Source organism: Podarcis melisellensis (assembly GCF_964234715.1).
Source record: "Podarcis melisellensis genome assembly, chromosome: 1".
Lineage (NCBI taxonomy): Eukaryota > Metazoa > Chordata > Lepidosauria > Squamata > Lacertidae > Podarcis > Podarcis melisellensis.
In genome coordinates, this window is record NC_138528.1 from 6,581,107 (window position 1) to 6,652,090 (window position 70,984).

Here is a 70,984-nt window from a genome sequence, read left to right on the forward strand (position 1 = left end):
CTCTGGCGGGAAGGTAAATGGTGTTTCCGTGCGCTGCTCTGGTTCGCCAGAAGCGGCTTAGTCATGCTGGCCACATGACCCGGAAGCTGCACGCCGGCTCCCTCGGCCAGTAAAGCGAGATGAGCGCCACAACCCCAGAGTTGGTCACGACTGGACCTAACGATCAGGGGTCCCTTTACCTTCTCAAAGATCAGACCCAGGTTTAGATTGCTCAGGTAAGTTGCCCTCCCCTCCTCCCCTCCCATTTCCCAAAAGGATAGGCGAGGAGGAAGGAAACAGAGGGTACTTAATGAAACAGTTAATGCTATTTGCTGATAATGATTATTCAACTAAAAGGCTTTGAAGCAGCCCAATTAGCACTTCACTACAGTAAACAAGATCTTGAGATATGCCCGATAGGGAGAATAATGTATGCCAGTTTGGGCTCCGATGAGAAATATTTATTGAACAGCTGTGTCCTTCCCTGCCATATCGGCGCATAGTGTTTAGATTCCGTCACAGCTATTGTTCTGCGGTCATGATGGCCAAAAGACGTTTGCAGGAAACTGGACTCCTATCATTGCAAAAGGTGGGGAATACCCTTCGGAGTAAGTCCAGTTTGTTGGGATGCATGGGCCGCAAGTCAGGTGTTCAAAACTCCAAAGCAGAAGAGAGGGGGACCCTTGTTCACCCAGGGCCAGAGCTCCTTCTGAGCAACATGCCCGTGGTGAGCGGAGCCAGAGGCAAAAGTAGGCGGAGCAACAAATGTCAATGTTCCCTTTGTACAGTGGGCTGGTTTCTATCCAAAGCGATGGGCCACCATAACTTAGCTGTGATGAGCTGCAATTCCTGCATTGCATTGGACTAGATGACTGCTTGGGTTCCAGACCATCCAAGTGTCCCTATTTTCCAGTCAAAGATTAACAGAAGCCATCCTGGTTTCTGATTTGATCCCGGAATGTCCCGCTTTTCCTTAAAGGTAAAGGCAAAGGGACCCCTGACCTTAGGTCCAGTCATGGCCGACTCTGGGGTTGCGGCACTCATCTCACTTTATTGGCCGAGGGAGCCGGCATACAGTTTCCGGGTCATGTGGCCAGCATGACAAAGCCGCTTCTGGCGAACCAGAGCAGCGCATGGAAACGCCGTCTACCTTCCTGCTGGAGCGGTACCTATTTATCTACTTGCACTCTGACGTGCTTTCGAACTGCTAGGTTGGCAGGAGCAGGGACCGAGCAACGGGAGCTCGCCCTGTTGCGGGGATTCGAACCGCCGACCTTCTGATTGGCAAGTCCTAGGCTCTGTGGTTTAACCCACAGCGCCACCTGCGTCCCCCGCTTTTCCTTAGGACATCCCTATTTTCATCAGGGTATAGAGTTATGTGACCCTGAAACCAAGAAGATGTGTAAATATACAGTGGTACCTCGGGTTACAGATGCTTCAGGTTACAGACGCTTCAGGTTACAGACTCCGCTAACCCAGATATAGTACCTCGGGTTAAGAACTTGGCTTCAGGATGAGAACAGAAATTGCGGGGCGGCAGCAGCAGCAGGAGGCCCCATTAGCTAAAGTGGTGCTTCAGGTTACGAACAGTTTCAGGTTAAGAACAGACCTCCGGAACAAATTAAGTTCTTAACCCGAAGTACCACTGTACTACCTTTAGAAGATATCTGCAGCCAGCCCTGGATAGGGAAGTTTTTTTAAAAAAAAGTTTCATGTTTTCATTATGTTTTAAAATATGTATTGGAAGCCTTCCTGAATGGCTGGGGCAGTCCTGTCAAATGGGCGGGGTATAAATATTATTATTATTATTCATTATCCCTGTAAACATCAGAGAAATGCTGTAGGGTATATGCCAGTCCCTTCCAACTCTCCAATTCTATTACGGTGGTACCTCGGGTTAAGAACTTATTTCGTTATGGAAGTCCGTTCTTAACCTGAAACTGTTCTTAACCTGAGGTACCACTTTAGCTAATGGGGCCTACCGCTGCCACTGCACCACCGCCAAGCGATTTCTGTTCTCATCCTGAAGCAAAGTTCTTAACCTAAGGTCATATTTCTGTGTTAGTGGAGTCTGTAACCTGAAGCGTCTGTAACCCGAGGTACCACTGTATTCTAATTTACCCACTCTGCCTTCTACTGAACTGTTTACCTACTTTATGTCTCTGACCACTCCCCTATTGCTGCCTCATGGTGCCTCAGTGAAATGGGGAAAACCCTGGAGCTAACCCAGCTAGAAAACCCTGTGACATTTCCTCTTTTTTTATGCAGTCATCTAGGTGTTAAAATGCCAGGATCACAGGGTAGGGGGAATAATAGGAAAGGGGAGAAGAAGAAGAAGAAAGGAAGAATGGATGGAATTGTGACTTATCTGAAAGGCTGTACACAGAGCAGGTCCTCCCCCCCCCCTCCATTTCTTCCCTTTGTTCCCATGTAATTCTACTTTTTAGTGAAATTATTAAAGCTAATTGCATTATTTAATCCCCATCACATGCAATTCTCCAGTGTTTCCCTAATCAGTGTAATCAAGCCAATCGAAACAGATAAAGGAGATCTTTTTAGCGGGCCTTGATGAGATTTTATCATCAGTCTCCGTGTATATTGCAAAGCTGTGACACACTCAGAAGAAATAAAAGGGACTTGGAAATAGAGGGGTGCGGATGTGGCAGCCAGGAAGGGATCGGACAAAGGCTGGAGACCCTTTTGCCTGTTGTACTTCTGGGGAGGGAAGGAAGGAAGGGAGGAAGGGAGGAAGGGAGGAAGGAAGGAAGGAAGGAGGGAGGGAGGGAGGGAGGGAGGGAGGAAGAGAGGGAGGAAGAGAGGGAGGAAGAGAGGGAGGGAAGGAAGGAAGGAAGGAAGGAAGGAAGGAAGGAGGGAGGGAGGGAGGGAGGGAGGGAGGGAGGGAGGGAGGGAGGGAGGGAGGGAAGGAAGGAAGGAAGGAAGGAAGGAAAAAGGAAGGAAGCAAGGAAGGAAGGAAGGAAGGAAGGAAGGAAGGAAGGAAGGAGGGAGGGAGGGAGGGAGGGAGGGAGGGAGGGAGGGAAGGAACGAGGGAAGGAAGGAAAAAGGAAGGAGGGAGGGAGGGAGGGAAGGAAGGAAGGAAGGAAGGAAGGAAGGAAGGAAGGAAGGAAGGAGGGAGGGAGGGAGGGAGGGAGGGAGGAGTGAAGGAAGGAAGGAAGGAAGGAAGGAAGGAAAAAGGAAGGAAGGAGGGAGGGAAGGAGGGAGCGAGGGAGGGAGGGAGGGAAGGAAGGAAGGAACAAGGGAAGGAAGGAAAAAGGAAGGAAGGAGAGAAGGGAGGGAGGAAGCAAGGAAAGAAGGAAGGAGGGAGGGAGGGAGGGAGGAGGGAGGGAGGGAGGGAGGGAAGGAGGGAAGGAAGGAAGGAGGGAAGGAAGGAAGGAGGGAAGGAAGGAAGGAAGGAAGGAAGGAAGGAAGGAAGGAAGGAAGGAAGGAAGGAAGGAAGGAAGGAAGGAAAAAGGAAGGAAGGAGGGAGGGAAGGAGGGAGGGAAGGAGGGAGGGATGGAGGGAGGGATGGAGGGAAGGAAGGAAGGAGGGAAGGAAGGAAGGAGGGAAGGAAGGAAGGAAGGAAGGAAGGAAGGAAGGAAGGAAGGAGGGAAGGAAGGAAAAAGGAAGGAAGGAGGGAGGGAAGGAGGGAGCGAGGGAGGGAGGGAGGGAAGGAAGAAAGGAACAAGGGAAGGAAGGAAAAAGGAAGGAAGGAGAGAAGGGAGGGAGGAAGCAAGGAAAGAAGGAAGGAGGGAGGGAGGGAGGAAGGAGGGAGGGAGGGAGGGAGGGAAGGAAGGAAGGAAGGAAGGAAGGAAGGAAGGAAGGAAGGAAGGAAGGAAGGAAGGAAGGAAGGAAGGAAGGAGGGAGGGAAGGAGGGAGGGAAGGAGGGAGGGATGGAGGGAAGGAAGGAGGGAAGGGAGGAAGGAAGGGAGGAAGGAAGGAAGGAAGGAAGGAAGGAAGGAAGGAAGGAAGGAAGGAAGGAAGGAAAAAGGAAGGAAGGAGGGAGGGAAGGAGGGAGGGAGGGAGGGACGGAGGGAGCGAGGGAAGGAAGGAAGGAACAAGGGAAGGAAGGAAAAAGGAAGGAAGGAGAGAAGGGAGGGAGGAAGCAAGGAAAGAAGGAAGGAGGGAGGGAGGGAGGGAGGGAGGGAGGAAGGAGGGAGGGAGGGAAGGAGGGAAGGAAGGAAGGAGGGAAGGAAGGAAGGAAGGAAGGAAGGAAGGAAGGAAGGAAGGAAGGAAGGAAGGAAAAGGAAGGAGGGAGGGAAGGAGGGAGGGAAGGAGGGAGGGAAGGAGGGAAGGAAGGAGGAAGGAAGGAAGGAAGGAAGGAAGGAAGGAAGGAAGGAAGGAAGGAAGGAAGGAAGGAAGGAAGGAAGGTTAGCTATACGGTTGCCAGGTCTCAGGGTTTAGCCTTAGGTTTCATTATTATTACAGACACACACACCCAAGTCTCCCTATTTTCCAGGGACCGTCCCGGAGCTACAGAAGCCTTCCCAGTTTCTGATTTGATCCTGGAATGTCCCACTTTTCCTTAGGACATCCATATTTTCATCGGAGAAATGTTGGAGGGTATGAACCTATGCGACCCTAGAGCCAGGAGATCAGTAACTATACAACCTTCAGAAGACATCTGCAGCCAGCACTGGATAGGGAAGTTTTGTAATGCTTAATGTTTTGTTATGTTTTTATATGTGCCAGAAGCCACCCAGAATGGCTGGGGCAACCCAGTCAGATGGGTGGGGTATTTTATTATTATTATTATTATTGACGTCAGAGAAATGTTGGAGGGTGTGCAGTGCTCCATGTGCAGAAGCGCTTGTCTGGGCCTCCGTCCTTCTGCGCTGAACGCCCCAGAGATCACAGTGTGGGAGGTTCTGCAGCCTTGGTCCTGCCGTTGCCAATTCTGGTGCTTCGAAAGGCCCCATTAGGTCTTCACAATAACAGACCCACAGACTCTAATGAAAGAGGAGGATCTTTCCATTTTCTTCCTTGTTGCAAACAAGGCAGCGCGGAAACACTTGATTACTCAGAAAGCAGCTGAACCGTGTGTGTGTGTTTGTAGCTGTCCGACTGCAGTAACATCTCTTACACGCTGCAATTTCGCCTTGTGCTGTCCTTTCTTAGACCATGTTGTGGGATCTTTTAAATGGAATTTACCGAGGCTTCGTTCAAAAAGAAAGCTTTGCTCTCTCTCTCTCTCCCTTTCTTTTATGTACTCACACTTTTCCCACCCTCCCCCGTCTACTCCATCCTTGTTTTTCTCCTCACACATCCCAACTCCTTTACAGCAGAATTCTGTTTCTGTATTCAGGGTGGACAGGCAACAGCTGGAAACACTCAGTGGCTCCTGGCCCTTTAGTTAATACATTAAAAAAAAATTAATCACTATATGTTCTGGAAAGTGGTTTGTTTGTCTGTTTGTTTGCTCTCTATAGGTTTGGCTGCCTCTTGAGGTGCCATCGTCAAACTGAGGTAGTGGCTGGCAGTAATAATTGCCAATTTCCTGCTGGGCCCCATTTTCATTCAAGATGGCGGACCAAAACACGACTTCGATGTGACTTATCCCATTTCTTGGCATAGGTCCATCCGCTTCTTGAGATATTGTCACAAAATTCGGTCCACAAGATGTGGGTGGCAGTCTTCATCACTGTGTGGACACCATTTTGAATCAAGTTGGGTAGATCCAAACATGACTTTGGCGTGACTTCACCTGTGGTTTTTTTTAAAGGCATAGATTTGGCTGCCTCTCAAGATACTGCCATCATCAAACTTGACACAAGGTTTTCCTGAGCTGGTGGAGGCAGTCTTAGTCCATTTTTGGAAACAATAAACCATTTTCTGAATCAAGAGGGCAGACTGGAACATCACTTTGGCATGCCTGTTTTTTGTCATAGGGTCATGTGCCTCCTGAGATATCGCCATCAAACTTGGCACAAGGGTTCTCAGTGTGGGGGTGGCAGTCTTCATCAACATCTGGGTGCTTGGTGACATTTTGAATCAAGATGGCAGAGCAAAATGTGCTTTCACCCAATTTATGGTGATGTGTCCAAATTCACAAATAACACTGTCCATTTCAAAATCTCTATCTATCGATCTATTGATCTATCTATCTATTTATCTATATTGGTTCGAAAAATTCCTGGACTGGCCCCGCTAGGGGCGCAGTGCACATACCCATAAACTTCTTAACAGCCCAATGTGTTTGTTGACTTTGAACCACTTCTCTTTGCAGAAGGCAGAATCAGCCCCTTGAGAAGCTGCCAGGATCCTTTTAAGCCTTGCCCTTTCTCTAAGTTAAAAAGCCCCAAACATTGCAAACTTCCTTTCATAGGGCATTTGCTTGTGGTGTTTGCTTGGAAAATGCTGGGCATTCGAGTCTTCCTGTCTCTGTGGCACATGCCCAAACACCCACTCCTGCCAAATCATCCTTACACTTAGTTTCTGTGACTTTGGGTGCCAACTGAGCAGGACATAACCCCGTAGCGCACATCCATGGGGATCCTGTCACCTTCCATTCTGCCGACATGGCCAAGCCGGCGTAGATGTCGCTGAGACAGGAGTGCAAACATGCTGGGACTGTAGACATGGGAGAGCACATCTTTGTTTGAGGCTCTGTCCTGCCATGTGATGCCCAAAATCTTCCCGATGCAGCACATGTCGACACATCGCTGGTGGTGGTTGTAAGTTGCCTACGACTCACTTCCACAAAGCAGCATGCCTGGTAGGTCTTGGTCTTGGTTGTCAGCATCACATTCTCCCAGAACTTTTTGTAGAGGCGAGAGCCATTGCCGTAGCTTCCTTGCCAATAGTCGTGTCCAGCAAGTTCTCTGCTGACTTTCATTCCAAGGAAACCAAACCCTGAGTAACCTCTGGAATTGCTCACTACTTGGAGATATGGGTGGCCAGTGACATAACATAACTAGCAATATCTCTGTACTTTCTGTGTTTCCCTTCACAATCCCACCCACACACAATGTGTGTACAGAGGAACCTCATTTTTCAAACTTAATCCATTCCAAAAGACCTTTTGGCTTTTGAAAAGTTCGAAAACCGAGGATCAATGGGCTGGCTGCAAAATAAATGGGGGGGGATAAAGACATGGGTTGGAAAGTCGTTTGGCTTCTGAAAATCGTTCAAAAACGGGAGCAGTTACTTCCGGGTTTGGGGCATTTGGGAGCTGAGACATTCCAAAATGGAGGCGTTCAGGAACCGAGCTTTGACTATAATATATCTTTGCAACTCAGCTGCAAAAGTACACTGTAGCTGATGAAAACCTATGAGAATACATGCATTAATAGTTAAGGTGCTGCAAAACTCAGAGCAGGGCTAGTAGAATTAAAGAGCATGACCAACTTTGGCCCTTTCGTTGCAATGGGTCTATTCTGAGCAGAACCTCATGGGCAAGAACTTTTTGTGAGTTTTGCTGCAGCAGACTGACACAGCTATCCTGCCCTGCAATTAAATACACCCACTGCCCACTTTTCCAAAGCCAAACTGTTGCGGAATAAGCGCATCCATTGCAAAAGGAAGAAATGAGTTTTGCATTCAGTTTTGGGTGTTTTAGGGTGTGTGTTTTTTAAAAAAAGGAAATTGATTTGATTGCCCGGTACACACACACACACAGAGAGAGAGGGCGAGAGTTTCAGGAGATCCTTTCTAAGCCCCCTTTTCAAATCTGAAATGTTAGCAGGAGGAGGGAGTAATTGTAGTGGGGTGCTGGCATCCCCTTCATCTCGGCAGGCTGCACCGCTGCTTTTTGGAAGGAGCTCACAGGGCCTGGACATCAAGCTGTGGAAGACTCTTCCTGAGCAACCGGCAGCATCTGGCTTATTGGCAAGCCGCAACAAGCAGCCGAGGACGGTGCTGGATTTTGCCGTCCCTTCTGGGGCTGCCATGCAATTTGGACGCCGCACTCTTCTCTGAACTGCTTTGGCTGGTGTTTTTGTTTTTTTTTGTTTTTATATAAAATAAAACAGTTCTTTTTGATGAACACACACACACACACCCCCGTGGCACAAAATCCGTCTTCTGCTCTCGCCGATTGCAGGCACCAAAACGGCCGTGTCTAGCCCAGATTCAGCAACCGGGTGACAAGTCTATTTCTCCCTCGTCTCTGTGTAGTGTTGCCACCTGTGTTATTGGCCCAGCTCCTGAGTCTTTTAAGGAGAGAAACGTATCAGGTAAAAATATATATTTTTAAAAAATCTCTTGGAAAAGCTTTAGTTCGATGTTTCTAATTTTTTTAAAAAACTTTTAAAACAAAGGTTTTTGTGGGTATATTTGTGGTTTTCACTCTGATCTGGTGTGTTCTGCCTTGCTACGTTTCTATGAAAGTGTGGGTTATGCATTTGTAAACAAATAAGTTAAATAAATAGTTTGGTACTCGTGTGTTTCTGTGTGTGTGTGTGTGTGTCAGGATTACTGTTAAATGCTGTATTAAAATTAGAAAAATTGGGCCCTGTTTTGTTTTCCACACTTCCTTGAAATGTCCTCTGTATACACATGCAGGTATCACATTTCGGCAAAGGGGATAGTTTTTTCCTACACCAGCAACCCTCCCTTTTCCAAATTTTAGGTGGGACTTAGACATGTCTAGGGACGCGGGTGGTGCTGTGGGTTAAACCACAGAGCCTAGGACTTGCCGATCAGAAGGTCGGCGGTTCGAATCCCTGCGACGAGGTGAGCTCCCGTTGCTCAGTCCCTGCTCCTGCCAACCTAGCAGTTCAAAAGCATGTCAAAGTGCAAGTAGATAAATAGGTACTGCTCTGGCAGGAAGGTAAACGGCGTTTCCGTGCACTGCTCTGGTTCGCCAGAAGCGGCTTAGTCATGCTGGCTGCATGACCCGGAAGCCGTACGCCAGCTCCCTTGGCCAGTAAAGCGAGATGAGCGCCACAACCCAAGAGTCGGCCACAACTGGACCTAATGGTCAGGGGTCCCTTTACCTTTAACATGTATGGGAATGAGGTATCAGAGTCATAGAATCATAGAACTGAAGGAATTTCAAGGGCCCCCTAGTCCAACTCTCTGAAATGCAAGAAAAGTCAATGTAGTAGAATGGGCTGTATCAGTTTGTGATGCAGGTGGGGAAATACGTTTTTGGAATGCTTCCCCACCCCCACCCCAAATATATCCCTGCAAGTAGAATACTAGTGCATAAGTGATAAAGGTCCTAGCCCACCTCTTTGCCTTCTGTTCTGGTTTGCTATTTTCAGAGAGGATTTTTCCCCCATGCAGAAAGCCATTCAAGTAACTTCTAGAGTGTATGCAATCTCAGAGAGCCCACCATAGGAAAGAGGCATCCTGGTTGCTAGGGAAGGGGAAATAGCAACTAGATTCCTACAACTAGAAAATAAGACCGAAGCAGGGAAATTGCACCAGGGGATTCCTACTGCCTCTTATCCAAAGAACTCACTCAGACTTTCTTCATTGGCTAAAAGCACTGAATGGCCGTCTAATCTCTCAGAAATCACTTAGAAGGGTTCCTCCACATTTTGCTTCATAACTTTATTTCTGGGAGGGCTAGAGACTTGCTTTTTTTAAAAAAAGAGAAAAAGAATGAAAGCTCAGAGTTTGGGGCCTCTGTTATTCATGGGTCCTGTATAATAGTACCCTCCTCACAATGGCCCTCATTCTGCATAAAGCTGTTTCGTATTGTTAAATTGCTTTTGGGTGCCTCATGTGAACCAATTCCTATTATTATTATTATTATTATTATTATTATTATTATTATTATTTAATTAATGTTGGCATGCTGGAACGTGTGCAGGAGAGGGCAATCAAGATTATCAAGGGTCTGGAAACCAAGCCTGATGAGGAACGGTTGAAGGAACTGGGCATGTTTAGCCTGGAAAAGAGGAGATATGAGAGCCATCTTCAAATATCTCAAGGGTTGCCACATGGAAGGGCGAACAAGCTTGTTTTCTCCTGCTCTGGACTTGAACCAATGGCTTCAAGTTACAAGAAAGGAGATTCCAACATCAGGAAGAACTTTCTGACAGCCAGAGCTGTTCAGCAGTGGAACGGTCTCCCTTAGGAGGTTGTGGACTCTCCTTCCTCGAAGATTTTTTAAGCAGGGGTTGGGTGCCCCACCTTGTCCCTCATACCATTTAACACCAGCATGAAAGTGCCTGAGGAAGGGGGTCTGGACATTTTCCCTGAGTTCTAGGCACATGAGGCCACTCTCTTGCTGAATCTACGCAGATCTGGGCCTTGTCCAGGCGGTTGGAGGATGGATGGCGGCTTGCAGATTGAGGTTAAATCCTGACAAGACAGAAGTACTGTTTCTGGGGGACAGGAGGCGGGCAGGTGTGGAGGATTCCCTGGTCCTGAATGGGGTAACTGTGCCCCTGAAGGACCAGGTGCGCAGCCTGGGAGTCATTTTGGACTCACAGCTGTCCATGGAGGCACAGGTCAAATCTGTGTCCAGGGCAGCTGTTTACCAGCTCCATCTGGGACGTAGGCTGAGACCCTACCTGCCTGCAGACTGTCTCGCCAGAGTGGTGCATTGTCTGGTTATCTCCCGCTTGGACTACTGCAATGCACTCTACGTGGGGCTACCTTTGAAGGTGACTCGGAAACTACAACTAATCCAGAATGCGGCAGCTAGACTGGTGACTGGGAGCGGCCGCCGAGACCATATAACACCGGTCTTGAAAGACCTACATTGGCTCCCAGTATGTTTCCGAGCACAATTCAAAGTGTTGGTGCTGACCTTTAAGGCCTTTAAACGTCCTCGGTCCAGTATACCTGAAGGAGCGTCTCCACCCCCATCATTCTGCCCGGACACTGAGGTCCAGCGCCGAGGGCCTTCTGGCGGTTCCCTCATTGCGAGAAGCAAAGCTACAGGGAACCAGGCAGAGGGCCTTCTCGGTAGTGGCGCCCACCCTGTGGAACGCCCTTCCAGCAGATGTCAAAGCGATAAACAACTACCTGACATTCAGAAGACATCTTAAGGCAGCCCTGTTCAGGGAAGTTTTTAACGTGTGATATTTTACTGTATTTTTGGTTTTTATGGAAGCCGCCCAGAGTGGCTGGGGAGGCCCAGCCAGATGAGCGGGGTATAAATAATAAATTAATGTAATAATAATAATAATAATATTTTTTATTTATACCACACCCTCCCCAGCCAAGGCCAGGCTCAGGGCAGCTAACAAGCAATAATAAAAACAAGTTGAGTGAATACAACTTAAAAACAAGATTAAAATACAACATTAAAATATTGAAACATGAAAATAGAAAAGAAATAGACAAAACAACTTTTCCCATCTCCTCTCCATTTGATTCCAGGGACATCCTGAGGTGTTCTTGAACCATTTCCTGGGCACTTTATGTGAACTGAGGACTCTAAATCTTGATCCAAGACAGAATCATAGAATTGTAGAGTTGGAAGGGACCCCGAGCGTCATCTAGTCCAACCCCCTGCAATGCAGGAATCTTTCACCCAACGTGGGTCTCGAACCCACAACCTTGAGATTAAGGGCCTCGTGCTCTGCCAGCTGAGGTGGTTCTGGTCAGCAACAATGCTGGCCCAGAATTAAGTGTGCAGCTTCGTGGAGTGGGTGTTCCCCTTTGAAGAATCCAGTTGAGAGTGGTTGTGGAATTATGGAACTCCTGGTTTCAATATCAGAAAAACCACAAAAGCCCAGAATGCCGGTGCCATTGGGTTAGGACTCTGGGACAGAGGTTTGGGGCCCCACTAAATGGAGGAAGCAGGAAGGGCCAGAAACATAGCAGAGCTGGCCTAAGAGAACTGAAATAAAACAGATTGACATCGAAAGGTGTGGGGCTGCTATAAGGCCATTGAGTCCAGAGTCTCCCCACCATACATTTAAACCACATGGCTTCTTCCTCCAAAAGAATCCTGGGAACTGTAGTTTGCTAAGGGTGCGGGGGGTAATAATAATAATAATGTATTATTTGTACCCCACCCATCTGGTTGGGTTTCCCCAGCCATTCTGTGTGGCTTCCAACAAAGATTAAAAATACATTAAAATGTCACACATTAAAAACTTCCCTGAACAGGGCTGCCTTCAGATGTCTTCTAAATGGCAGGTAGTTGTTTTTCTCTTTGATATCTGATGGGAGGGCATTCCACAGGGCGGGGGCCACTGCCGAGAAGGCCCTCTGCTTGGTTCCCTGTATCTTCACTTCTCACGGTGAGGGAACCGCCAGAAGGCCCTTGGCGCTGGACCTCAGTGTCTGGGCAGAATGATGGGGGTGGAGATGCTCCTTCAGGTCTACTGGGCCGAGGCACTGGGTGAGGTGAACTACAATTCCCAGGGTTCTTTGAGGGAACCCATTGGCTTTAAATTTGGATAGTGTTTTCGAAGTTACCAGCATGAGTTTGACCAAAGTGCGGGAGGCAGTGGAGGACAGAGGTTCCTGGCGTTCTCTGGTCCATGGGGTCACAAAGAGTCGGACACGACTAAACGACTAAACAACAACAACAACAATTGGCTTTAAATATTTATTTCCTGCATCTATATCCCACCTGCTTCTCCAAGAAATACCTCAAATTGGCATACATGGGTCTCCCACCCACCCCACTCCTCGTTTAATTTTCACAACAACCCTGTGAGGCAGGTTAAGTCAAGAGGCAGGGACCGACCCAAGGTTGTAGCCTCCCATGTCGTAGTCCGACACTCTAACCACTGCACTGGTCACACATATGGATGTGAGCTCAAATTATCCGCCTGCCCTATTGAATCTGAGGCAAGATTTGCCATATTTTTTTCTCTATAAGACTCACTTTTTCCCTCCTAAAAAGTAAGGGGAAATGTGTGCGCGCGTCTTATGGAGCGAATGCAGGCTGCGCAGCTATACCAGAAGCCAGAACAGCAAGAGGGATCACTGCTTTCGCTGCGCAGCAATCCCTCTTGCTGTTCTGGCTTCTGAGATTCAGAATACAGTGGTACCTCAGGTTAAGTACTTAATTCATTCCGGAGGTCCGTTCTTAACCTGAAACTGTTCTTAACCTGAAGCACCACTTTAGCTAATGGGGCCTTCCGCTGCCGCCGTGCCGCCGGACCCCGATTTCTGTTCTCATCCTGAAGCAAAGTTCTTAACCTGAAGCACAATTTCTGGGTTAGCAGAGTCTGTAACCTGAAATGTAGGTAACCTGAAGCATATGTAACCTGTATTTTTTTTATGCTTTCCTCCTCCAAAAACTAGTTGCGTCTTGTGGTCTGGTGCATCTTATAGAGCGAAAAATACGGTACTTGTGGGATAATCACGCATCATGTGGGAGAATAAAAATGTGCCCAGCTTCCCTTTCTTTCTTTTAAAAATGCACCCCTTTGAAAGAGGCCTCAGACCACCTAGAGAACAGCTATTTCACCCCTTGCTGGTGTTGTGTTCACACAAACACACTCCAAAATACCAATTTTGGGTGTCGGTTCCCCAGCAGGTTGTCTGACTGAACCCACAGCCGGCCTGGTTGTGTCGGCTTCTGTCACAGCCTGACAGGAAGGCAACCCATAACCCTCTCTCTGCCTAAGGTTGCCATACGTCCGATTTTACTCAAATAACATTTCTGTCCGGATTTTCACTTTTAGAACTATGGCAACCCGAGCCTCTCTGACAAGGTCCTGCCTTAGAGCAGCGTCCATCTGTACGTGAAAAGAAACTGATAATGGAACAATTCTCAGTGTGTTTGTCCGTCTGTGCTGTGGAAACAGCTTAGCCCTTCTCCCTGTCTCTGAGGAGCAGGTGGCTTACAGCTTGTCTCTCTGACAAAGGCAGAGATATTAATTGGGGCAATACATCTGCCCGCTTGGCGGTCCGTTTCTGGAGGGTGAGTGGCCAGGCAGGAGGGTCTCCCCTTTTTTTCTCTCTCTGCCCCCAATTCTCCCCCCCAAAATGGGGCTCCTATCTCTTTTATAGCAGCTGGCAGGAATTCTTTATAGACTGGCGGAAATTCACCAGGTGAAGCTTGTCTTCCCTCAAAGCAAAGCTGCACCGGCTGAATGTCCGCCTGCTGCATCGCAAAAAAACAAAGGCAAAAGTTGCCATTCCACCTGGCTGGGGCCCCGTCTGCTTGTCTGAAAAGACAGCTCGGGAAGAATAAAATAACGCCGTTTCCGTCTCTATCCGACTTAATCCGTGAGACAAAGCTGGTTCTAGCCTTCTGTCTGCGAGGAGGGCTGCCCGTCTCTGCTTCGCCGGAGGTCCAAGCCTGCCTCTGCCTTTGCCCCGGGGTCTGGGGAGAGGTGGAGAGGCAGGCGGCTGGGCCTGGCATCCATATCTGCTGGGAAGAGACCTCGCCTGCTACTCTAGGGATGCTTGCCCAGGCAGCTGGGCATGGTTTGCAGGCAAGGAGGAAAGGAGGGAGGGAGGGAAACAGGGGCAGAGGTCTCTCTGCTCCTGCCTCCCCTCAGAGATTAGCCTGGCTGGAATCTGGCTTGGCAAAGGCTGGGAGGAGGCCGCCGTCGCCTTTGTGCGGCAAGCGGCAGGGAGGAAAGCTCAGGAGCCAGCATTGTCGACTCCAGACCCGACACATGGCTTCCTCCCTCTCTCTGGCGTCAACAAGATGAGAACAAGGGATCCTGGTGGCGGGCTAGAGGCCGAGGGGCCCAGGAGCCTGGCCAGCTGGGTCCCAATCCCAGCAGGGGAGATGAGAAGACCGCCCTCCCCATCCCTGGGGATCCATAGGCCTCGGATGTGAACCCAACTGCGTGGCCTCCAACATTTCTCCGACAAAACCAGGGGCATCCTGGTCTACACCAGGAGGCTTCTCCCGATCTCACAGCAAACATGGACGTCATGTGCACATCGACATTAGTCACCTTGAGTCAAGAGCAACCTTTCCTCCTCTCCTACCTCACAGGGTTGTTGTCAAGGGTTGTGTGAGAGAAGGGATTGTGCTCAACACGTTCCACGGATAAGTGGAATGAAATGGAATTTTAGCGATAAGCTGCCTTGAGACCCTGTCAGGGGAAATGGGGGGGTATAATAATAATAATAATAATAATAATAATAATAATAATAATAATGGAGACTGTGAAAATGATCAAGAACATACCAGAGAGTAAATCCTATTGAACTCAGTAGGACTTGCTTCTGAGTAAAAATGCTTAGGACTTCAGTGTAAGGTTGCCTGGGCTCCACTGAATACAGCGAGACTTACTTCTGAGTAGACAGCGTAAGGCTCAATTTACATAACAACAGAATCAACACGCCCCACGTTTCTTGAGAAATTGCTAGGTGCCGAAGCATTGCAATTAAAAAATTTAAAGTGAATTGGTGACCTTTTCCTTCAAAATTATAGAAAGGGCGTTATACACCAGTTTCACCTTTGCTTCATTTGGTCCAGGTATTTTATTTTCAGTCTAAACAGAGCTCCGTTTTTCACAACTGCACGCACACACCACGTTTATAATTGTTTTCCAAGATGTGGAGGGGAGATGGAACCAGGATGGCTTCTGTAATTCCGAGACTGTCCCTGGAAAATCGGGACAGTTGGAGGGTATGCATCACCGACAACTGGGAAACACTGGCCTGCGAGCGCTCCAGTTGGAGAACAGCCTTGACCAAAGGTGTCATGGGCTTTGAAGACACTCGAACTCAGGATGCAAGGGAGAAACATGCTGAGAGGAAGGCACGCTTGGCAAACTCTCACCGTGATCAACTCTCACCAGGAAACCATGTCCCCACTGTGGAAGGATGTGTGGATCCAGAATTGGCCTCCACAGTCACTTCTGGACTCACTGTTAATACTTTGTTTATGGAAGACAATCTTACTCGGCTACTAGGGATCGCCAAAGGAGGTATTCAAAAACATTGCTGCCTCCAGCTCCAACTGGTTAAAAATGGATATGTGCTGGATTCAGGAGGAAAGCATAAAATCATTTGTGAAACTCACTGGGGGAAAAGCAGATCTGCAGAAACGGAGGCAGGGACATTTCAGTGAGATCGTAATGGGTGATACCTTATCGGCTACGGGTGATCGCCAAAGAATGCATCCTTACTCCTACTCTGCCGACCCAAATCCCTCCTTTCGTGCCTCTGTCTAGTTTTCATTCATTTAGCTCCTCCTGGGAGCACCCAGAACCTGCCCACACAAGGAATCCCTACAATATCTCACCTACTCCATCCCAAAACTGACTTGGTGTAACATCGCTCGCGTGAGCAGTCCTCTTGCATGAGGTGTGTGGCAGGGGGACCACAAACTCCCACAAGTTTCACAGCAGACAGTAGCACTCTCTCACGCACAGGATTAGCTCCCCCCCACACACACACACACACAAATATATGGCATATCTGTTTTACACTGTCATACAAAAAATTAGAATCCTGCTTTGCAGAGGGTTGAACCAGATGACACTGGGTCATTTCCAATTCTGCAATTATAAGATCTCATATTTTAAAAGAAAACGTTATGTCTGTCTGTTTGAAATTTTGCATACCAGTGCAGTTAACGTCTTTGTGGGCCATGTATCCGACCCAGCAGTTGTGTTGTTGTTGTTTAGCCATTTAGTCGTGTTTGACTCTTCGTGACTCCATGGACCAGAGCACGCCAGGCACTCCTGTCTTCCACTGCATGAGGTCAAACTCATGTTCGTAGCTTTGAGAACACTGTCCCACCATCTCGTCCTCTGTCGACCCCTTCTCCTTGTGCCCTCCATCTTTCCCAACATCAGGGTCTTTTCCAGGGAGTCTTCTCTTCTCCTGAGGTGGCCAAAGTATTGTAGCCTCAGCTTCACGATCTGTCCTTCCAGTGAGCACTCAGGGCTGATTCCCTTCAGAATGGAGAGGTTTGATCTTCTTGCAGTCCATGGGACTCTCAAGAGTCTCCTCCAGCACCATAATTCAAAAGCATCCATTCTTTGGCGATCAGCCTTCTTGTTGGTCCAGCTCTCACTTCCATACATCACTACTGGGGAAACCAGAGCTTTAACTATACAGATCCGGCAGTGCCCACAGCTAAAAAGCCAAGCCACCATTTCAGCCGAATGGCAGCTTATCTCTTCAGCAGTGGGGAATTGCTGTAGCACAAAAGGGAAACGAAACTCTGGCTTCGCCTACAACCAAGGAACTCTGTAGCTCATGATCATAACTGTTAACGGTGCGTGGAAGGTGACTGCAATGTGGTTATAAGGACCAGAGTTGTACAGTATATTCCTTTCTGTGGGGAAGTCATTTTGCTGAGGGGAAAAAGCAAAGAGAAATAAATCTGGGTTGCTGATGCTATTAGAAAACTGGTAGAGGAGCTTCGCTGAAGAACGGTTTGTGGGGAGCGATTATTCAGTGGGGAAAAAAGATGTGTGATTTTGGCACAGCCTCACTCTCAAATGCCATGACTCACCGTGCTATAATTCCTGCATTGCAGGGGGTTGGACTAGATTACCCTAGAAGTCCCCTCCAACTGTACTACAATTTGATGAATCTACAAGGTGTGGCAACATTTATCCATAAAGTCCAGGACTGTCTATTCTGGCTGACAGTGGCTCTGCATGATTTGTGATGAGGGTACTTCCATTATAGGCTTGCCATGTCATGAAAACTCCTGACATGTCCTGGTTTGCGGGCGTAAAAATGGCGTCGGGGGGGGATTTTGCTGAATCGGCAAAATGTCAGGGAAAACCCAGGTGTGTGGCAACGTGATGGAAAAAGCAGTGGAAACAGCTCAGAAAGCTTAAAAGCACTATTTTGGAGGTTAAGCTTCCCCAAAAAGCTCAACAACTTTGTGGGTGTCAGGAATTTTACTTTTGAAATATGGCAACCCTATTCCATTACCTCCGACCTACATGTTTTCACTGGACGTGCCTAGGGTTGAACCTCAGACTCCTATTATTATTATTATTATTATTATTATTATTATTATTATTATTATTATTATTTTATACCCCGCCCATCTGGCCGCCCAGCCACTCTGGGCGGTTCCCAACAGAATTTAAAAAACACGATAAAACATTAGATATTAACAATTTCCCAATACAGGGCTTCCTTCAGATGTCTTCTAAAAATCTGATAGCTGTTTATTTCCTTGACATCTGATGGGAGGGTGTTCCACAGGGTGGGTGCCACCACCGAGAAGGCCCTCTGCCTGGTTCCCTGTAACCTCACATTTCGCAGGGAGGGAACCACCAGAAGGCCCTCGGCGCTGGACCTCATTGTCTGGGCTGAACAATGGGGGTGGAGACGGTCCTTCAGATAAACATGGTTATGTGCTCTACTGCTGAGCCATGAACTCCCTCCGTTTGCTATATTCAGTGTGGTACATTGAAAAGAAGACACAGATTCTCTATAACCAAAGGCGGGCACATATCACAGTGTGCTAAAGCAATAGCATGGAACACAGGACACTTCCATAGACTTGCATCAGACCATCTCTCTCAGGGTTACCGACACTGACAGGCAGCAGCTCTTCAGGGTTTCAGGTACGGATGTTTTCTGGCGCTACCTGGAGTTGCCAGAGATTGGCATCTGGGACATTCTGCGTGCAAAGCAGATGGATTTCCTTTAGAGTTTATAAAATGGGTTTAAGTAATGCAAGAAGCAGCTACATTTTGTTTATTTCGAAACCTCAGACTGGTATTCCCTCCTTGATGCAAACAGTAAATGCTTTTGGTACAATATCTGATTACTCTATTGATTGGTCCAAATTGGAAATGATGCCAATAGATCAAAATCTGATCACACATTCATTTAAGGAATATCAATTCCGGATTTGTTCTGAATCTGTTAAACATCTAGGTGCATTAGTACCAAGAGATATAGCAGAGTTAGTCACAGTTGATATAAATAAATTAATAAAAAGAGGTGGATACTGACAGGTAGGAGTCATTGAACCTTGCCCTTTGGAGAAAAGGGTGAATGCTCTCAAAATGAATATTATTCCCAGGTTTATTTATATTCAACAAAGCAGGGGCTCTATTACTGAGCTACAAGCTTTCGTTTAAGACACAGGGACATTGGAGTCCAAGTCAAGATTTTGGGTCCACCCAGTTCAGTGCTGTCTGCACAGTCTTCACTAACAGCATCTCTCCAGGATTCCAGCTCCTGACTAAAGTTCTTGGGGAGTGAATCTGCATGCAAAGCAGATGCTGTACCACTGACCTAACAATTTCCCTCCTAAGAAACATTATTTGGTACTACTGATGTTTGGTACTACCAGGCAGAGGGCCTCCTCGGTAGTGGCGCCCTCCCTGTGGAACGCCCTCCCTTCAGATGCCAAGGAGAAAACGAATTACACAACTTTTAGAAGACATCTGACGGCAGCCCTGTATCGGGAGGTTTTTAATGTTTGGTGTTTTTATTATGTTTTTAGATATGCTGTAATCAGCCCAGAGTGGCTGGGGAAACCCAGCCAGATGGGCAGGGTATAAATAATTCTTCTTCTTCTTCTTCTTCTTCTTCTTCTTCTTCTTCTTCTTCTTCTTCTTCTTCTTCTTCTTCTTCTTCTTCTTCTTCTTCTTCTTCTTCTTCTCCTCCTCCTCCTCCTCCTCCTCCTCCTCCTCCTCCTCCTCCTCCTTCTCCTTCTCCTTCTCCTCTTCTTCTTCCTCTTCTTCTCCTTCTCCTCTTCTTCTTCCTCTTCTTCTTCTTCCTCCTCCTCCTCTTCTTCTTCCTTTTCTTCTTCTTCCTCTTCCTCTTCTTCATCTTCCTCTTCCTCTCCTTCTTCTTCTTCTTCCTCTTCTTCTTCGTTATCTGTTGTAAGTGATTTTCTTCCACCTTATATTCTGGACTGTTGCTGATTGAGATGCCTTATACCAGGGGTCAGCAAACTTTTTAAGTAGGGGGGCGGTCCGTTGTCCCTCAGACCTTGTGGGGGGACGGACTATATTTTGAAGAAGAAAAAATAAACAAATTCCTATGCCCCACAAGTAACCCAGAGATGCATTTTAAATAAAAGCACACATTCTACTCATGTAAAAACACCAGGCAGGCCCCGCAAATAACCCAGAGGTGCATTTTAAATAAAAGGACACATTATACTCATGTAAAAACAAACTGCTTTTTCTGAGCAGGGACAGTCAACATTAAGAAAAAGAGGTTGAGATGGACCAATATATATGTGGACTTTCTCTGGATCAAGGGACTTTTCTTCTTTTAGTTCTCTAAGCTCTTAACCTAGCTCAAGGTTGTCATCTGAACTAGCCAGATATTTAACCACAGATCAACCGCACTCAGTCCATCATTTGGAAAATAAGACTTTAGAGCTGGCTTGGCCCAAAATGGCAACTGGACATTTTGTTTTGGCGCCTGTAACCTTGGTTTAAGGAGCCATAGCTTATATAACTGAGTTTCTAACACTGAAAGTAAGTTACTACCTACCCATCTTAGGTGCAACTATAAAGTATAAGGCATGGGTAGGCAAACTAAGGCCTGGGGGACGGATCCAGTTCAATCGCCTTCTCAATCTGGTGTGGGGACAGTCCAGGAATTTTCTGGAGGAATAGCTGGACATGCACACAGGGCAGCAGAGGCCAGAGTTTGAATCCACATGTTGCTTCCTGGGTGGCCTCCCTCACAGAGTTGTTGTGTGAGGATGTTGTGTGATGATGAGAGGGGGAGAACCGTATACTTGAACTACTTGGAAAAGTGGGGTGGGAATGGGTTGAATGAGTGAATATATGCGCAGTCTGAAATGGTACAGTTCGAGGAAGAGTTTGACCACTTGATTCTGCTGATTGTATAAACCAGGGTTTCTCAAACTTAGGCCTCCAGCAGTTTGTGGACTACAATTCCTATCATCCCTGACCACTGGTCCTGCTAGCTAGGGATGATGGGAGTTGTAGTCCAACAATAGCTAGAGACCCAAGTTTAGGAAACCCTTGTATGTTGTTGCTGTTTAGTCGTTTAGTCGTGTCCGACTCTTCGTGACCCCATGGACCAGAGCACACCAGGCACTCCTGTCTTCCACTGCCGGCCGCAGTTTGGTCAGACTCATGCTGGTAGCTTCGAGAACACTGTTCAACCACCTCGTCCTCTGTCTTTCCCTTCTCCTTGTGCCCTCCATCTTTCCCAACATCAGGGTCTTTTCCAGGGAGTCTCCTCTTCTCCTGAGGTGGCCAAAGTATTGGAGACTCAGCTTCAGGATCTGTCCTTCCAGGGAGCACTCAGGGCTGATTTTCTTCAGAATAGATAGGTCTGATCTTCTTGCAGTCCATGGGACTCTCAAGAGTCTCCTCCAACACCATAATTCAAAAGCATCCATTCTTCGGCGATCAGCCTTCTTTATGGTCCAGCTCTCACTTCCATACATCACTACTGGGAAAACCATAGCTTTAATTTTACGGACCTTTGTTGGCAAGGTGATGTCTCTGCTTTTTAAGATGCTGTCTAGGTTTGTCATTGCTTTTCTCCAAACGGTTCCAGACAAAGCAAGAGGGGTGTGGGCTGTGGCTGAGGAGGAACAGAAGCAATTGTAGCCTAAGAACCAAGACTTTAGAGTAGCCTTTCCTAGCCTGGTGCTCTCCAGATATTTCCCCCAAGCAGGTTGGAGGAGGCAGCTGTAGAGAAGGCATGCGGCAAACTCTTAGTAGCCTTCAAGTAATCAGCTTGGAAGCGGTGAATGAAGTTGGTTGTTGTTTTTAAGAAATCGCACCATCATCATCATCACTTTTAATTTGTATACCACCTTTCTATCTTGTAAACTCAAGGCGGCTTACAAGCTGAAGAAACAAGGAATGTAGACCTTATAACAATCTAATGCAATACAAAAATGTGATAATAAAACAGCTTTAAAATAAGCAATCTACGTCAACAAATTGCTGAGGTTTTGGTTTTACAGAGAATGCAGAGTCCGGAAGAGGGGGGGAGTCCACTAGATTTATGGAAACATGTATTTGGAATTTGAATTTTGTATATTATAAACTTAATAAAAATTATATTAAAAAAAATAAAATAAAATAAAATAAGCAATCTACATCAAATAAAGTAACATTCAACAATCATTAGACTCGTATAGAACAATAATATCAGCATATAAAAATTAAACAGAAACCCACTCTTAACAATTACAATTTCGAAACTACAATCAACAAAACGATGGCAAGCCACAGTTCATAAAATAATACAATACAAATTGAGAAGCAGAGACTGGAGGGTGGAGCAAGGCAGGTGGAAGAAGGCCTTGCCTGATGGAGTCTCTCCCCATGGCTTAATGGGAGATCACATGTTGCACTTGCAAAACGTCCCGTGTTCAAATCCTACCAGTGGCATAGCGTGGGTTGTCAGCACCCGGGGCAAGGCAAGTAATTTGCGCCCCCTAACCCGTGGATTTGCGCCCCCTAACCCTAATCCCTAGATGTTGTGCCTGGTGCAGCCGGCCCCCCCTGCACCCCCCACGCTACGCCACTGAATCCTACCATCTCTAGTTAGCAGGATTTCAGGTTCCTAGGTCAGGGAGAGCATCTTCCTGAAAGCCATTTCCCCATCAGAACAGGTAGTGACAGACTACACCAAGGTTTCCCGAATTTGGGGCTCCAGCTGATTTTGGACTACAATTCCCATCACCCCTGACCACTGGTCCTGCTAGCTAGGGGTGATGGGAGTTGTAGTCTAAAAGCAGCAAGTTTGGGAGCCCTGGGCTAGACTAACCAGTAAGAGAGCTTCTCATGAGATATCCCTTTCACATCTGCAGGAAGGGGTGGCTCAGAAGGGTGGTGGCTCAGAAGGGTTCAGAAGGGTTCTCTCCTCCCCTCTAGACCATAAAGTGCCACAAGCCAAGGTAGAAGTGTCCTGGAGTGTGTGTGTTGTACTTTTAAGAAAGGCCAGAAATGGCTAATGTCTCCCAGCTCTCTCCTAATCCCCTTAAACTATCTGCCTGAGATAATATTGGTTGGGGAATGGAACTGGTGAGTGTGCATCTAAGAGAGAGGGATAAACTCATTCATGTATTTTATTGCATCTGTCTCCCACTTTTTTCTCCAAGGTGGTGCACATGGATCTCTTCCCCGCCCCCTTCCTCGTTTAATCTCCACAACAACCCTGTGAGGTTGGTTAGGCTGAGAGGCAGCAACTGCAGCCCAAGGTCACCCAGTGAGCTTCAGGGCTAAGTGGGGATTAAGGCCCATATAGTTAAAGCCATGGTTTTCCCAGTAGTGATGTATGGAAGTGAGAGCTGGACCATAAAGAAGGCTGATCGCCAAAGAATGGATGCTTTTGAATTATGGTGCTGGAGGAGACTCTGGAGAGTCCCAGGGACTGCAAGAAGATCAAACCTATCCATTCTTAAGGAAATCAGCACTGAGTGCTCACTGGAAGGACAGATTGTGAAGCTGAGGCTCCAATACTTTGGCCACCTCATGAGAAGAGAAGACTCCCTGGAAAAGACCCTGATGTTGGGAAAGATGGAGGGCAGAAGGAGAAGGGGATGACAGAGGATGAGATGGTGGGACAGTGTTCTTGAAGCTACCAACATGAGTTTGAAACAACTGCGGGAGGCAGTGGAAGACAGGAGTGCCTAGTGTGCTCTGGTCCAGGGGGTCACGAAGAGTCGGACACGACTAAACGACTAAACAACAACTCCCAGGTCTTAGTCCAACACACTAACCGTTATGCCACCCTCATCTCTATGGGGCTTAAGTAGGGTGACAGGAACTGGGCATATGAAGAGCAACAAAACTGATCCCCTCAGTTCACGCCTGCTCTTTCTCAGAAGGCCGGCTGACATCACCACAGTCTTCATCTGTTACATTTAACCTTGATTTGTGCAATGAAAGGGTAGTTTAATGATGTACTCTCCAGATCTTGTTGGACTCTTATTGACCACAGCTAGCAAAGCTAATGGTTTTTTTAGGGGGGTGAAGGTCAGAGCATCTGAAGGGTGTGGTGTTGGTAACTTAGAGTAGAACCTCCCCCTTTTAAAACAAAAAACAGTTAATGCGTCATCCAAAATTAGACACCTCAAGGTCGCATGGCAACCAGTGGAGCCTAAAGGTCTTTCCATTTGCTTGAATTGTTTTTTAACGTGTGCCTAACTTTTGAGGCCTATTTTAAACAAAGGATGAGCAAACCTAACTCTATATAAAGAGTAAAGGGACCCCTGACCGTTAGTCCAGTCGTGGACGACTCTGGGGTTGCAGCGCTCATCTCACTTTACTGGCTGAGGGAGCAAGTGTACAGCTTCCGGGTCATGTGGCCAGCATGACTAAGCCGCTTCTGGCGAACCAGAGCAGCGCACGGAAACACCGTTTACCTTCCCGCCGGAGCGGTACCTATTTATCTACTTGCACTTCGTGCTTTTGAACTGCTAGGTTGGCAGGAGCAGGGACCCAGCAACGGGAGCTCACCCCGTCACGGGGATTCGAACCACCGACCTTCTGATCCGCATGCCCTAGGCTCTGTGATTTAACTCACAGCACCACATCCCAAACACTATATAGTGCTGAAGAAATACAACCTGTGCCATTGATGATTGTGCAACCCATATAGCACATAGGCAACAATTATTCACGCAATTAATATTCCTGTTCAAAAACAATTTTTCGCTATCAAATTTGTGAGAATAAGACGACTACTCACAAAGTTCCATGAAAACCTATAAGCTATCTAAAATAAAATGAGCTTGCAGTGTCCGATTTTACTAAGTTCTTAAAACTTCTTGACTCTTTTTTTGTTTTTTCTTGTTTTTTAGGTAAGTTCAAGAAGAAGGTAGGTTCCCGGGAACGTCGTTGAACTTACCTACCGTCTTCTTAGTAAAATCGGACACTGCAAGTTCATTTTATTTTAGAAAACTTATAAGTTTTCATAAGCCTATATAAGTGGCAGGGGTATGAAAGCAGATCTCTCTGCTTCGCCCTCCCTCCCTCCTCCTCTCCCCCCTTCCCAATTTCTGTATCACCTTCCCCACAAATCTCTCCTGTGCTGACCCACAGGCAAGATGTCTGGTCTAAAGTCAATTGCTCCCTATTGGACTGAACCGGATTGGTCCTCCAATTCTCTATTAGCCCATATTTACAGTAATATGCAAATGTTAAAAATTTGGTGGAGGGGGATAGCTTGCTTGGAGTGCCGGCTGCGAAAGTCTGCTGTCTAGCATGTTACCCCGTTTCGGCTTATCTGGGCTGGGGAATCCGGAGTGTATCAAAGCCGATTTGACTCGACCCGGAGTTCCACTGATTCTCACCTCGTCGCCTTGAAGTTTCTAATAAACACGCAGTGGAAGCCGCAAAGACCCACAGGGCGAAATGGCAAGGCGTCGGCGAGGTTTCTGGGGAAGTATAAATGGACCCTAAGGCCTGGGGGTTTTTTGGGGGGGGGGTGCCTTCTAGTGATCCGGATCCAGATCGGCTCAAAGCATCCCCAAACAAACTTGGAATTGTGCCCTTCTGGAAGCGCCTTTGGAGTCCAGAAACAGAGGTTTCATTGGTTTGGTGTTTTATTCCTCCCCCAGGGAAGAAGTTAGATATTCTCTCAGAAATATGAGTTGCATTGCTGTGTTAGTGAGAAAAGCGTCGGACAAAGTTTGGGTGATAAAATGGGTTGTTAAATGAATGAATGAATGAATGAATGAATGGTGTAACTCATTTGTAAAAGCAAAATCTCGGAACGCCACAGGATGGGACTTCTCGTAAGAAATGTGCGGCCCCAAGCTAAATCGTGTGTGTCCATTCTTTTTCACTATCAAGGAGTGTCTCTGCCCCAAGGAGGTCCCAGATTGCAACCTTCATTTTATTTGAATTTTTGGGGGGGGTGTTTTACTGGAGTATTTATAATGGGTCTTACTCACAAATTATTGTAATTCGAGTTGGGAATCCGGAGCGTGCCAAATCCAGTTTGGTTTTAACCCACGTTCAGTCCAGACCCGAGAGCAGCAAAGAGAGTTTGGGGGCTTTCTATAGGGTTGCTCCTTTCCAGCTTTTCAGAACCGCCTTGTCGAAAGACCCATTTCTAAACCTGTCCTCAGATCCAACCCGTTGCCTCTCCCCTACCCCGCATTAAGACCCAACACGAAAGCTTTGCCCGCGCGCGCCCATCCTTTGGTGGCTGAAGTCGATGGGATTTTTGCGCAGCCCCGGAGCGCATAGGATTGCAGCCAAAACTCCCGCTGATGGGATAGCAAGGAGTCCTTTCCGAAGAGATCTTGAGCCTGCCATCCTAAGGCGCGCAGCTTCTTTGAGGCTTATTTCAAGAACAAACGCAACACAGTATCCTGGTGCAAGTGCGCTTAGAACTGAGGTCTAAAGTTTGCGCGGAGCACTGGTGTGAAAAATGTCGACACACGTAGTCGCTTGTCTGAACGTTTCAGGGGACTGATGTTATATTTACTCCGGCAAAGGTGGGAAAATGTGTTGGTTTTTTTAATTTAATAAATATTTGGCTTAAGAAGGCCGATTGCTTTTGCCCAGTGGAGCGATCTCAGTGGGCGAATGTAGGATACCATTCCCCGTTGCTTGTTGATTGAAAATGCCCTGTGTATTTAAAGCACGCGCAGCGCGATCCTAAGCAGGTTTGAACGCAAGAGCAAAACAAAACAAAACTCTGAAGCAAGCTTTCCCCCGCCGCGCCTTGCCGGCATTACAGTCTTGATCATTTACACTGCCCTAGGAAAGAGCTCCGTTGAACCCAGTGGGACTTACTTCAGAGTAAAGCCGGGAGCGAGGGATCGGGGCCCTCCCTGCCTTGGCTCCAAATGAACCCTCTAGATGTCTCCCCAACCTGACCCCAGAGTTTGATGTACCCTCCTGCGAGGTGGGGGGAGGAGATAGCCTTTAGGGTCTGGGATGAATTTTGAGGGAAAGAGCAAATTTATCCCCGCCTTGAGCTATACTTCACTCAAGGGGGGAGGGGGGGAGGAAGGAAGGAAGGAAGGAAGGAAGGAAGGAAGGAAGGAAGGAAGGAAGGAAGGAAGGAAGGGAAAGAAATGGAACGAAACAGTAAAAGGACCCTGCTAACCTTTTCTTGTCTCGGGGGCGAAATTGACCATATGCTCAAAATGAGTGGACGTGGATAGCAGAGTGTGTGTGCGCAGGGGGGGTGCGCATCGCTTCCCCGAGGGCTCAGGTAGGAGCTTCCCTGCCTCCCCCCGACGACTGACACCGATGTATCTGCATTAGGGTTAATGCCCCCCCCCGCCCAGCCCTTATTAATTGACTCCGTGTTTGGCTAAAGTCTGTAATCTTCTCCTCCGCCGCACCATTAAAAACAGGTTGCCTTTTTCAATTAAGAGCTGCCTTCAGCCCCACAGTCAATTCTCCTAATGACAATACATTATATTTTCACTGTTCTCTCTCCCCCCACCCCCAACTACACGCACAACCCCCAACTCCGAAAGAATGGGAAATCCTACGTTTTCATTAGACGTGATTAGCGAGAAAGTCCAAGAGGGATGGAGATGATTTTTTTTTAAAAAAAGGGGGGTCTTGTCTGAACTAAATACCGGGGCCTTCTTCTTGTGTATTATTATTAAACCACCACGCTTTTAAATAAATTGGGATTTCGTACAGAAAGCCGGAGGGGCGGGGAGGCTGGCCGATGTGGCTCTCTTCAGATTAAATGCAGAATATTGCATGGCATCTATTGCACAGCAATGGTCATTTAACCGACCTGATCGGATCCGGTGTTGGGGGTGAGGTGCGAGAGGACGATTATGATTTTTTTAAAGCAACTTTCCTCCACTCTTAGCTGCAATTATTCGGGTAAACTTTTTTTAAAAAATAAAATAAAATAAATTCCCTCCCTTCTCCTTCCCCAAACCCCAATTTAGTTCGCATACATTAAAAGCGCGGAGATCAAGTTTTGAAATGGCCTCTCACTTTTGGGAAATGCTCAGCTTTGGAGAACAAATAAACCGGTTTAATCAGGCAGCAACGCGGGATAAATGGAGAGGTGGGGAGATCGATCTAGATTTACACATTAGGGGTTCGGGGAGAGGTGGTTGTTGTTGTTGTTTTGATTTTCGCTCAACCAGTCCAGGTTGAAGCATTTTGGGGAGAAAGTCCGTTTTTGGCCGACTTCGCCCGCATCCTGAACACGCTTCCCAGTCTTGGGATTTTGGAAGCAAAAGACCCCGCGTGATGGCAAAGGGGGAAAAACTCCTGAAAGTCGAGACATTTCTTCGCATGGGATTTAAGGAGCTTCGCAAGACATCTCCTAAGCATTCCTCTTTGCTTTCTTTTCCATTTTCAGGTCTTGAAGGATAGGAGAAGAAACATATGTTGGAAATAGTTTTAGCTTTTCCCCGGGAGCCGGCACTGTAATTATTTAATTCAAAATTCACCTCTCGACTTTTACAAGTCAGATATTATTTTCGACGGGGTGGGAGAGTGTTTCAAATAATTTACATTTGTTGGTGGTGGGGAGAGGATTTGGAAATGGGCAAGAGGTCAGCTCGGAATAGCAGCCCGGATGGAAAAGGTGAAGAAAAAATAAAACCTCTCTTCTGGCAAAAAAAAAAAGAGAGAAAGGCAAAATTAATTGTATAGATATAGAAATTTATTTTGTTTTGGGGTTGTTGTTTTGGACAAACAGCTCTCCCTCCTTCGTTTACTTCTATAAAACAGTGTTTTGTTAGATTAAAAATAAAAAGAAAGCTAAACCGAACATTCCCCTATGCTATCAAGCAGAGGCTACAAAAAAGTTTTGCTCCCCCCCCCAATTTAGTTTTCTGTTTCCCTCCGATTAAACTCTTCCTCATCTGCATTATATGGTATCGATTCTCCAAATAAATGATGGGTTGAAATTAGAAAAATAAATAAATCCAAGGATAGAGAAAGTTTTTTTGGGGGGGCGTTTCTTTCTTATAAAGAAACTTTTCTTCGACGTGGAAATAAAGGTTCTGTTTTGGCGGGGAGGGGGAGGTTACAAACGAAAAAGATTAGAGATTGTCTCGAACTGCTTTAAAAGCCTCTCTGGGGTAGCCTTTTCTTCTTCCTCGCAGCCTCCCCACCCCCCACCCCCCTCTCGCTTTGGGCTGGTTAGATCCTTCTCTCCCCTCCCCCCACCCGCTTCCTCTCCCTCTCTTTTCTATAAAGTTTGCCAACACACGCAAATATATTGGACTGTAATGGTTGTTTTATATGGAGACGGGATTATTGAAGGCGGTGGCTGCGCGGAGCCAGACGGGCAGAGGAATCAGGCGAGGCGGGGGTGGGTAAAATAAAATAAAGTCCACGCTAAGGGGAATTGCCACCTCCCGCGCGCCCCTCCAAGTCCCGCGCGCAGCCTCCGCGCGATCCACATCTCACTTCAGAGGTGTGCAGCGGAGGATGCGCTCAGCGGGCGCGCTCCCGTCTCCAGCCAAAGGGGCTTCGAGCGGCGCCCGTCGAGGCACCAGGCTTGGAAGCGAATCGCGCTGCTCTCAGATCCCAAGAGGAAACAGGAGAATGGGATGCGGCTGAGAACTTCGATCTGCTGTGCTTAGGATCGCGGGTTGTTTTAGGAGGGCTGAGGATTTGCCGGGTCGAGTTAAAAAACAAGGGCACTTGACGAGGAGCGCATGAGCGCACATCCCATCGCTTGAGCTGAGGGGGTTGGGGGGGAATCAGCGGCGTCTGTGTGTGTGTGTGTGTGTGTGTGTGTGTGTGCCAGTCACTGCTTTGCCTCAGCTACTCCTCACAGGTTTTGCACACTTCCCTCCAGTGTGCCTGGAGCATCCGAGGCGCGCACGTGCTTCTGCGGGAAGACCTTTGCACCCTCGGCCAACGCAAAGCGATTTTCTGATATTAAAAGCGAAGCGAAAGATCGCGACAACTTTCACCGTTGCTTCGGAGTTCATTGCTGAAGCGCTAGGAGCAGGCGTTCCGGAAAAGAGACGGTGTGAATCTAAATAATGCCTCTAGTCTTGTCTACACACATATGCTTAGGAAGAGGAAATCCGTGCAAATCTGGACATCAATCTGAATTCAAACACTCAAAATTCAAATTGTTTGAATTCAAATCTGAATTCAAACACTCAAACACACACACTGGCCCCATTCACCCACTTCCCCCATTTTCCCTGCAGAAGATAGCAATAATAATAATAATAATATTTTTTAAAAACCAAATAAAATTAGAACATTCGATGCGCGCTAAAACTGGACTAGATCTCCTGGGAAATTGACTAGACGCCGCCGCCTCTCTCTCCACCACCTTAACCTCAGTTTACTGTGGTCGGAAGGCAAGCCGAGAGAGTCAAGGGTTAAAAAGAAGAAGTGAGAAAATCTCTGCTCATCTTCAAAGAAAGTTTGGGGAGAGTTTGGGAGGACGAGGCGCGGAGCGAGGCTCTGAACCGCGGAAGGGAAGGCTGGTCGAGATGCCTTTCGGAGGGTGCGCTCAGAAAGGGGTCTGGGGTGGTGAAAACGGCTCCTGTGGCGGGGGGGGGGGCGGAATGTGGGGGCGGCTATGTGCTAGAGGAGCTGGCTTGAGAGTTACCTTCCTGCCCTCCTCCAAATAAAAAACACCCCCCTTCCTACTGGACCACTTTTTCCTTCGCCAATATGAGCAGCACTTGACAGGTTAAGTCAGTTAAACTTACAATAAAAGAAAACAAAGACCGGGGCATCATTTGGAGGCGCGCTGAAAAGTCCAAACCCGGGTGGGGCTGGGTAAGATGGGGTGGGGGTGTAGGGAGAAAGAGAGAGGGTGGGGGGAGGAATTCGGATCTTAAAACAGAGACTCGCAAAAGTAACTTACTGCGCGCTAGCAGTGAGCTTTTCTCTCGCCTCCTAGAAGGAGCTGGAACAGCCAAGTTTCCACGGCGCCTTATCCCGAGCTGATCACGGCTTTGGGGCTGTAAAGATTCCCAACTGGACCAGGGAAAAAAAAATAGAGAAACTTGCGGAGAGAGGAGGAGGAAACGCTGGCATTTTCTTCCCCACTAAAACAAAAAAAAAAAAGCGCGACCCACTTTTTTTCCAGATGAGGAAGACCTGCACCCCCCCACCCCACCCTTTCCCCCAACTTTTCCGCAGTTGCAAAAAAAAAAACCCATGCCGGTACCAGGCGCTGATCTCCCCAAACCCTGTGCAGATTCTATTCCACACACTAAAAAGCCCCCCCTCGCTTCCCCCCTCTCCCCCCTTTTCAGATCCAATCTTTCCCTTTTCTCTTTCCCTTTTCTCTCTCCTGCACTCCTTCATTTATTTATTTTTTGTAAGAGTCGTCTGGGCATCCGTATAGCTAAGCCTAAAGGAAAGGGCTGAAATTCTCTTTTGATAAAGCAGTGTTCTCCCAGCGACCCGGTTTTAAAACCTAAATCTATATTCAAATCTGGCTGAAGGTGTGTTCTGGGATTTATGAAAGCCTCTTAAAGGGGTAAATTTACCAAACCGTGACAAAATCACGGCGATCTTGCTTTTTCAGACATCTGAAGTGGATGGAGAATTTTAAAGAGCGAGGGAGAGCGGGCTGTTTATTTAAGGCGCCCAACACACAGCAGTCCGTGCCCATTTCTGGCCAGTTGATTTTATTAATGGCCGCGAGATTATGCCAAAGTTATTGGACCAGGGGGCAAAGGGGGCAAAGCAGAGGAGGGGAGAGGGGGGCGGAGAGGGAGAAAAGAGAGACTGGGAGAAGGCAGGGAGAGCGTCGATTCTCCCGAGCTGGCCAGCTCGCTCTGAACGCAGCGACAGGAGAAGACCGAGCCAGTTCCAAAAAGCAGGTCCATTTCAGAAGCGCATCTTCGACCCCCGAAAACTGCTCATTACCAGGCTGGGGATAATGCTCTCCCACACTAGCGAGGTGAAGTGGGAGCCTTCTCTATTTCCCTGCTTGGTTTCGTTCATTGTCCAGATCTTCTTCCCAGTCCTCTTTCCCAATTCCCAAAATTCCCCGCTCTCCGCTACCCTGCCCAAACTTTGTCCTGAGGTTCGCACGATTTGGATAGTGTTGTGTTTTGGTTTGTTTGCTTGTTTAAATCCCATTTTGGTTTCAACAGAGCAGGCATTCCTTTCCAGGAAGAGCTTGGGAATAGGATGGAGTGTGTGTTGTAAGTAGGATTGGGGCGCAGGAGTGCAATCCGGTCAGGGCTGCGGCGGAGGAGTCCGGAGAGGGGAAGGGCGCCCATATGCCAGGGTTGTTTTACCATAATGCACATTGCCATCTAAAGATCGGGGGGGGCACGCAGGGCCCCCACCCCACCCACAATAAAACCATTAAGTCCAGAGTCTAAAATTACCTAACTGCTGCACCGGTGTCGAAGGTCTTATACATACACAGCAGCAACGCGCGCGCGCACGTATTTGCAAAGAACTGTCGAGGGATGGTGGTGGATATTAATTCTTTGCTGTCTCGTTAAAAGGAGTTCTGTGGGGGCGACAAGGGAGGCGAGAGAAGGAATGGAGGCTTTTTATCTCCTCTCTGCTTGAACAGGGCCCCGCGGAACTCAAAAGTAGGAGGCAGCCAGACCCACACACAACCAGCTTCTCAGTCCTTTCCAGATTTCCGCAGCCACCAAAGGGCGACAACTCTTGAACGCAATCGAGAGAGGGTGTCCGGATTGTCTCCTTCCAGACTGCTCCCTGTATACAGCCAGGCCACCTCGCCCCCATCAGAAAGGACAACGTTGGGTAGAAATGAATAAAGTTGAAATAAACTCACCACCACCACCCCAACAAAAATAAAATAAAATAATAGAAATGAGTTTCCGAAGGCAATCCAGTCAGAGATTGGTGGCTTCCCCTTTACAAATAGGAGAGGAGGGAGAGGAAAGTCATGGGTTGAAAATCGTTGGCTGGGATGCTTTGCAATAATTCGTTAATTGCAGTGGGAAACGGATTTGATGGCAACACATTCCCCGTCAGAAAGCGACATAAAGAGGCGATTTAATTGGAAGGACATCAATAGCGCAAAATGCCACATTCCACTAGCGTGACAGAGACCGAAAAGTTTAATAATAATAATAATAATAATAATAATAATAATAATAATAATAATAATAATAATAATAATTTCTCGCGCGCAAATATCCTGTTGATGAGACATTCAGTTTGCTAGCTTCAGGATCGCCCGCAAAACCGACGGCGGCCGTCCAAGGGGGAGCAACCAAATTATTTTGTGCAGCGCCGAGCATACATCGGGGAGGCAGTTGGAAGAGATCGCCCCTGTTCCCCAGCCCTGAAGTGAAGCGGTTTGTGACGAAAAATTTGAGTTTCATCTGATTCCGTTTCATCCTGTTCCAGCGGCATATTGGACGTGAGGCCGGGTTTTCGAAGACCTTTAAAAATAAAATAAATCGTACTGCTTTGCTACCCGGCTGCAGACTTCGAAATGCGGCGGGTGACCTTCCTCATTCGCTTGGTGGACTTGGTGGACTTTTTCAAGAAGGTCGGGGGGGGCATCCACTGCCACCCCCATCCCCCAAATAATGTGAACTGTTCCTGGACAGTTCCTTGAAAAGTAGAGATATGTGTCTGCGTGGGAATTGAGAAGAGGCGGATCATAGAATCTTAGGGTTGAAAGGGACCCCAAAGGTCATCCAGTCCAACCCCCTGCAACCCCCTGCAAAGCATCCATGACTGATGGCCATCCAACCTCTGCTTAAAAACCCCCAAGGAAGGAGAGTCCACCACGGTCTTCCAGGTGTAGTCCAACTAAGGCAGAATAGAGTGGTATTATTACTTCCCTTGAGCACTATACTTCTTTTGATGCAGCCTAGAATAGCGTTGGCCTTTTTTTGCTGCTGCATCACACGGTGGGCTCATGTTAAGCTTGTAGTCCACCAAGACCCCCAGATCCTTTTCACACGCACTGCTACTAAGCCAGGTTTCCCCCATCAATATTGGTATCCATGGAAATCCGCAGCTTTAGAATACAGTGGTACCTCGGGTTACAGATGCTTCAGGTTACAGACTCCGCTGACCCCAAAATAGTACCTCGGGTAAAGAACTTTGCTTCAGGATGAGAACAGAAATCGCGTGGTGGCAGCGGGAGGTCCCATTAGCTAAAGTGGTGCTTCAGGTTAAGAACAGTTTCAGGTTAAGAACGGACCTCCAGAACGAATTAAGTTTTTAACCCGAGGTACCACTGTAAAGAAGTCAAATGGAACTGCGGCTTGACTCGGACCTGTGGGGCCTTGAATAATTTTAATAATTTTATTATTTCTACCCTGAACCATCTGACTGGGTTTCCCCAGCCACTCTTTCGGGCTCTCTCCACTCTGGAAATACTTGCAGGGCCTAAACTCCGTGTCCACACACACACACACACATACACGAAAGTCTTCCTGATATACACAGACCCCTTCCTTCCTTCCTTCCTTCCTTCCTTCCTTCCTTCCTTCCTTCCTTCCTTCCTTCCTTCCTTCCTTCCATCCTTCCATCCTTCTTTCTTCACGTACCTTATTTTATTGTTTCTTTGTATGCCGCCTTTCCCCCCAGAAGGCCCCAAGGCGGTTCACAAAGGCGGTTCACAAATGCATGCAAATAAACCGATGCGATCATCTTGGTGGTTTTGGATGTTGCACTTTCTTCTGCCTTTTTGGTTTTTTTGCCAGCTAGATTCCTTCCCACACACCTCACTTTCTGATATTTACCTACATTACCAAGGTGCTAATCGTCCCCATCTCCCTCGCCCCCCCCCCGTCCCTTTCTCTGCCCCATTGCAATAGGGTAACTCGAGCCTGGCTCGCCCACCCTGGGAACTGCAAGGTGACTTCTTCTCCCCAGAATATGTGCATGTGTGTTTTAGAATGGGGGGGTAGCATTTCTCATATATATATATGACACACACACACATATTTTGTGTGTGTGTGTGTGTCTTTTTTAAAAGTAGCTGCTATTTGTTGTCTGATTGCCCCCCTGGCGACGCTGTGCCCTGTTTTTCCTCTTCCCCCTGTTGTCTGTTTTTATTCTCTTCCCTCTGGCTTAGATGTGTCAATCATTCCCTGCTTGCCATTGGTTGGAGAGCCCGCGTCAAAAAAGTTGCCCGACAGGCGCTTTCGCAGCAAACCAACCCGGGAGAGGGAACGAGGGAGAGAGAGAGAGAAAGAGAGAGAGAGAGAGCAAGGGAGAGAGAGAGAGGGAGAGTGCGAGCCCTTCCAGCGTTCCGCCACCATTATTCAAAAAGTCAAATCTTACTCCAGCGCAACCTGCCACGACGCCCCTCCACTGTCCAGAGGGGGGGTTGTGGGGGTGCTTGGGGTGCTTTTTAATTTTTTCCCCAAAAAATATATATTGTTTAAGAATCAGGTAGCATATTTTGAAAACCCTCCCCTTCCTTTCCTCCAATAATCACAATAATAACTAAATATAAAATACAGCTTTTTTACTTCTGGAAGAAGGCGGAAGGTGTCTAACGCTCTTCCTTGGGTCTCTTTTGTAGGAGGAACAAACTCTGGCTTTGACGAACTCGGATAACTCGGCCGCGTTGTTTTGCCCCTGCTTTTTTTTAAACGTGAAGATTTTCTTGAAGCTTTAAGGTAAGTGAGAAATCTATCTATCTATCTGTTACCTTTTTTAAAAAAAAAAGGATTGATGTTTTATATCTTGTTAATTTCATTTTAAAAGAACGCTTTAACCCGAACGTTAAGAGTTTCCTCCCTTTTAAAACCACGAAGCGTTAAAAAAAAGTAAGTTGCATTTTAATTTAATGGGACTTTCCTCTTTCATTCCTTAGAGAAAAGGGCATGTGTATATGTTTGTTCGTTTTTTTTAAAGAAGCGGTTAGCTCTTTCCCCTGGAATTACAACAGTACCAAACGTATCTCGCCTATAGAGTTCTAGAGATATTTTGTTTGTTTCCCTAAAAAGTCGTTAAAATGTCACCTTATTATTTCGATTCCGTTTTGCAGAACGACTTGAAACGAGCACGTTGTGTTTATTCTATTTTTGTTTTCTTTTTTAAGCCTCTTCGGCTCCGCCTGGGCCTTCTGGGTTAATTGCTTTTCTTTTCTCGGGGGCGGTGGAAAGAAAAAAATAAACCAGAATTTCCATTCCGAATGAAAATGCAAGGGATATAAAGCGGGGTTTTGGGGGGGGAGGGGGGCGCGGGGCGGACAGTTAATCCAAAGACAACTTCTCAGCAAGCACTTAGGTTTACTCACGCCTCAAACCAATGCTGCCCTTGTTTACCCAGAAGTAAATCTCCCTGAATTCAATAGGCTTCTCTCCCAGTCAGTGTACACAAAATAGATTTGCGACCACCGTCCCTCCGGAGTAAGGGGTGGGGTGCGAAAACGGTTTCGCTGTAAAGTTTGCGGCTTAGCTGGCATGTTGTGAATCCAATATTTATTTTTCTTCCTTTCTTTGGGAATTAAATCCACCCGGCTCCCGGGTTACTGAGAAACCAGTTTCTCCCTGAGACTCCGATCGCTAGTCGGGGGTGGGGGGAGCGGGGGTCGTTTGGCAAACTCGGCGCTGGGTCTTCGAAACGCGCGAAGGAGACTCTAAGAATGGAGAGTTGGGTTAAAATGGGAGAGAGTTGAGCTAGAAAGGGGTAGTTGGGGAGGGGGCGGGTAAAGTTCAGAGAGGTGGGGGCTGGCCAGGTAGGAACCAACGTGGTGGAGAGACTCCCCCCTCCCCGTTTTATCTTTCGTGCCTTCGTTGGTTTCATGGGCTACGGGTGTTGCTAAAGTAGCAAGCTTTGGGGTCGCAAAACACTCTGAAGCAGGCAAGACAAGGCGCGCATGGGGAAAATGGAGACCCCTTAAGCCTGACTTTCTCTCTTTCTCTTTCTTATGGTGGGTGGGGAAAGATATTCCATGCGGACCAGAAAAGCCGTTTTGATTTCGCTTGTGCAAAAAAAAACAACACCCTTGCTGCGCCTGGTTTGACCCTGAGAAAGCGCTCGTGATAACGGACCCAGATTCTTTCTCCTGCGGAGCGTCAGGCAACCGTTCCTCATCTCACCCGGATCCAGTTTGGTTTGCTTAGAAGGAAGCCCCCTTGGCGTCAGTGGGGTGGAGTCCCGGGGATCGTCTCCCTGGTGTGGGGCTGGGGGGGGGCGCTGCGGCGGAGTAAACGCGCGAAGGTTCGCGGGCGCCTCCTGCCCTGCTTCGCCTGGGCCTAGCATTTGTCTCCGAGCAATACACGCGTGCGTAACGCGCTTTTGAGGCGATCCAGCATTTCCTTACAAATCACCGAATAGGTCTAAATGTTTTCCTAGAAGTAGCTCCTGAACGTGTGAGCAGGGAGATATTTCCTCCTCTTTCTTTTTAATTAAAAAAATTAGGAACTTTATAGAGTATGGAATGGGCAAAATATTTTTGTTGCCCGATGGCTTATCTGTGTTTTCTATTTTAAAGCAAACACGCTCTTCAGCGCGCAGCTCCGTTGCTTCCTTGGGTTTGCAATCCCAATGCGCGCTTCCCTGGGAGTAACTCCCCCTGAATTCAGTTGGGCTTCCTTCTGAGTCAGCGTCCAGAGGATGGGGCTAGAAAGTATTTCATGTTTGTGTTGGATGTGTGGAATCGGACGCACGCATCTATGCAAAAATATCGGAGTCGTATATGTTTACCTTAAATGAAAGCTTATTTATTATAATCGGTTTGGCTTGTAAATTCTCGCGTTCATTGGCACAGCTATAAGGTTGAATATAAATACATGGACTGGGGAGATAAACTTCTCTTTTGTAAAGGAAAAATAAAATATTCTCTGTGCTCTTAGGTGCTTCAACCTTTTTAAAAAAGCAGTATATCCTATTGGAAACTACCACGGTTCTAAGCATCATTCCCTGGAGAGCCCGCCTATTTCAGCTTGGTTCTTATTGCAGGGAGAGCATGAGAGGCGTTTGGGATCGTGGCCCGCGCCTTCTGCGCCCTAGTGGGATTCGACTTTCCAAATCTTGGGTGGTGTTTTAAGTCCCAATGCAAAGGGCCCGAGGGAGGCAGAGCCTACTCACGTTTACTCGGAGGTAAAAGCAATGGGACTTCCTCTCGTTGTGAGAGCGTGGGTCAGCCACGTCCTCCGAAACCCACGTCCTAGTTAAGCGAGCAGAGAGACCCACTTTCGGGTTCCATCCACGTCTCCTCTGTTCCCATCAACAAACGGATCTTGGGATTTTTTGAGGACCGAAGGATCTAAGATGTGCACCTTCTCGCTCGGAGTTCAGTGGAGTTTACTCCCAAGAAAGTGGATAAACAGAGCTTTGCAGCCTACGCCGAAATAAGCCTGCTTTAGCAAATAGCAAACACCCTGGAGAAAAACCGAATTGACTAATTCGGAACGACGCTCTGTGTAGGTCAGAGCGCCCACCCTCCCGTTTGGGGCTTCCCAGATTTTCAGCCCGAAGGGCTTTCGAAGACCCCAAACAATTTTTTTGGGGGGATAGGGAACTTCTGACTCCTTCTTCCTCTTCCTCCCCACCCCAGGAAAGAAGTGCGAAAGTGGTTGCGCGGAATCCAGAACTATGGGAAGGCCCAGGGTTAGGAATATTCGCGCGGTTGAAATTCGGTTTTGAGAAAAAGATCGGTGTATGCATTTGTGAAAGGAGTGAAGAGAAGAGAAGTGGGGGAGGGGGGAGAGGACTTTGCATTCATATGCTGGTTTTTGTTTTGTTGTTGTTTTCCTTCTGGGTAGTATTTGTGTCTGCAAAGAAGCATGGAGTGGAACGCGGGGTCTCCAACTGCTTACGGACCTGGTGCGCTCTCGGCTCGCCCCTCTGCCAGTCTATATAATGTTTTCTTTCATCGTCACCATGCAGAAAATTAATCAACCCAAATGATCCTGAGAGCTGTTGCAGGCGTCCCGTAATTAAGGAACGTGTGCCGCCCGGATTATCTCGTTAGTTTATCAAGAAAACATTTATTATAATTAATTCTTGGACGGGGTAATTATAATTGAGCAGGGACAGAGCAACTGGTACATGGGGTCCTTGAGGAGGGGGGGGTCTGGAGAGGGGGGGTGAGGAGAGGGAGAGGCTGAAGCGACAGATTGCACGGAACAGCCGTTAGATCCACGTCGTCAGTGGACAAGGCCAGACAAGCCAGCTCACTCGTCCTTTGCTTAAACGGGCTTGACTTCGGATCAGGTAGGGAAGGCGAGGGAAAAGTTTTCCCTCCCGAAAGCTTTGCAAAACTGAGAGCGTCTCTTTGTCTCCATTAGTTTTAGCCGCGCCAGCCGAAGGGTGATTACTCAGAAGTAAGAATCATGGGTGTCAAGGAGGTTTGCTCGAGTGTAAGGTGTACTTGGGGTCGCAGCCTCGGCGCGCAAAAGCAAGTGTCTTGTTTCCACTCCGTGGGAAAAGTGTGTGCGCGCGTCTGGTTACCAGAGGAAAGGATTCCTCTTTAAAAGGAAATCACTTCTTTAGGTGAAATCTAGTGGATTTCTGGAGCACGTGGTTCTCTCCCCTCCCCCGGTGAAATAAATGGTGCTTCAACACGCTTGACTGGGGGCTGGATCGGGTCCAGAGCTAAAAGGTTTGCATGCTGTTTCTAAAGGAAACTTGAGGAGAGTTTGGAGGCCGTGAAAACAGGATCTGACTTTTTAAAAAATAGCGACGCAACATGATGGGCACTTCAAAACTTATCCTGTATCTTATCTCTAACTAGCCTTTGGTTAAAAAAAGTATTGGGTTTGGGGAGCGGTGGACCCGAAAGACCCAAAGGGGATCTCCACCCGATGCATATTTACTCAGAAGTTAGCCCCACCTAGTTCAATGGGGCTTACTCCCGAGCAAGCGCGGCTAGGATTGCAGCGCAAACGTATCCATGCTTACTCAGAAGTAAGTCCTGCTGTGTTCCTTGTCAAGTGTGCACAGGATCGCAGCCTTAAACTGCAACCCTAAGACGCACTTACAAGGGAGTAAACGCAGTTGGACTGGGTGGGACAGATTCGAGTAAACACTGAGAGGATTGCGCCGATAATTAGTAGCGATTAAAGCGGCTTCAACGCGCTTCCTTTGAGCTGATCCTGGGCGCTGTAATAATTGTGTAGCTGACACAAGCTCAGCTGCCGATGACTGACTGTCGTTAATAATAATACAGTGATAATAATAATAATAATAATAATAATAATAATAATAATAATAATAATAATAAAAATGCACCCCGATCTCTGGGCATGTTTACGCAGAGGTTTACTCCGTTCAGTAGGGTTTACTCCCGGGTACGTGTACTAAGGTGTTAAATCACTGAAATTAATTGCAAAACTGAGATTGACTTAAATGGATCTGGATAGCTATAAAATAAATGAGTAACAGCGCAGGTGTCCTCTATATGTGCTCTAATGTTCTTTGGAGATCAGCGTTAAATACCTTAACTTTCTCAAGTATTATTTTTTTTTTAAAAGAATTATATAATTATATCTGTTTAATTTAAAAAAGGGAGGGAGAAGTTGATTTTACAAGCACTTTACCACCCTGAAGACATTTTCCTTACTTATAAATAATACTAACTTCCAAATGAATTTAGATTTTATAACAAGTATGGGATTGGACTCCCTAGTAAGCTCAGATATCTCCATTGGGCATTGTGGAGCGTCTGAATCACAGAAATAGAATTTGTAAAATGCGTATTAAGGCAAATGCACTTGCTAGGCCAGGCAAAATTGTTGCAAAATTATGCTGGGAACTTTCTCTCCCCCGCCCAAAAACTTGCCCTTTTGATTTCAGTGGGGAAACTTAAACGCCTGCCGAATTCTTTTCCACTGATTGGAGGACTCTTAGTTTTAGCTGGCTTGGCCCATATATATTTAGAAAGTTGCCATTAATCGGCTGTCTCTCTCATTTTTAATTCTTAAGACAAAAAGAAAATGCGCGTCTTCCTTTATGTTTAGGAAGGTATATATTTTTAAATCCACATTAGAGGCTGATGCCTTTATTAGATCGACCAAAATATCAGAAAGCAGTGTCTAATATGGCTTTTGGGTTTTTTAAAATGGGCTAACAGTTTGCCTATACTAGCTTAATAGTTTCTGGCAAAATTAATACACCGCAGGCGATCGGATGCTATGCCTTTCCCTATACAGAGATATTCCTGCAGGACTCTAAGCCGCATTTCCCCACATCCTGGCTCCCTGAGACCTGAGCTTCCAATTAATACTTCTTTCAGGGCTCGCTGCGATCCTTTTCACTTTAAATTTGAGCGAATTGCTTAACATCTCCTCCATTAATGAAACTTGAGGGGGCGGGGAGGCAATTACTTAAGCGACGTTTCCCCTCCAGCCTGGGTTCTCCAGCGCAGAGTTGGTCGACTGAATGGGTTCCTCACGCGTTTAACCTGATGAAACCTCTGGTGGAAGAATGGGGACTCCTAGCCACAGGAGTGTGTGTGGAGGACCGCGTTGCGCCAGGATCTCGGAAGAACCTTCCTTGGATATAGGGGCGCACGCATTCCTTCCAAGTAAGGCTGCCATATCTTGCCCTCCTTACGTGAGAATCAGCCCCGCCACAGCGTGGGTGCGGGAAACCATTTTAGCGCCTCGCGCGCCTGATGTGCGGTTGCCGCAAAAGACCCCTTTGCTTGTGGGCCGGAGCATACGGACGTGCACGTTCCCCCAGAGAGAATTTCCTTTGGGATTCTTGTGGTCGTCTGTATGGGCCCGCGTCCGTTGGAATAAACACGCGTGGACTCGGGTCCCGTGTATGTTCAGAACGACGCCCAGGTTGGGGCGTTGATTCTTTCGCCTCTGTGTGTGTGTGTGTGCGTTTCGTGACGTCATCGGCCTAAGTTCCAGGCTTCGCTTTCCCAGAGATGGCGTCATTATCCAGTTCCTCGCGGGGGTTTCGCTTGATTCTAATGAGGCTTTTGCGAGTCATCCGCCTGGGGAAGATTTGCCTCTGTGTAAATGGATCGGGGCTGTAAGGAAGGGCGGTGGCAGACTCGAATAGACGCGCAGACCAAGCCGCCTCTGCATCCTTACTCCGAAGTAAGTCCCGTAAACTTCGGGCGGAGGTAAGGAATGCAGCTTTCCCTTGCAAGGAAGTTTTACGAAATGCATTGAACTCATCTTAGGCGTAAACTCCTGCTATTCAAGTCACGCTTAACTTGGAGATCAATGTCATTGAGGTCAAAGGGCTTTTGCTCCCGAGTAAAACGTTCCTTATGGCTGGCCTACATAGCTCAGAGCGGGTCGGGGGTGGACAGAAACGAAGTAGGATTTCCATTTGGAATCTGGACCTCCTGTTAAATTGGGAACAATTTAGGGTGGCTGTAAACTCCCAGTAATGGAAGCGGTTTTTATAAGATTGTCTTGGGAAGGGTTGAAGCAAGTTCATCAAGTCTGCTAAACTTGGGCGTGGGTGGGAGAGATTGTGGTGATAATGTGGGGAGATCTGAGTTCAAAACTCAACTCTCTCCGCCTAACCTCGCAGAGCTGTGCAGGTGGGAATGAAATAACCTCACCTTTCCCCCAGGAAGAAACGAAAATATAGAAATTAGATAAGAACGATTTATTAACAGCAAGCCGTCCACACAATTCTTTATTTCCTGGACGAGCGGGGCGGGGGGGTAACCTTTCCAACCTCCTCCTTCTCCTCAAATTTCGAGCTCATTAGATCCTTGCAGTCACCGATCTCCTTCCTTTAAATGCTCAAGGACTGGATCTGTCAGGAACAGTTAGCATGACCTTTCGGAATCCTGAGACGTTTTAGCGGCGGGGGGACGGAATCAATCGGACTTTGCGGGGAGGGCGGTTCAAAGGGCGGCTGACATCCAAATAGGTGTTAAAACGAATAAACACACACACCTCCGAAAGGCCGCTGGAGGGCGGGGAGAGAATGGGGGGGGGCGAAGGAACGGACAATGCAACGGTGCAAGTTCTCTTATCTTTGTGGATTGGTCTCCAAACCGAAATTGGAAGAGGGAGGGCGCTCGGGATCTCTGATTTCCTGCTTCTCACACACAGGTTCTAATCCTCCCCATTAAGGTAACCCCCTTCGCCAAAGATAACTGGAGGGGAAAGAGAAGAAAAAGATTTTCCCACTTCTTGCAAAAGTTAATTACTTGTTTGTTTAGCTTGCAACAAGCTCCCCTCCCCCCCTCCCTGTATTTCCAAAGGTCTTCGAAAACTGGGGGTCTTTTTTTCCTCTTTTTTTTGCCTCTAAATCTAATTAGCCCAAGTGCTAATTAGGGGGAAATTGCTGAAAGAAAACACTTCAGGCATGCAATGATAGAGGGGCTGGTGGTGCAGGGGAGGCGTCCCCCCCCCCCGCTTTTCAACCCCAGCTTAGATCTTCTAATTCTAAACTTTTTTTGGGGGGGGTTGCTTCTTCCCTTGCAATTGCAAAATCCGGGGTAATTAAAAAGCTTGTGGGGGGGGGAGGTGGGGGTCCGGACAACAGATACGCTCTTTTGTCGTCGAGGAAAACGTGGAAGGGGTGGGGGGGCTGGGGGCTGGAGAGAGGCTTTGTTAGCGGCCTTATTTATTTAGCCAAGGAGTTCTTTGTGTCTGCGAAATGGGCCCCAATCAAGTTTGGTCGGAGACAATGAACTACTTGCTAAGCCCGGGGAAACGCAGGCGAATGCCCCCCCCCCTGGATAGCAATCCGGTGTAGCCATGAGTTGTGTGTGTGTGTGTGTGTGTAGGGGGTGTTCCTAAAGAAGGAGGCAATTACTGTATATATGCACTGTAACTTTTGCGCGGGGGGGCGGGGAGGACCGCTGGGCAGCCACGCCGAGGGATGCGCCCGCAGTGCGCATCTGGCGGTTTTGCAAGCAGTTCTCCTCGACGGCGCCTCCTTTCAATCCATCTTGCAAGAGATCCTTAAAGGGACCTTTTCTTTCCTCCCCCCGCTAGCAGCCCCTTCACCCTTTCTTTTTATTTATTTCGTTCTTTCGTTCTTTCCTTCTCCCCTCTTCCCCCTCTTTTTGAAAACCAGTAGACCCGGGAGCTCCAGTCTTCCTTCCGAGGACTTCTCCGCCCGCCAGGCTCCTGAAGAAAACCCAGAAGGCGGGAGAGGAGGATCCGGTCCCCTCTTCCCATCCCCACCCCGGAATTTTGGCCATCTTTCCTCCACCCCGCCCCAACTTTAGCATGATGTCTTATCTTAAACAACCACCTTACGCTGTCAACGGGCTGAGCCTCACCACCTCCGGGATGGATCTTCTGCATCCGTCCGTCGGGTACCCAGGTAAGCAAAAAACCAAATCAAACCCGGGGCTTCCATTCAGGGAATCGGGACAGGGAAAGTTGGAGAGAAATTCTGGAAAGCATGTCGGAGTTTCCAGAGGGGGGTACTTTGGGCGGGGGGGATACCGGCTAGATTCTGGAGTTGTGGCTGCCTGCAATCTTACTTCCCAGGCTTCATGAAATGACTTCCGACGGCACATATGTTTAAGCGCCCAAAGGAGAATCGCCCCACTCTCTCCATCCCATCTCCCCAAAATTAGCGTTCCATTTCCCCTAGGTGCGACAACTTTTGCGTAACTTTGTGGGTTTCCTGGACGGCGCGTCCGCGGAGACTTGATTTATTTTATTTGTTTTTTATTTTTATTCTGACAGCTTGCTTGGGGAGGAAGGGGGCTCCAAACTTAAGGACCTGGAGATGGTGACCCTGCGCGGGGTGGGGGGGGGGTCCTTCTATTGGGATGGAGAAGGGCTGAGGGCTTGTTTCGGGTAGAGAAGGGCTTAAGAGAATTCTGCAGCCGCGGTGATAAGATCCGTCATCCGCGAATGCCTCTCGGCCCGAATGGAAGCGGGCTTTCTCCAAATGCGAGTCCCGTCTTGTGCTCAAGTTTGTTTACTCTCAGGGCGGGAGGATTGTAGCCTAAGTTCTGAGCTCTAGCGTTAGGCCGGAGGTTGCCCCGATCTCAATTATTGGTGGGATTTTTTCCCTTTCCTTCGCTCCAAGACTGCTTTGGGCTCCACTGAAATCCGCGCGGTTTACTTATACGTAAGGCGCTCGGCGTCGCTCATTGAGGCTCCTCGGGTCTGCCGAAATCAGGGTGCAATCCCCTACATCTGGGAGTAAATCTCATTAAACTCAACAGGACATACTTCCGAGTAGACGCGCACCTCCTCTGTTCACCAGGCCCACTTAACAGAACCTTAGGAGTTAAGGTTAGACTTGTGCTAGAACCCCATCTCCCGGGCATGTTTACTCGGGAGTAAGTCCCGTTTCCTTGCGTAGGGCTTTCACTCCCCGGGTTGGCCGCGCAGCCCGATCCTATTAAGCCGAGGGGAGTCCCTACTTCTCTCTAAGGATTCCCACCCACCCCGGGGAACGCGGTTTTCCTCTCTGTGCGCGCAGATCTGCGAGGAAGCCGAGCGCCTCCCCTTGAAGGCCAGGGGGACGTGCATAAGGATCGCGACGGCATAATGCGGTCCTAGGCTCCCTTCCTTGTTAGGAAATTGAGTGAATTCCCTGGACCTTACCCCTGAGTAGATGTGTAGTTGGAGCCCTTACGTCGTGTTTACTCTAGAAGAAGCCTCCTGGCGTTCCGGGTGGGGACTCGTTCCCGTGGGAAACGTGTTTGGCCTCGGGATTGCCCAAAGCCTCCGGCTTAACGGTCTTGTGGATGGGCGCGCGCGCGCGCACGAGGCGAGTTTGCCAGTCGGGTGGAATGGGGGTGGGGGTGGTCTCGCTGGCTTCTTCCCCTGAACCCCTATGGTCGTTTTCTTTCCCCAGCCACCCCTCGGAAGCAGCGGAGGGAGCGCACCACTTTCACACGGGCGCAGCTGGACGTCCTGGAGGCCCTCTTCGCCAAGACCCGCTACCCAGACATCTTCATGCGAGAGGAGGTTGCGCTCAAAATCAATCTCCCCGAGTCCAGAGTCCAGGTAAGCCGAGGAGGTGGCGGCAGCGGCGCTGCTGCTTGTGGGGTTAGGGCTCTCCCTGTCTGAAGGGCCATAGCTCAGAGGTAGAGCATCTGCTTGTGAGAAGTCCCAGGTTCGAATCCCGGCATCTCCAGGGGGAGAGAGACTCCTGGCTGAAACTGCCTCCACCGGTCAGTGCAGTAGACAATGTTCTGCTTCTCTAGCACCCCAGAGGTATGGACAGAACAAAGCTAGGAAGCATAGGATGTCGTCTTATACTGAATCAGACCACTGGTCCATCTAACTCTATATTGCCTACACTGACTGGCAGCAGCTCTCCAGGGTTTCAGGCAGGAGACACTCCTAGCCCTGTCTGGGGATCCCTGAACCTGGGACCTTCTGCATATAGATCAGATGCTGTACCACTTGGCTGAGGACCATCCCCAATAGTTCTTGCTTCCAGTGTAACACACGCAACTCCAAAAAAAGCGAAGGCAGATTAAACAGTGGACACACCCTCCCATTTCAGATTAATGTGGTGGGCAGCAGTCAAGAGGTTTGAATTGGGGAGAGATAAATTTGATAGCCCTTCGTCTCTTATCCTGCCTCTCCTTCTTCACTCACAACAGTCCTGCGCAGTAGAACATGTGGTTACCATTCAGGGAACTTGTGTGGGTCTTCAGGGTGTCTTGAGTTTGATGTACCAGGGTGCGGTCTGATTTCCAGGAGGGTGAGGTGGAAGAGTCCCAGCAAGGCTTTAACCACACAATCTGAAGGCACACGAGGTCACAGTTTTGCTTTGCTGTTATTAATAAGATCTGGGGCTGGTCAGTGCCTGCCTGGGAACCATATCAAGATGCCACCCTGCGTTCCACAACGAAGGAAAAGCAGGATATAAAAGTTAAAATACAGCAGCAATAAATAAATAAATTTTGGAATCTTTGATTCCTTTCCCAAACCTCGTACAACTTACAGCAGGGTTACTCGTTCACGTTTTGTAACCTGCCTATTTTTGGAAAAAGAAAACTCACACATTTAATTGATTATAAGAGAAGGGAGCTAAGTAGCCATTCACCCAGCTAACTCCTGAAACACAGGATGGGGAGGGGCCCCCATCAAATCTCCCCAGATGATGCCCCTAAAATGTAGACCTTGAAAGCACAAACCCAGCATGGTCTCCCTCCCCCCCTTCGCCTGCCCCCCCAAGCTCTTGATTTTATTCCCACCTGTTAAGACACTACATTAAAAAGAGAGAGAGAGAGTTTAAATCTAGGATGATTTCTGCATGTATTGAAAGGAGTAGCGGGTTGGAGTGATTTGCAAATGACTGCAAATGTATATAACCTATAGATGAACTTGTTGTGCAGGAGGAGCCAGGGCTGGTTCTGTGCTCTCTGTCCAGAGCCAGGGGCTGGCCCTACCATGAGACAAGGAGAGGCAACTGCTACATGTAGCAGGTTCTGGTGGGCTTGGGGCAGTGAGAGCAGCCTCCCGGCACTTCCTCCTAAGCCCTAGGGATCAGGGCAGGCATAGGCAAACTCGGCCCTCCAGATGTTTTGAGACTGCAATTCCCATCATCCCTGGCCACTGGTCCTGTTGGCTAGGGATGATGGGAGTTGTAGTCCCAAAACATCTGGAGGGCTGAGTTTGCCTATGCCTGGATCAGGGTCATTTTCTTCTGTTGGAGGACATTGCTGTGTGTTCCATACAGTCTGTTGATACCTTGGAGACTGCTGTCCCATTGCGGGTGCTGAAAGAAGATCCATGCTTTGGTCCTTTGCTCTGAGGTCCAAAATTTATTGGGCTGGCCCTGTCTGGGGCACTCAGTGTTAAATCTGGTGGTCCACTTCTGCCACCATTTGCTCTGGGCAGTGGGACATGCAGGTCCTTCAGAGATGGTGGGGGGAAGGAGTTTGCAGACCAGAGATCCCAGTTTGAAATGAATTTGTTAGGTTGCAAGGTTAAAATTCTTTCTAAAATGTGCAAACTATTACTGGATAGGAAACGAAGGTGGAGTTGGTCAAGTCATCAATGATTTAGGTGGGCTAGGGATATGGAACACAATATTGATTTAAACTTATGGGAACATCTATGGACAAACAACTTCAAATTCATGGCATGCTATACTTTAAAGGAAAACCATCTAAAGATGGTCTACAGGTGGTATTTAACACCAAATAGGCTGGCAAAGATGTTTAAATCATAGAGTGATAAATGCTGGATTACACTGAGCGGATGTGGGAGGCAATTCCTAGGCCCTCTGTGGCTTTCTATATTTTATTTTCGTCTTATGTTTATGCCGCTCCTTTCTTCCATCATGGAGCGAGTGGTTCCCAGGTAGTTCTCCCACCCAGGTACAGACTGGACCCAGGTGGCTGCTGCAACACATGCCCTTGACTCTCTAGTTGGCCTCTCCAGCTGTTTTGATCAGAAATGAGCCCAATCGCCTTTAGTCCCTCAACCCATTGGTCCTTGAGGTGACAGGCCTCTGTATCTGTTCCGTCATATAAAAGAAGGAGACCCTAATGCTAAATTATTGGCTCCCACCCCAAATGACTACACACATTGTGTATTCCGCTTTGAATTCACACCAGATTCCTGAACCGTCGAGAGAGAGAGAGAGAGAGAGAGAGAGAGAGAGAGAGAGAGAGGAGAGAGAGAGCAGAAAAGATCTCCCTCCACTGTTCACTTCACATGGTTGATTGAAACCAGGTGAAATCCACTTCTATTTAAACTAAATTGGGGAGAGAGCTGTTTTGTCATTGGCTACAGTGGAGTGTGTCTGCTGCTGGATGAAATAGGTGCAAAAATGGATCCGTGGTAGTCTGACCCCAAAGATGAACTATGTGGCAGGTGTCATTTGGAAATTTGGAAGCTGTCCTGGGAGAAATGCAAACTCTGCAACGGAGGAAAGCTTTCTCCCTGCAGTTGACCATAAATGCAAAAATGATTCACACAGAATGAAATGTTATATGAAGAAGAAATTTAAGCCTAAATCCAGATTACAGTGTAGTGTTACACTATAGCTGGGGTTGCCATGTGTCCTCTTTGTCCAGGACAAGTCCTCTTTTTCAGGGATATAATGTCTGTCCGGGTGGATTTTTCAAATTTGCCAAAGTGTTTACGGCTCTGCTTTCTGAATGAGACAGAGACATAACTGGTGGCTGAAGTCTTGCTTTCCTCTTCTCTTCTCCTGCCCCGCTCAGCAATATATCACAGCTTCTATAGCCCACATATAGTAGGGGGTATTTAAAATGAGATGCCTTCCATAGTTCCAGTTACAGATAGGTAGCCGTGTTGGTCTGCCATAGTCAAAACAAAACAAAATTCCTTCCAGTAGCACCTTAAAGACCAACTAAGTTAGTTCGTGTGCATGCACACGAAAGCTCATACCAAGAACTAACTTAGTTGGTCTTTAAGGTGCTACTGGAAGGAATTTTTTTTTGTAAAATGAGAGTCGTCATAGCGTCCTCTTTTTTGCTTTTCAAAATCTGGCAAGCCTATCACATGTGTGCTAACTTTCTGTATGCATGCTTTGAAGATGCATTTTGTCTGCAGTGTCATACTTGTGCATAGGATATATGTGCAATTTAGAGAGAGAGGGCTGTATGGACACACGCACCCCAAAAAATCCCTCCTCCCAAACACCAGCCGTCTCCAAGCCCCTGGATCATAACATGATTCAATTTACATACAAGTTTCCCATGACTTTCATGTATACATTTTTACCCTTTGAAAGGGCTCTGAATTTTGAAGCAAAGACCACTTAGTTCAATGAAGCTTGCTTTTCAGTAGTTATGGGCTGAGCTGCCTAGCTGTTTGCAAGAAACTTGGTAGACATGTCAAAAAATATGTGCTTTCATCCCTAAGAGACACTTGATGACATCACCTCTCTCACTAATAGTGTATTCTAAGCAACAGGAAGCAGCAAGGCAAATTTACACCATAGACTTAAACTGGTTTAATAGCCTTTCACACTCTCTGGGAAAGCCTGGGAACTGGAATACAGATATGTCTGAAAAAGGACCCTTAGCATCCCTATTAAACACAGTTAACCACTATGTGAAACAGGTGTATAAAACAATATGTTTGTAGTAGAAATCTGCCCATACTGGGAGGTAAAGGAATAGGTTCTACTAAAAACCTTTATTCATGCTTTCATTTTTAATACCTATTCCAGCCTTCGTCAACCCGGTGCCCTCCAAATGTTTTGGGCTACAACTCCCATCAGTCCCAGCCAGCACATCATTGATGGGAATTGTAGTCCAACACAACTAGAGGGCACCAGGTTGACCTTTTCAAAATATATTTCTTGGAATATATTTGATGGCCGCTTCACTTTCACACAGGTGCCCTCCAACCAAAACTGCAGCTAGTTGTAGCTTTCCGACACCTCTGCCTGTCTGAGTGACGTGCATGCTGCAATTCTGTTTTACATTTTTTAAAAATGTGCCGAAGGTTTACCGTATTTTTTGCTCTATAAGACTCACTTTTTCCCTCCGAAAAAGTAAGGGGAAATGTGTGTGCGTCTTATGGAGCGAATGCAGGAGCACAGCTATCCCAGAAGCCAGAACAGCAAGAGGGATTGCTGCTTTCACTGCACAGTGATCCCTCTTGCTGTTCTGGCTTCTGAGATTCAGAATTTTTTTTTCTTGTTTTCCTCCTCTAAAAAGTAGGTGCATCTTGTGGTCTGGTGCGTCTTATAGAGCGAAAAATACGGTAATTAATATGAAGAGGCCGCTAGTCCTCATTGGGATTAGCCAGACTTGGGGGTCTTCACATTATGTGCAACAAACCTCATGGCACCTGAGACGGAGAGCGAGGAGCCATGACAGCTTTTTGGCACACATGTTCGTAAAATGCATTGCCTTCGAAACGCGTGTTTGCCACCCACAACATGATACAGACACAACCTGTAGAAGTCTTCCACCACCACCTGTACTGAAGGATCAGAGAAAGACCCACTTCCTTCCCTGCTGGAGGGGAAGGGAGAGGTCTGTGCGCGCGGTTCAGTTTCTACTGACCGCAGAGGGAAGCTCCCTTCTGCAAATGGCTGTTCTCCATGCCTTGCGGAAGTTGCACTTGATGGAAACGCTCAAGGCTTTCCGACTGCTAAGAGAGGCGATCTCTTGCAACGGAGCAGCCTTCTCTTCAATGCTCTCTCATAGATGAAGCAGCAGAGAGCAGTCCTGTTACACTCAGGGCTTGTCTACCCTTCTGTTTTTTAGCACTAGATCAGAACAGACGGCAATCTGCGGAATAAATTGCCATTCTAATTCAGCTCTGAAGTTCGGGTTTCATGGGAGAAAGGGGGGAACAGAGGATGAGCCCTTAGTGAGAAATTTGGGGAGCGAGGCGGCCAACCAGGCAGGCATCTGTCCTTAGTGCTGTAGCTCTGAAGCCACCATGGTCCAGTGACTGCGGAATATCACCTGCTCCGAAGGGTTGACCACAAATCAGCACTCTTTTAATTCTGTGTATTTTTGCCTAGATGCTATTTTTGTATTAGGTGGCTGAGCAATCAAAGAGATAAGTAAGAGGTTAATGGGATGTGGCTGCTTTCTTTAAAGACAAATCTGCCTAACATTTGCAACATTAGTAGGATTTACATTTATTTATTTTGGGGTTTTCTATTTAGAACTGATCAATGTGGACAACAACATACCGTATTTTTCGCTCTATAAGACGCACCAGACCATAAGATGCACCTAGTTTTTGGAGGAGGAAAACAAGAAAAAAAATTATTCTGAATTTCAGAAGCCAGAACATCAAGAGGGATCGCTGTGCAGTGAAAGCAGTGATCCCTCTTGCTGTTCTGGCTTCTGTGATAGCTGCACAGCCTGCATTCGCTCCATAAGACGCACACACATTTCCCCTTTTTAGAAGGGAAAAAGTGAGTCTTATAGAGCAAAAAATATGGTAAATCACACAATGAGTAAAACGAACTTAGCATGATTATGCACCACCAAATTTATTTCTTTTTTAAAAAGCAGCAGTGCCTCAGTAGGCTATGATGCCAAACATTTAAAATGCTTGCAGCCCAGAACAATATTAAGAAGCAACATTTACTTTGCTATTCAAAAGCAATATTTAGAAGAGGAAAAAGCAGGAAGGATATAACACATTCCTCGGCTGCTTCTTTCCTTCCTCTCTTCTCCCCCCTTCCTCCTCCTCTTTCTCCTGATAAGCAAAACTTTTAGTATTCAAAATTAAAACAAGCAGAAACCACTGTGAAGCAGCTGGTGGGCAATGGCCTGGGGTACCATGACCCGACCCAGACCCCGTCGTCATCACCTGAGGCCCTTCTTTGTGTGCTTCGTCTGTGAGAGGTCTGGAGGGTGGGAATATGAAAAAGGGCCTTTTCTGCGGTGGCCCCCCATTTGTGGAATGCTCTCTTCTGACGCCTTTGTTACATATCTTAGGGGCCAGGCAGAAGCATGCCTCTTCTCCCAGGTACCAAAATGGCAGCATGAAACAGCGGTTGTGTTGAACTATTCTGCCCACGATTTGGATTCTATCATAGAACCCTTTTGCTTCTGTCATCACTAAACAAAATCGGTGACTCCGCAACTTGCACACTGGCTGTGGAATATTTTTCCTACTGAACCTAGGCAGGTACCCACAGGGGTTAGATTTTGGAGCTGGCTAAACTGTCAGGGGTCCTTTACCTTTAAAAGCATTCCACTAGGCCTTTTGAGCTGGCCTAATACTGGTCTAGGCTTGGGAAGGACAGATGGAGGAACGTTATATACGAAACTGAGTTCTGATTTTTTTATTTTTTTTGCTGGTGTGGGTGTGTTAATGGCTGTTAGTGATGTAGAGTTATACCTCGTGACCACCCTTTAATCAGGTTACGATGAAGGGTGGTATTAACTGGGGAGGGAAAGAGGGAAGTTGTGTGTGTGTGTGTGTGTGTGTGTGTGTGAGAGAGAGAGAGAGAGAGAGAAAGAGCTTCTCATACATGGGAAAGTGTTAGAATTCTTACATCAAATAATGCGCTACTCCACTGCCCGTCACCCTAAATAATAATAATAATAATAATAATAATAATAATAATAATAATAATAATAATAAATTTATTATTTGTACCCCACCCATCTGGCTGGGTTTCCCCAGCCACTCTGGGCAGCTTCCAACAAAGACCAAAAATACACTAAAATATCACACATTAAAAACTTCCCTGAAGTTTTCCCTATGGAAGCTATCCTATTTGCAGTAAGTTCTATTAACTTGGGGTACACTTAAAAAGAACACCCCTCTCCCCGTAGTCTAAATGGTACAATCCTGTCCAACCGCTCACAGCTGCCTTGCACAAACCTAGCCTCCATCTTATAACTTTGGGCGGTAGAAAGTCATGACCTAGCCTTGGGAAGTCAGGGAGTCATGGAGACTCAGGGTGGCCTTTCAGAGGACTGCGCCTCTTAGATGGTGCAAGGGTGTTGTGTTCGAGGGAGGAAAAGCTGGAACTGGCACACATACACAAGCACACGCCCCATTTGAAACCAGGCTGTTTGAAAGCAAATCCCATTGATTCCACTGGAGAATGCTTTCCCTTGCATGCGCCTCGGATGGAGGCCTTTAATGTCAGTCCAACCCTACTGTGACTCTGAAGGGGAAGCAGGGAGAGGGTTACTCAGCTTCCTAGCTGGTTGCTCCCCATTCAAAGACCTGATCCTGTAGGTGGGCTGGAAGAGGAAAGAATACGCAGCTCATTTAAAAGAACAAGCCTGCTTCCCTCCCACCCAATTGCTCCTTTAATTGTTAAAACCCCCCTCCCTTTCTAATACTCTGTTCTTTTTAATTAAGGGCTTGACTTCAATAGGACTTAAGTGGAGGTCCTTGGGGTACCCTAAGCTGGCAAGCTCACGGGCTTGGGAGGGGCTTCTCTCCTCTCACCCACCCACCCACCCTTTCCCCAAAGTGGCCTTCTTAAGCAATTGGGTTTGCTTAGTTCTACATGTGAAATCACTGGTCGGAATCCCCTGAGGTCAAGCTGGTGCCATATAGGAACTTCCAACTCTTACATTCCTTTTAGTGGTCTGAGATACAAGCATTGGTGATGATCCCTTGATGCATTAAGGGTGTGGAGCTTCTCTTGCCCAGTACAGAAAACCAGTAATTGGGGAGTCTCAAATATGAGGAAGCTGAGAGAAGGACGAGAGTACAATGGAGCAGTCCAATCATATCTGGCTGCTGAGGACTCAAATCTCATGGTGACCATCCTTGGTCACCTTGACTCAAACCGCAGCTCTTGGCTCCCATTAACCAGTCGCAGGTGATAAACCATCGCAGAATCTCAAATTGCAGGCTGAGAAGCCTCCAAGCTAGACATGTGTTGGATTTGCTTCCATGTTGCCACACTACCATCACAGCAATCACCATATTTTTCTCCTTCAGCTGAATAAATACTGTATTTTTTGCTCTATAAGACTCACATTTTCCCTCCTAAAAAGTAAAGGGAAATGTGTGTGCGTCTTATGGAGCAAATGCAGGCTGCACGGCTATCAACAGAAGCCAGAACAGCAAGAGGGATTGCTGCTTTCACTGCGCAGCGATCCCTCTTGCTGTTCTGGCTTCTGAGATTCAGAATTTTTTTTTCTTGTTTTCCTCCTCCAAAAACTAGGTGCGTCTTGTGGTCTGGTGCGCCTTATAGAGCAAAAAATACGGTAAATATCCTGCTTAGGTAAAATACCCAAGGAATTTTGATGGGAGCAAAGAAATTGGGAGGACTAACTGACAAGTTCACCAAAAGAATATTAAGGCAGGTTATTCGTCGAGTTGGATTGTAGGTGTTGTCTGCCTCTCACCAGAGCCTGCTGTTCTTTGAGGGGTCCAGGTTATGCTAAAGGTAATCTTTCCATTCGATGAGCAAAGCTGATCAGATTTAGGATTAGAGTTGTCACGAAAAGCAAAGTTTGGAAACAAATATGCTCCTTGCTGCCTGAAACCTGCCGTTCAAACCACGCACTGCGTTGGGGTGAGCCAACGTTGACTCTTGACCTGCTCAAAGAAAGCACACAAGGAATTTTGAAGGCAGGCAGGAAAAAACAGATTTGATCAGAGCGGTGGCCTTTATCCGTGGAATTCCACCTGCCCTTAAATTCTACCTTCTAGCTTGAAATCAGAGCCTTTGTCGCGTACAACTTTGCTGCGATTTACATGACTAACGGGCGTTCTTCTTCTGTTCCCGCTTTTTCCTATCGGTTTTCCAGGTGTGGTTCAAAAACCGGCGCGCCAAGTGTCGCCAGCAGCAGCAGCAGCAGCAGAATGGGGGCCAGAACAAAGTGAGGCCCGCGAAGAAGAAGAGCTCTCCAGCCCGAGAAGTGAGTTCAGAGAGCGGGACCAGTGGGCAGTTCACGCCTCCAACCAGCACCTCCGTCCCTGCCATCTCCAGCAGCAGTGCCCCAGTGTCCATCTGGAGCCCTGCTTCCATCTCCCCACTCTCTGACCCCCTGTCCACCTCTTCTTCATGCATGCAGAGGTCTTACCCTATGACCTACACTCAGGCTTCTGGCTACAGCCAAGGGTACGCTGGCTCAACCTCCTATTTTGGAGGGATGGACTGTGGATCTTATCTAACCCCTATGCACCACCAACTCCCCGGACCAGGGGCTGCCCTTAGCCCCATGGGCACCAATGCTGTTGCCAGCCATCTCAACCAGTCTCCGGCTTCACTCTCCACCCAGGGCTATGGGGCTTCAAGTTTGGGGTTTAACTCGACCACCGATTGCTTGGATTATAAGGACCAAACGGCCTCCTGGAAGCTAAACTTCAATGCTGACTGCTTGGATTATAAAGACCAGACGTCCTCCTGGAAGTTCCAGGTTTTGTGAAGACCTGTTAGGAACCCTTTTGCGCTCGATGGTGACGGTTGATAACAATAAGGATCGTGAAGATGTTGTCGGGACAGACGAGACACTGCCCATGGCAGGTCGAACATTCCAACTTGTAGTCAGGTCTTTTGGTTTTAAATTAAAAGAGAAACGCGAGCGGGACGCAAGTAAATAAACAACTGAAAAGACAAGAAAGACAGTGTGCCGTGATCTATTCTGCCGATTTAATCTCTCGCTCAGAAGCTCTGGAAAGGAAGAGAAGAAGGAAGGACACCTTATGGGGACAGACTCACAGCCCACTATGTTCTTCATAGTTTTAGCCTATTTGTTGAGTTCCTTTGTCTGAATGGGATGGGAGATGTTTCCAACTATGGGCCAAGTTTTCCGTGGGGTGGGCTGGATTGGTTGTGCGTGTGTGTGGTTTGTTTTTTTAAAGGAAAATGTCTAGATTTTTTTCTTTTTTCTTTCTTTTTGTGTGTGTATGGGGAAGAAAACACACCCCTTCCTCTCTTCTCCTCCCCAGTTTGTCATCCAACCCTTTGGTTCAAAACATTTTTTAAAAAAACAAAAAAAAGAGGACAATGTCTATATCTCTCTCTCTCTCTTGAGCTCCTTTAATTGCTTCCGAGCCAGCGTTTGGCAAAGTTGGCCACAGGAGAATCCAGGAAACAACACAAAGAAAGAACTCGGTTCAGAGCAATGTGGGGTTGTGAGTCTGATTGTCTTAGCTGCACTACTTTATTTAAGAGGGGGAAAAAAAATAAGAATAATGTCCATAAGGAGTCAATATGTAGTTTTTAAGAGACAATCAGTGTGTGTCTTATATAAATGGTACATATGTGGTTTTTAATCTGTGCTAGACTTTAAAACTGTGATCTTCTGTATAGTATGCAACCATAGACCCCGTGCCAGCAGGGGTTTCTGCTGTGATTTTAAATAGGTTATAATTAACAGCGAAATTTGAGCAAGTGAATTACATATGACCACTTCTCTTTCTCTCTCTTTGCTTTCTTTCTTTCTTCCTTTCTCTCTCTCTCTCTTTTTTTAAAAAAATTGCCTTTCACCAGAGGTAAACTGCACTGAAAAAAAACAAAACAAAACCCTTTTTACAACAAACTGTCTCTGAATGAATGAATGAACCTCGAGATTTGGAAAACAAACCCTGTCAATAGATCAAAAATACAGAAGGACTTTTAAAATTCATCTGCTTACTGTTGGGGGAGGGGGTAAGGAGACAAATATTTAAGACATTGGTCAATTGCTCTGACCTTGAATTTCCAAAAGGAGAAATTCATTGTTGTTTTTAATGCTTGCAGATGTGCAATTGAAAAAAAAAAGAGAAATATATGCATAAACCGTTTCTTTTCTGGATTTGGCAGATATGTATAATTATATTAAAATGGTTCTAGCACAAGCATTGGTCGTGTCTTCCGGTTTCCTTGCAAAGGCACTTTTTGAAATCTGGATTCACTTTTTTGGGGAGGGGAGGAGGGGGATCCTGGAAGGGAGAGAACTGGGTGATGGGTTAGGTAGGTCAGGGTATCTCTTGCTAGGCTGTGATGCCAGGAAAGATATAGATATTCAGATAAGCTCCCTGTGATTCGTTTTGGGAACATTTGTGGGTTGCCAAACCAACAAACTGATCTCTCCACAGCGGAGACAGGAGCCAGATCTTTGATTCGGGGCTATTGGGTAATTTTTTTGTGGTTAGGTTAGCAAATGAACTGGACTTCTGTAAACGTCTTTTTTTTGTGGTAGGGTGATATTTGTTAGGGCAGAGTAGAAAGCTGTGTGTGCGAGTGGGACTTTTTTGTAGATTAATTTAGGGGGTTGAAAGGGAGAGGAGGGGAGATAAAGGAGGGTGGGAGAGATCCTGGGGAGGGGGGAAGGGGGGGGCAAAAGGGTGTTTGAGCAGCTCCTATAAACTTTCTAAGAAGGGGATAGGATGTACTCGGAACAGGAGAACCAGTCACGCAGAAGTGATGTCCGGACAAAGGAGTTTGGGAAAAGTTTTTGAAAGCTATGATTTCTACAGCTGGACACAAAAGACCCTCGAGCGCTCCCCACCGCCGCTCCCCGCCTCCCCCCCCCCAAACTGCTAGGAAAATCGTTTCCTCTTCAGGGCTGAGAAATTGTCTTCCCGGGTTTCTCATTTAAATTAAGTTTCAACGAGTTTCCAGCTTTCCTTTCTTGTTTGCTTAAAAAAGCCCGGGGGGGGGGAGAGAACCCTTCAAAAATATCCCCCACCTCCACCCTAAGGACCCCGATCTTCTCGTCATCTTTCAGCCGCGTCCTGTTTCCGGGGTAGACGCCCAGTGCAATTTATTAAGAGGGCAAAGTGATGGCGATGGAATCAATGCCGAATTTTGATCTTTTATTTTGATTTTTATTAAACGGCAAATGAGCTGCTAAGCAGGGAGGGCACCGAATGAATAGGATGAAATCCGAGCAGGTTAGCGTCTATTATGGGCTGAAGATTGCGCTGGGATATATAATACATTTAAAGAGTTAGCTCATTTTAATGCCTTCAAAAAGAGAAGAGAAGAAAGAAAAGAGAAAATCCACAGAAAGGGCCCAGTGGCGTGATGCGCTACTCCTAAATGCGTTCACAAGAGGCAGAGTTCCCGTGGATTTCCCTTAAAAAAAAAAACTGGCTTCCAAGTTCACATGAGTTTAGACATCCTGATCTCTTTCAATCCATTTTTATTAGTTTCAGTAGGGACTAACCTCTTGCCGAAGTTATTTATCAAATTGTTTATTTGCTATTCCTACACCACACCCATCGTACCCATTGCATTCCGCGCGCGCGCACACCAGGAAAAACTCTTGCAACCATTTTATATTCCTAGAATCTCGACCTATTAGGTAGGTAGATTTTGGGAAAGGTAGGGAGGGGGTAGAGAGAGAGAGAGAGAGAGAGAGAGAGAGAGAGAGAGAGAGAGAGAGAGAGAGAGAGAGAGAGAGAGAGAGAGGCGCATTGGAAACGATTCCTTTTCTTCCAAGCAATAGGAATTTATCCTTTGGGCTGCTGCGTGCCCCGTACATCCCAAGTCAGATTATCCTTTTCAAATAAACAAAGCTCCAACAATCAGATCGCAAATAAACGGAGGTGCGCGAGGGCTTCCCTCCCCCGTCCAGGGTGTGTGTGGCTGTTAGTTGATGGCATTGGCTGGGGAAGAAAGCGTCCTTTTCGATATTATCTATCTGGAAAACGTAAAAGATAGAAAACGTACGTCAGTTGGCGCAGCTCAGAATCCCTTTTTAATTTTTCCTTTTCGCTAACCAGTTCGGTTAGGTTTTAACGCGCGAGGAAGACGTCGGGTGGAGTTCTCTAGCAATTTAAGAACGGTTGCTGGGAGAAAAAGAGAGAGAGAATTTATTTTTAAAGCCTAAAAGATGAAGAATTCAGTGCTGCTTAGCAAAAGTTATCCAAAGAAGCCGCGCTATAGGCGATCCGCAGCCACCCCGAATATTTTACTACTTGCATTTCTCACCAAAGGGGTTTATTTCCCCAAATAGTTGCGCATACTGGATTAAAGTGAGACTGGTTCGGCATCTCGCTTGTAATTTCTGTTTTGTTTTTAACGATTTAAAGCAAAAGTTTGCAGTTAGCAACAGTAAATTAGCCTCGGGTTAACCTGTCTGAATTTAAGGCTATCATCCCGGGCAGTGGCGCTCAGTGAATTCCGTGAGATTTACTTCCGAGTAACCCTAGGCCACGGCCACTTACTTGGAAAGGAAGAGCTAAATGCCAGGGAAATAGATGGAGCGCCAAATACACCCAGCAGCTGCCCTGATTAACCTCTTAAGACTTTTTATTGCTTTTGCTGCAGAATTCTAACCCCTCTGGAAATAGAATCGAACAAGTGACCGACAATTTTTATTTTTATTTTGTCTTGGTAATTAATTTCATTTTTAGGGTCATTTCCCTTCTCTCTCCACCCTGCCCAGACCCCCAGGAAAAGGCTATTTCCCCTTTCTCTCTTCTCTCCCCCCGACTCATCCTTCGTGTATAATGTATATTATAGTCAACCCTCCTGCGGATTCGACGGCTGAAATTTGGTAAAATGTATCATCTGAATAGTTGGGGGAGGAAGAGAGATTCGAAGGAGTTTGAGCCTGAGGATTAGGCTATTGATTCCCGCTCACTTAGGCACGTTTCCTTGTTCCACGTTTCTTTGCCTTTTCCCTTGGATTCCAAAATGACAAGTTGCCGAATGCAGAGAGTTGATTTTAAAACACGCGCATATATACCCACGGTTCTATTAGGTTTCTGCTGGAAAAAGAAGGGGAAGAAGGTGCATTTGGGGAGGGGGGCGCGTGGAAAGGCCCGGTGGATCACGCGGCCCCATGATTACTTGGGAGAAAAAAACCCCATGAAATCCAGCGTGAGTTCCTCCGGAGCAAGCTTACATATGTTTGTGGCTGAACAGATATTTCATTTCTGAATCACCATCATTATTTGAGTAGTTCCATGAGCGATCTCATACTGTTATAAGCATGCATTTCCTCTGTAAACAGGGATAATAAGATCGAGTAGAAGAATTGAAGTGTAAAGCAAATGGTCTCTCTTTTGAGACGCACCTCCTCTGGGCGCTTTTATTTTTGTATTATTATTTTTTTAAAAAACAAACAAATACCACACGCCACCTGTGTTTTATTAAAATCTACCCCTTCCCTTTGCATTGCTTTCTTCCCCCCCCCCCCAAAAAACTTGGCCAGAATAACTTTTTTCTCTTTTTGCGCAAGCTAATGCGGAAACGTGAAATTCACCTTCAGCCTGGTCAATTTCAAACTGCAGGCTAGCTTTTCAAATCTAAAAAGGGGATTGCCTTTAAATCCGTTGGGCGAAAAGTGTGTGGAGGGGGGGAGGCGGCAGAAGAGAAATACCCCCCTCTCTAAGCTCTGCTAGAGCCTGTGGAGGGATTTCCCTGCCCCCAGCCCCCTCGCCGATTCCCTCTCTTTCTCTCTCCCCCTCTCCAGTTCCTTAATATCATTTGTTTTCGTTTGAAACAAAAGAGACATAAATCCCTTCTCCCCACCAAGCGCTAAGGAGTATTGCCCGTTTCCAAGGAGACGCAAAGAACAGCTATTTATTTATTTTAAATCCGGTGTTATTTACTCCTCGCTGCTGTTGCCTTCTTGTATTTATCGTTCTGATTTCAGAAATTTGAGTTCAGGGCATTCCTGAATCAGTAAAGCGACGCGAGTTTGATTCCACGCACATTCACTGTCTCTCCAAGAGAATTTCTTTCTTTCTTTCTTTCTTTCTTTCTTTCTTTCTTTCTTTCTTTCTTTCTTTCTTTCTTTCTTTCTTTCTTTCTTTCTTTCTTTCTTTCTTTCTTTCTTTCTTTCTTTGATGGCGGACGAGGACGGAGGAGAGAAATCTGTGAAATGAAAGAAGCAGGCATCGGAAAGAATTCCAGAGACCCGGCAGAAGAAATAAAACGCCTAAAGCAATAGGGAATGGATGTCCTACGGATGCGCCTTTTTGCAGAAATGGCACAACAACTTATCTTCCTCCAAGAAGTTTCATAGGATACATACAATGCAATACAAAATAAGTCTGTGTGAAATATAGAGGTGCACACACACGCACACGGACAAACTATATTTTGTTGTTGTTGTTGTTGTTTAGTCGTGTCCGACTCTTCCATTTGCTAATTTAGATAGATCGAATCCTCACCGGGTGACCTTGGACCAGTCCCTGCGTCTCCGACTAGCCTACCTAACAGGGTTGTTGAGAGGAATAACATGGGGAGGGGACACCCATGCGCACCACCTTGAGCTCCTGGGAGGAAAAGTTGACACACAGGGAGTCGGGAACACCCACCCAGAGCCCTTCGGATTTAGCCTCTGCCTTGAGTTCCGTAGGGGACCTCAGCTAAGGCACAGCGTATGGGAATCATGCGACTGAACTACATTACAGGATTGTTGTACGGGCTGCGGAAAGCGCTTTGGATTATTGGAAAGCGCAAGACGGATTGCAAGGTTCCTGACTGCCCTCAGCCTTTAGTGTGCTGTAGAGGCTTTGCCACTTACACCACCGTAGTTCGAGGACTCCGGTCTCCTTCTCCCACGAGGAAGTCGATGGGAAACAGTGGGAGACGTCCAAGTGCTGAACTTCTCGGTCTCTCCTCCCCACCCCCAAAGCGTCTCGCCCCTGGTATGGTGCCATGTCTGAGCCCATCCTTGTGGGGAGGTGGTGGTGGGGCGACCCCTGAAACTACACCACGCTCTCGTGCATGTGGTTGCTGAGAAAAGGGAGGGGGGAGGCCCGGACCGGTGGATTATAAAAACGAGAAAATGAAAGGCTTGGGAAAGGTAGGACGACAGAGCTTAAATGGACCAAGGGTGGTTATTGCAGTCTGCTTTTACGCACACGCGCGCACACGCTTCGGTGCTGTGAAGATCAGCGGGCTGTTGCTAAGGAGCGCATATTCTTCCCAAGTACACTGGACTTGGCGTCATCCTAAGCACATCAGGGCTTGCTCCGTGTTTAGGATAGGATTTTGGCAGGGGTGGGGAGCGGCTGGTGTCATTCCGAGGGTTTGGTAAGCCGCCTTGAGAGTCAAGTGAGCCAGAAAGGCGACATACAAAGTTATAAAGAAGCAAATAAAATAATTTAGGCGAAGATAGTGTAATGTAATGCAATGTATACTATACTATACTATACTATACTATACTATACTATACTATACTATACTATACTATACTATACTATACTATACTATACTATACTATACTATACTATACTATACTATACTATACTACTATACTATACTATATAGCAGTGGAGATTATTATATCCCTTTGCTTTCCTAACATCTCCACGCTTTAAGCATCACAACCTTAAGGGGAGCACAAATCTAGGATAAACCCCCAGCGAGAAAAACCTTCTAAGAGCGAACAGGTGCTGAGTGTTGATGGTTTGTATAGCCATAACCTGAAAAACAAGACGGGGGGGGGGGGTCAGCGTCTTCAAGGAAGTCCAGGGCTTGCAGAATTGTAGTTTAGGAGGGAAGCCATAAAACATGCCCCACACATACACAGTGAGGACTGACTGTGTTCAATGGTCATGGGAATTGTACGGGGTTAGGCTACATGATCCCTGGGGTCCCTTCCAGCTGGACAAGTTATGCATGTTGGCTGACTGTTGGGGGCGAGGCAGAAAAGGAATGGGAGAGAAGAGGGGATGATCCAGCTCGGAGAAAACCGCTTGCCTGGAGCCCTTGCAGGAGCGCTCCTCTATGGCGGGAGGAACCACTGCAACAATTTGTTGCAGCTTCCGCTGCTCGTTTCCTGGCGAAGGGAACCCGCAACCTTTCGATCCGCTCCAGGAGGGTTCAGCGGAGGGAGTTACAGCCATTGCAAACCCGCATCGGTGCACACCCTTGTTTCTAACAGGGACAGAGGCGCGGCAAGATCTTTCCGGACCTTTCACTGGTATCTGACTTAGGCTCCTGAATCTTACTTTTCAGGTCTTTCCGCTTTCCATACCCGCCCATGGCAAAAACATTTGAAAAGCAGCAAGGCCTGTTTTGTGCCCATTATACAGACGGGGCCAAGAAACTGAGGTTGGCAGAACGCCAGGAAGAAAGACTGGAACCAGAGACTGTGCGCAGAATGGAGGGGTGTTGGGTTGATATCGAAGACCCGAGGTCCTTTCCTACTGCCCCCCCCCCAGGATGGCAACATTACAAAGCCCTCCTCCCCAATTCAGGGTCACACACAGCCAAGCACAGGTATGCTTGAATTGGGTCGATACATTTTTGTTAATGGAGCAGGAAAACAGGGGGGGGGGCTCTTCAGCGCTTGGTAACTGTGTCGGTAGGCTCTTAATCTCAGGGTCGTGGGTTCGAGTCGCAAGTTGGGCCAAAGATTCCTGCGCTGCAGGAGGTTGGACTAGATGACCCTTGGAGTCCCCCTCCAACTCCACAATTTTAGGATTCTCAAACCCGCAGCCACAGCCACACCCAACAGCAAGAGCATCCAAGACTTCTCCCAGTGTGGAGAGCCAGCGTGGTGTAGTGGTTAAGAGCGGTAGTCTGGTAATCTGGGGAACCGGGTTCTCGTCTTCGCTCCTCCACATGCAGCTGCTGGGTGACCTTGGGCCAGTCACACTTCTCTGAAGTCTCTCAGCCCCTCTCACCTCACAGAGTGTTTGTTGTGGGGGAGGAAGGGAAAGGAGAATGTTAGCCGCTTTGAGACTCCTTAAAGGGAGTGAAAGGCGGGATATCAAATCCAAACTACTTCTTCTTCTTCTTCTTCTTCTTCTTCTTCTTCTTCTTCTTCTTCTTCTTCTTCTTCTTCTTCTTCTTCTTCTTCTTCTTCTTCTTCTTCTTCTTCTTCTTCTTCTTCTTCTTCTTCTTCCGCTCTTGTATATGTTATCTGAAAAATGAAATCTAGTGGATTTGGTCCTGAATACAGTTAAAGCATTTCTCTGAAGGTGCTTTTCCGGTGCCTGAGCTGAACCAATAAAGAAGGCTGATCGCCAAAGAATTGATGCTTTTTAATTATGGCGCTGGAGGAGACTCTGGAGAGTCCCATGGACTGCAAGAAGATCAAACCTCTCCATTCTGAAGGAAATCAGCCCTGAGTGCTCACTGGAAGGACAGATCCTGAAGCTGAGGCTCCAAGACTTTGGCTACCTCATGAGAAGAGAAGACTCCCTGGAAAAGGCCCTGATGTTGGGACAGTGTTCTTGAAGCTACTAAAAATTAGTTTGACCAAACTGCGGGAGGCAGTGGAAGACAGCAGTGCCTGGCGTGCTCTGGTCCAGGGGGTCACGAAGAGTCGGACACGACTAAACGACTAAACAACAACAACATGATTCATTTGCAAAGAGGCAATTGTGAAAAAATCCGTTGTTTTCAATGAGCTGGCGAGTCCCTTGCTTAAATGTCTCATTTGAATTCAGTGGCACTGAAAAGCACTAAATTTGGGGCGCTAGAACTTCTTCTCCATTACTCCCAGGGAAAGTACAATGGCATTCGCTCAAATTTCTCTTAGATGGTCCTCTGGATGAATCTGTGTAGCTTTGTTGGAGAGTTGCTCCTAATTCTGTAATAACACGACACTTAAGAACAGCAGTACGCATTGTCATGCGCACACAGGTATGGATGTCCTTGGCCGATGATGCCAAATAAACAATATATATTCAGTTACAGATTGGTAGCCGTGTTGGTCTGCCATAGTCAAAACAAAAAAAATTCCTTCCAGTAGCACCTTAAAGACCAACTAAGTTCAAAGAAGTGTGCATGCACACGAAAGCTCATACCAAGAACTAACTTAGTTGGTCTTTAAGGTGCTACTGGAAGGAATTTTTTTTGTTTTGAATATATATTCAATTTACAAACCGCTCTTTGTGAAAATCAACCCCAGACGACCACACAATAAATCCTATTTACCGGTATTTATTAAAAGTATTTAAGTACCACCCTTTCACAAAATTCCAAGACTCCACAGCAAAATAAATACTTTTGGGGTTGTTTTTTTTTAAAGGAACTATTAAAAGCAATATAAAACAATGATTAGAATGACTGGGCACTCAAGGAAAAAAATAAATCAAATAACAGCATAAAAACAAGGGGAAGGGCTGTGACTCAGAGCATGATACAGACCTCCTATGTAGGGTTGGGGATTCGAGATCCCTGTGTGAAAGCTGCTGCCAGCCCGTGTAGACAATATTGAGCTAGATGGACCAAGCATCTGTCTTGGTTAGGGTGGCTCCCCCATTTCGTTTTTAAATAAGAAGTTTCTTCAGAATCTTGTTTTTAAAGTCAGGGTATAGCTCAGCGATAGACCACTTGCTTTGCATGCAGAAAGTTCTGCGTTCAAGCCCCATCCCAGCTCCTGCTGGGAAAGTCCTTTGCCTGAAACCTTGGAGTGCTGCTGCCAGTCCGTGTGGACAGTACTGAGCTAGATGAATCAGCCCTCCGACCCGTATAAGGCTGTTTCTTTTGTTCCTGGGTGTTCCTGCTCCACCCACGCAGAGCTGGACAGAGTACCTGCGAAAAATTTATTTCTTTTTTTATATATATAATTTTTATTAAAATTTTTCATTATATCAATTCCAATATCAAACGAATTTTCACAAATTTCAGTTTTTGGATTTCCATCAGCTTCACTGTCAAACATCCATATTTTCCAATTTTTACACATTTTCTAAGTTTAATATTGCATTTTAATATTACTTTTTCAATCCTCTTTCAGTTTAACAATATTCCTCTACCTTTCACAAAGCCTATTTAAATCCCACTAGCGTTGTTTGTTCATCACATATACTTTTCAGATATTCAGTAAATTTTCCCCAGTCCTCGATGAACTTGTGGTCCCGTTGATATCTAATCTTCCCAGTTAGTTTGTCCAGTTCAGCATAGTCCATAAGTTTCATTCTCCATTCTTCAAGTGTCGGTATTTTTTCCTGTTTCCATTTTTGGGCCATTAATATTCTTGCTGCTGTAACTGCGTATTGAAAGAGTTTATTGTCCCTTCTATTTATTTCACTTCCTATTATTCCTAACAGAAATGCTTCTGGGTTTTTTTTACAAATGTATATTTCAACATCTTCTTCAATTCATTATACATCATTTCCCAGAAACATCTCACTTTCTTGCACTCCCACCACATATGAAAAAAGGTTCCTTCTTTTTCTTTACATTTCCAACACTTATTGCATGTCTTATACATTTTTGCTAGTTTAACCGGTGTGATATACCATCTATATACCATTTTCATAATATTCTCTTTTAACGCAGTACATGCTGTAAATGTTATATTTACATTCCATACTTTTTCCCAATCATCCAATTGTATATTATATCCCAAATCTTTGGCCCAATGTATCATCACCGACTTTACTTCCTCATCCATCGTTTGCCATTCTAACAACATTCCATACATTTTTGACAATGTCTTATAATCACTGTTAATTATCTCTGTTTGAAATTTCGATTCTTTTTCTGCATATCCACTCTCTTTACAATCATTTTTGAACATTTCATTTACCTGAAAATAGTGCAACCAATCAAACACTTTCCTCCTTCTTTAATTATTAATTCTCCATATGTTATCCAGTTCCCTCTCATATTTATTTTCTTTACACTCATAACCTCTAATGGGGACAAGTACCTGCGAAAAATTTCGCGCTTGCCAGCACCTCTGAGTTTCGCGGATTCCGACGGAGCAAGCGGGATAGCTCATCCACCCGGCCCTATAGGGCTGTGTCTCTAAATCTCGCCTCTCCGGCCCACTTTTACCCTCTGCTGGCTGAGCCACAAAACATCCACCCTGGCTTAATTCCAGCTTTATTCTGTGCCACGTGGATCGCTTTGTCAGCTGGGACCGGAGTGAATCAACTTTTTTATTATTAAAAAAAGTTACAGTTGATTAATCGATGGCAGCTGTTAGACGTTAACGAAGCGGGCACGCTTGCTCGTTTGGGGAGATGACTTCGCTTCATCGGCAATTTATCGACATTGCCTTACTTTTCAACCCACTCATCGTCTCAAGCAGCAAGGGATCCGCTTTATTTACCCGAGATCCACCAACGGAAGGCTGGGGCAAACTTGGAAAGGTTTGGGGGGGACCGGTTCCCTGTCTCCCCCTTCAAACAGCTACTGGCTTACCCCCAAACCTTCTTCGTTTCAGCATTTGGAGACGAGAGAGAAGTTATTTCACTGCCTCGGTTGGGAGTCACAGAAATCCACCTAGCTGCAGATCCTAGCCAGAGATCTACCAACAGAGATCTGCCTTCTGGTAATGATCTCCACAAGATGACATTTTTTAATACTACTTTTTTTTTTAAAAGGCTTCCTCTCTGCAGGACATCTAGCCAACGGGAAATGACGTTGATGATTGATTGATTGATTGTTTGTGTTGTTAATAGTAATAATAATATCTCGAGAAAATCCACATTTCTAACGGTATCTATTCCCCAGGCAGTGAAAACGGGTTACAGGCGGGTGAAATGTCCACGCACGCAAAGCCCACTTATTTACTGGAATGAATAATTTGGGCTCCGGCGCGCTGCGCGCAGCTCCTAGCAAGAAGTCCAGCCGCTCTCTCCAAAACACGCGACGGCCAAGTAGTCCAGAAAGAGAAGGGAAGCTTGTCTGTCAAGCCCAGAATACTCCGTTGGGTGTGGCTTGGATTGAAGGCAAAGGAGACAAATCAAGCGTTACCTTCCAGTTATTTCAAACACGCGCACTGGCTGGAATGCAAAAAGAGGGCCCCGATCCACACAATATTTTTTAAAGCACATCCAACGCGCATTTGAAGGCTCCCTCTAAGAACCTTGGGAACTGTAGTTTTTCAAGGGTGCCAGGTGCTATAGCTGGGTGTTGAAGGGATGGAAACTATAGTTTCAGTGATTCTGTTGGGGGAAGCTTTAAATGCGCCTTGAATGTTTTAAATGTGTGGCGTGACCAACCTGCCGCACACACGTGTTTGGGCAGGAGCCCGATCCTGCACTCCACGGGCAAGCTGCGGGAGATCTCTCTTGTTTCCGGAAGTGAAAATGGGGAATCGAGACTTGATCTAGATAGGTAAATGTCTGGCACCGGTGTTTAAACACGCGCGCGCTTTCCCGGATGACATTTAGACCTGGGGTTCTCCCTTGGAGTTCTTACGCAGCAAGGCTGCTCTCACAAGCGCTACGGGAGCGGAAAACAAGCGGGTCCCCCTTTCCTGAAAACATTTATTTATGTAAACTGGTTAGGAACGTTCTCTGCGATCAACTGTTCACTGAGACCCAAGTCACTGAGTGTTAGAGGTCGTGATAGTTCTCCGTCGCTGTTGCCTCTATCAGATTCAAGGAGAGCATGTTTGTGTCTTAAAATGTGTGCGCGTGAAAACCATCCAGCCCAGTTCTCAAACAACTGAGAGAGAGAGAAAAAAAATACCCTTGAAATATATATATACTGGGATCCTGATATGCCTGGCTCAGAAAAGGCATAGAATTGCTCGCAAGAAGGAAGGAGGAAAGAGCGGGGGAATGAGAGAGAGGAAAGAGGCATGAAATGAGAGTTCTTGGACGCAGTTAGAAATGAGGGGAAGGGCCGTAGCTCAGTTTTAGAGAGTCTGCTTTCCGTACAGAAGGTCTCATGTTCAATCCCCAGTATCTCCAGGCAGAACTCAGAGAGAGACTCCCTGTCTGGCAATTCTGAACTAGATGCCACGGATGCTTTCAACTGAGATTCCTGCATCGCAGGGGGTTGGACTAGATGAGCTTTGGGTACCTCCCAACTCCATGATTCTTACTTTTATGGGAAGGGATGTGGGCCAGTTGCAAGGCAGCTGCTTTGCTTGCAGAAGATCCCCAGCATCTCTAGGTAGGGCTGAGACAGACCCTCAAATCCTGGAGAGCTGCTGCCAGCCAGGGTGGGCATTGTTGAGCTAGATAGACCCAATGTTCTAGCTCAGTATAACATACCTTCCCATGTTCCTTCCACCTAACAAGGCCAAAAAATAAATAAATCACTTTCACCTGAGCTCAGGTTCCCTGATAGGTCATTTTTTGTTGTTTCGTAAAGCAGATTTTCCAGCTGTGCAGATTCCCCACCAGAAACACCACAATACAAAAAAAAGAAGTCAAATGAGCACCAAGAAAGCTATGCTGCTTTGCTTATGCCAAGAATCCATGTTGGTTCTCCACAGGAGTCCCTAGTTCTTGTTTGCTCTACAGTTACTAAGGGACGCGGGTGGCACTGTGGATTAAAACACAGAGCCTAGGACTTGCCGATCAGAAGTCGGCGGTGCAAATCCCCGCGATGGAGTGAGCTCCCGTTGCTCTGTCCCTGCTCCTGCCAACCTAGCAGTTCGGAAGCACGTCTAAGTGCAAGTAGATAAATAGGCACCACTCCGGCGGGAAGGTAAACAGCGTTTCCGTGCCCTGCTCTGGTTCTCCAGAAGCAGCTTAGTCATGCTGGTCACATGACCCAGAAGCTGTATGCTGGCTCCCTCGGCCAATAAAGCAAGAAGAGGGCCGCAACCCCAGAGTCGGCCACAACTAGACCTAATGGTCAGGGGTCCCTTTACCTTTTTATACAGTTACTAAGAAGAGAATCCAATGGCCTTTGCACAAAGGTAAAAATCCTAATTCAGTGACCCTAAACGGCCTCAGTCCAGTATACCTGATGGAATGTCTCCACCCCCACCGTCTATCCCAGACACTGAGGTCCAGCTCTGAGGGCGTTCTGGCGGTTCCCTCCCTGCGAGAAGAAAGGTTACAGGGAACCAGGCAGAGGGCCTTCTCAGTAGTGGCACCCGCCCTGTGGAACACCCTCCCACCAGATGTCAAGGAAATAAACAAGTATCTGACTTTTAGAAGACATCTGAAGGCAGCCCTGTATTGGGAAAATTTTAGTGTCTAATGTTTTACCATTTTTATGTGTTGTAAGCCGCCCAGAGTGGCTGGGGAAACACAGCCAGATGGGGGGGGGTTATTAATAATAAAATTATTACTACTACTACTACTACAGTGGCACCTCGGGTTAAGAACTTAATTTGTTCTGGAGGTCCGTTCTTAATCTGAAACTGTTCTTAACCTGAGGTACCACTTTAGCTAATGGGGCCTGCTGCGTCGCTGGAGTATGATTTCTGTTCTCATCCTGAAGCAAAGTTCTTAACCCGAGGTATTATTTCTGGGTTAGCGGCGTCTGTAACCTGAAGCGCCTGTAACCCGAGGTATTATTATTGCTTGCCCCTGTGTAAGGGCCATTGGTTCATCCTGAAAGTTATTTCAATATTCCTATTGCTTCATCAAACAAGCTCTTCCAAAACGGCTTTTTAAGCACCACTCCGCTGGTGGCTTAAGCTGGCCTGTTCTACACTGGAGTCAGTAGAGTACTGTTCAGTACTGGCTGCTGTTGACTCAAAGGAAACAATGCAACTGCTGGCACCATATGATGTTATAGTTTGGGTGTTGGTGGACTCAGGGGTGAGGGGCATATATATCAGTTAAAAAAAGCAAGCAGGAAAACCACTCTCTCCCGGTGTCCTCCACCCTGGTTGCTAACTAAAAACAAGCACTGTACAGTGTCGGATCCAGACTTTGGCATGTGCTTATCACAGCCAGCAAGGAACCCCAAAAACTGTCTCCAGCAGCTACAGTTGCCCCTGCTGTTGGGTATCTTCCTGCTCAGCTCTTCAGCTCAGGTTCTGCTAAGTTCTTTAAGTTTTTACAGCGACGATTCCCTATTCTCCATAGCTTAATTGGTAGAACATTATCGTAATCTCAAGGTTGTGGGTTTGAACTCCATGTTGGGCAACAGATTCCTGCATTCCAGGGAGTTGGACTACTAGATGATCTCGTGGTCGCTTCCAACTCTACAATTCCTTGATTCTGTTAGTTCCCTTTGTTTAGAAAAATATCACAGGACAGGCTCCAGGTCTTCATTCACAGCTTCTAGGTTTGTAGTCCTTTCCCAGTAGTGATGTATGGAAGTGAGAGCTGGAACCATCAAGAAGGCTGATCACAGAAGAATGGATGCTTTTGAATTATGGTGCTGGAGGAGACTCTTGAGAGTCCCATGGACTGCAAGAGGATCCAACCTCTCCGTTCTTAAGGAAATCAGCCCTGAGTGCTCACTGGGAGGACAGATCCTGAAGCTGAGGCTCCAATACTTTGGCCGCCTCATGAGAAGAGAAGACTCCCTGGAAAAGATCCTGATGTTGGGAAAGCACAAGG

General features: G+C 47.0%; 1 protein-coding gene across 3 annotated transcripts; it reads left to right on the forward strand.

Moving 5' to 3' along the window:
* Positions 1-34,771: 34,771 nt before the first annotated feature.
* Positions 34,772-56,716, forward strand: OTX2 (orthodenticle homeobox 2). Of its 3 annotated transcripts, none has more exons than XM_081915010.1 (5): positions 34,772-35,018; positions 35,152-35,252; positions 43,584-43,835; positions 45,333-45,484; positions 54,673-56,716. In XM_081915010.1, the coding sequence occupies exons 3-5, from the start codon at positions 43,739-43,741 to the stop codon at positions 55,291-55,293; spliced, it is 870 nt and encodes a 289-aa protein (XP_081771136.1). In that variant the 5' UTR covers positions 34,772-35,018; positions 35,152-35,252; positions 43,584-43,738; the 3' UTR covers positions 55,294-56,716. The 3 variants fall into 3 exon arrangements, with proteins under 3 accessions (XP_081771136.1, XP_081771137.1, XP_081771138.1); XM_081915011.1 differs by having other exon boundaries at positions 35,152-35,248; XM_081915012.1 differs by having other exon boundaries at positions 35,152-35,248; positions 43,587-43,835.
* The last annotated feature ends 14,268 nt before the right edge of the window (positions 56,717-70,984 follow it).

Bases quoted from the DNA above. Each gene is read 5' to 3' on its own strand.
- OTX2 (XM_081915010.1), top strand. From the start codon at position 43,739: ATGATGTCTTATCTTAAACAACCACCTTACGCTGTCAACGGGCTGAGC. The intron at 43,836-45,332 runs GTAAGCAAAAAA...TTCTTTCCCCAG, and splicing joins TCCGTCCGTCGGGTACCCAG to CCACCCCTCGGAAGCAGCGG. The intron at 45,485-54,672 runs GTAAGCCGAGGA...TCGGTTTTCCAG, and splicing joins TCCCCGAGTCCAGAGTCCAG to GTGTGGTTCAAAAACCGGCG.